Source organism: Centroberyx gerrardi, chromosome 7, assembly GCF_048128805.1.
Source record: "Centroberyx gerrardi isolate f3 chromosome 7, fCenGer3.hap1.cur.20231027, whole genome shotgun sequence".
Classification (NCBI taxonomy): domain Eukaryota; kingdom Metazoa; phylum Chordata; class Actinopteri; order Beryciformes; family Berycidae; genus Centroberyx; species Centroberyx gerrardi.
The window spans coordinates 28740122-28810455 of NC_136003.1; the positions used below are offsets into that span (position 1 = coordinate 28740122).

The following is a 70334-nucleotide window of genomic DNA, read 5'->3' on the forward strand; positions in this document are numbered from 1 at the left end:
AGCCGACAGATAAATGTAGTGGAGTAAAAAGTACAATATTTCCCTCTGAAATGTAGTGGAGTAGAAGTATAAAGTCTCACAAAATGGAAATACTCAAGTAAAGTGCCAGTACCTCAAAATTGTACTTCAATACAGTACTTGAGTAAATGTACTTAGTTACTTTCCACCTCTGCTGTGATCTAACTATAAAGGTCCCATGAAGCTGCTTTTTAACAAAGACCTTCCTCACTGAGTGTGGACAGACTTCACTTACCTTGGTCAGGATCATTGTTAGTCAGTCAATCAGCTCAGACATCAGACAAATGTATTCTGTCTTTATCACTCTAGAAAGTTCTGATATCGGAAGAATGTGAATGTTTTCTTTGCTATAAATAGTGCTAACAAATAAAAGCACTTCAAAGAAATACAGTAAGTGAACACAACAGCAACTGAGTAGCTGCTATACTAAGCCTATATTTGTGTTCATTTATTGCTTTGAAGTGCTTGTATTTGTTAGCGCTATATTGTATATATATATATATATGTATTTTTCCACTTCCTTTTTAATTTTCATTAAGAAAAATTCTATAAAATATGATAAAAACCACAAAGATGAAATGGAAACTACCACAAAAATTCTATTTCATAGTCAATTTTATTGCAATGCCCAGCAATGCATGAATAAAAATATTTGCAACAGTCAGTTCTCTAAATATTCAGATTGTTTACAACTTATACATCACAAATACAGTAAGGATAAAAGTGAGAAACAGGAGTCATGAAGGTAAAGGTGAGTTTGAAGCCACTGTAGTGATCATAGTGATCAGTGTCAGAGTCTGAAGTCTCTTTAGTCGACTTCCTCGACGGTCGGGCCGTGGCAGCCGGGTCCCGCCTGCTCCCTGCAGCCGCCTGCAGGCGTTCCTCCCTGGTACAACTTGCTGATGACGGGGTTACACACCTTCTCCAGCTCTTTCTGCTGGTGTCGGTACTCCTCTTTATCGGCCAGCTGGTTGTTCTCCAGCCAGGCGACGGCCTGGTCGCACTTCTCCACCACCTTCCTCTGGTCCTCCTCGCTAATTTTGCCCTTCATGCTGTCATCCTGCACGCTGCTCTTCATGTTGAAGGCGTACGACTCCAGGGAGTTCTTGGCGGCGATCCTCTCCCTCTGAAGCTCATCCTCAGCTTTGTATTTGTCAGCGTCCTGCACCATCCTCTCTATCTCTTCTTTGCTGAGTCGGCCCTTGTCGTTGGTGATGGTGATCTTGTTCTCTTTGCCGGTGCTTTTGTCCGCCGCGGACACGTTCAGAATGCCGTTGGCGTCGACGTCGAAGGTGACCTCGATCTGAGGAACCCCTCTCGGAGCAGGTGGGATTCCCGACAGCTCGAACTTGCCCAGCAGGTTGTTGTCCTTGGTCATGGCTCGTTCCCCTTCGTAGACCTGGATGAGGACCCCGGGCTGGTTGTCGGAGTAAGTGCTGAAGGTCTGGGTTTGTTTGGTGGGGATGGTGGTGTTGCGTTTAATCAGGGGTGTCATGACTCCTCCGGCTGTCTCGATACCCAGGGACAGAGGAGCCACGTCCAGCAGCAGCAGGTCCTGAAGGTTGCCCGAGGTTTCGCCCGTGAGAATGGCGGCCTGGACGGCGGCGCCGTAAGCCACCGCCTCGTCCGGGTTGATGCTCTTGTTCAGCTCCCTGCCGTTGAAGAAATCCTGCAGGAGCTTCTGGATTTTGGGGATTCGGGTGGAGCCTCCCACCAGGACGACGTCGTGGATCTGGGCCTTGTCCATTTTGGCGTCCCTCAGGGATTTCTCCACCGGCTCTAATGTTCCCCTGAACAGGTCGGAGCACATCTCCTCAAAGCGAGCCCTGGTGATGGAGGTGTAGAAGTCGGTGCCCTCGAACAGAGAGTCGATCTCGATGCTGGCCTGGGAGCTGGAGGACAGCGTTCTCTTGGCCCTCTCACACGCTGTGCGCAGCCTCCTCAAGGCTCTCTTGTTGTGGCTGATGTCCTTCTTGTGTTTCCTCTTGAACTCCTCCACAAAGTGGTTGACCAAGCGGTTGTCAAAGTCCTCTCCGCCCAGGTGAGTGTCTCCAGCCGTGGCTTTCACCTCGAAGATGCCGTCCTCGATCGTCAGGACGGACACGTCGAAGGTTCCCCCTCCCAGGTCGAAGATCAGGACGTTACGTTCTCCCGACTTGCCTTTGTCCAGACCGTAGGCGATGGCGGCTGCTGTGGGCTCGTTGATGATCCTCAGTACGTTCAGTCCTGCGATGACGCCTGCGTCCTTAGTCGCCTGCCGCTGGGAGTCGTTGAAGTAAGCCGGGACCGTGATGACCGCCTTGGACACTTTCTGGCCCAGGTAGGCCTCAGCAATCTCTTTCATCTTCACCAGGACCATGGAGGAAATCTCCTCAGGGTTGAAGGATTTCTCCTCCCCTTTGTAGTCCACTTGAATTCTGGGCTTCCCTTCGTCTCCGACCACCTTAAAGGGCCAGTGCTTCATGTCTGCCTGCACCACCGCATCATCAAACTTTCTTCCGATCAGTCGCTTGGCGTCAAACACAGTGTTGCTGGGGTTCATGGCCACCTGGTTCTTGGCCGCGTCTCCAATGAGTCTCTCGGTGTCTGTGAAGGCCACATAGCTGGGGGTGGTCCTGTTGCCCTGGTCGTTGGCGATGATCTCTACTTTTCCGTGCTGGAAAACCCCCACACAGGAGTAGGTGGTGCCCAGGTCGATGCCAATCGCTACACCTTTAGCTGCACACATCTTGCTGGAGATGGCTGCCTGTGAAAACATGGAAGAACATTTTAGCAACAGGATTAAAGGAACTAAAAATGACATTACCATGCTACAACACATGAACACCTACTCACAGTATACATTTCACAGGCTACAGTATTATTTAACATTATAGGGTTAGTTCAATTATTACTCAGTTTAATTAAAATTAGCCACAAAATACATCATACTTCTTATGTGCATGATAACTTTTTAAAAGGCTCATCCAAATTCTGTGCTTAACTTATAGTAACGCTACTGCATTTACCAAATATGAAACTTAAAATTAAAGTATTAACTTCCAAACATAGTCTATCATCCCACTAAAGAAAAGATCCCAAATCAAATGAAGCCTGTACTTACTCTGCTCTGTTAGAAGCGTCTGTCCTGTAAAGGAAGAGGGTTTGTTTTCTTCTTCTCCTCTTGATCCTCTGCGCTGTGGGATCTGGTCGACTTGCTGCCTTTGCTCTCTGACGAGCTGCTTTATACCTCTGGACGGTTTCTGGCTGCTTCTAGACGCTTCACGCACCACTGTCAAGTCAGCCTGAATAAAAGCTATAACTTCCGGTTGTCAATTTCAAAATAAAACCATTACTGACGAACACATACTATAAGTAAATTGAATAACATTAACACATTTTATTCTGAAAGCAGAACCGTCTTACTTCCGGTATTAACTGACTAAATGACGCAGCTGTTTTAACACGTTACTGGCCAATGAGAGGCGCGAGCGCAGTATTGCTCACGGTCTGATGACGTAACAGCAATGTTCCAGATCCATCTGGAGTCGTGGAGCAAAACCTGGAGAGATCCAGACAGAAACCTTTATTTCTCCACTGTGTTTCTATGGTGATTCATTGTTTCACTGTATTCATCCAGAGGCTGTTATTGATCTGTGTTCATCTGTAGCTTCACAGCAGCTCAATGATTTGGTTGTTTGTGGTATTTATTTATTACATATGTATTTATTACTTATGTATTACTTATGTAAAAATAATGTACTGTTTAAAACTACTAGTGACTACTTCCCCAGTTTCCATAGGAAGTGCAGCTGGTAGGCGATGAGAGACTGTGTACAGCTAAAAATCACTGCACAGTGGATGAATATATGGAATAGTTAAAAAAAAATTTTGAGTTAAAGCTACAATATGTATTTTTGACATGAACATAACAACAAATTAATAGTATATATACATTATCAGTCTGTGTCTGTCTGTGACCCTGTGTGTTCAGGCCTAAATCCCTTAATTGTTTGCCTAAAATTGGCTTTTCACTGATGTTCAGGACGTTTTGGGGTGTATGCCATTTTCTTTGGGTGTGTCTTATGGGCGTGGCCAGTGGTGAGCTGGTTGTGGCTATGAAGATGAGGCTAGTGGCCACAGAGCAGGAAGTCACAGAAACAACAACAGAGGAAAGCAGTCAGAAAAGAAAGACCAGTGAAGTTAAATGTGCAGCAGACAAGACCCGTTCAAAAACACGGTGAACATCACAGTTGTTTTTTCCAACTGTAGATTAATTGGCTGCGTTTGCCATCGGGTTCTTCAGCACCTGTGCAGGCTTTACGGCGACGGTTACCTCAGGATAGATGACAGCTCATCAAGATGACTGACAGGTGTTGGGGCGGTAACTATGTGAGGGGGAGGAGGGCGGGGCTAACAATACACTTCCTGTCTCAAGGTGTCTGTCTCAAGAATGTATGATTCCTCACGCCACATAATAAATATGAACAAGTTTACTTTTACTAAAAGGTCAGCCTTATTGCTTTGGATAATGCTAGTATCCTACTATCACTCAACATAGTGTATGCTAAAGTGTTAGCATGGAGCACTGGAGCCAATGATCTACCAGGGACACATGGATGATTTTGGTGTCTCTGTTCTCATCACTTAACAGGTAGGTTGCCCTCCCAAAAACTTGGTTTGTTCCTTTAAGTTTAATCTCCTTGGTTTTCTGCAGCCACTGAATCGTGGGAAAAATAGTAAAGTGACAGAATCATGCAGTAAATCATCTAAAATGTTCTGCATTTGCCTTTCACCACCTCTGACTGTCACTGAGGGACGGCTGAGCTTTTATCATCACAGTCACTTCCAGTCTGGCTTCCAGACTTTTCACCCTAACCCCAACAAATCAAAATTAGGGACATTTCTACTGCTTTAAAGATGCAGTTTAAAGATGGTTCTTTCTGGAGTTGCATTAAAACACATTAACCGCTGATGTATGATGTCATTTGTTATACTTGATCCATGTTAATAATGACAATAATTCTGATTGGTGAAATATTACCATTTGATTAATAAGGCATGATGTTAGTAATGTTATCCATAATTTATAGGTTAGAGAAGTATTACATTTCCAAATTTGCAGCTGTATCCTATGCACTTTGTAATGAGATGTTATTCAGATAACTTAAATTTGTTTAAGATCCTTTGATTTACTCACATGCAGTTGATTCGTTAACACAAATTATATTTTTATGATAGCTTATAGGCCTGTTACATTTTTAAATTTTAAAAGCTACATTCTTGTTAATATTTAATTTAGTAGGAAACAAGTTGACCGCATGTAAATATTGTTTATTCAAAAGAAGTAGGCCTACGTCATTTAAGATGATCGCTGAACATGGGCGACAGTAGTTTATGGCAGGTTAGGCACTTGTCATTAAGTAAGTCCAAGTCTGATTGATTGGTTTTTATCATAGCGGACAGCAGACATCTATTTGGAAGCCATATCTAAAAAAAAACTAAAAAAACCCAACACACATCAGGGGAGCATTCAAGACCAATGTTTCCTCTAAACTGATAACTGGGTGACCTAGGTTTATCATTTAAAAAAAACATAATAACTCATCAATCACTGCTCCTCTTTGTCCCCATATAGTTGATATAAGTGAGTTTGCTTACGTTTTGGTGGAAAACAACATTAAAACCGGGACTTTGCCATACGGTTTAGTGACCTGAGACCCGGACAGATCAGGACAGTGAGGGTCTTGCCTTGTGTCAGTCAGTAGGCTGGATTAGTTTGAAGGGGTGGGGAGGAAGATGTCGGCCTAGTGTTTTTCATTCGTTCTTTTTTATCGTCATAGTTTTGGGAGGGGGCAGAGGGGTCATTCATCAAAATCCAGCCAGCAGTTGGCGGCGATGCAACTATTTTTAATGGCAGCTGTCAGAAAGCATGAAGGAGGAACACTGCGCTCACCGTCCGCTATCGCGAGAAACCGAGCAGTGCGAGAAGAACGGGTACAGGCAAGGCACAGCAATATTCATATTTAGCAACAACAACAACAACAACCATTATAAAATGATTATCACGCTAGCTAGACTGGAAGAATGATGATTCATAGTCCAGTTTCACCGAAAAACACGGATAAAAACACTGGAGTGTGAAATACAGGTAGAGAAAACGAGATTATATTGTGGTGAAGCAATATTGATAGCTAGCTAGCTGGTTTATTAATAGCTAGCTAACTGGCTAACGGTAGCGACATTAGCTTAGCTCGCAAAGAATCTTTCGTGATAGACGATTCAATATGTGGTCATGTTAGCCAGCCAAGTAGCTACAGCTTACAGTAGAATCACAAGGTCCGTTATATCTAACTAGGTAAGTAGTGAAGTACATTTATGGAGGTCCGTAAGTAAGTAAACGTTAGGTAGCTGTTGGCTAGCTAACGTTACACGTCTTAAAAGAAAGCTGAATGAGCAAGACTCACACATTGCTTGCTAGTTAACGTTAGCAAGATAGCGAATGAAGCGAGCTGATTTCTAACACATTATTCATCGCACTTAACGTTGCTCTACGTTACTGGTGGCGTGCAATAGTTAGCAATGGGCAATCCGTTGGGTTGCTTAGCTACTTGACGAGCAGCGAGTTTGTTTGTGTGACATGTAACGCTAGCTAATGTCAGCTTATCACAAGTCACCTTTCCTTTTTATAGATCATCATCTAAGAGCCAAAATGGTAAGATGTAACATCAGTTCGAAATCAAGCAAGAACAGACAAACTCTTGTTTCATACTTTGAAGATCAGCTAGTTAATAAGCAAAATAATTGGTTAGTTAACCACTGAACATGTTGTATTTGTCATCCTCTGAACCCAAATTGTGCTCTCTAGAGATGAATGACTGTATGCATTTGTGCACAATGTGTTCTGTGTTGTTTTTACAGGATGTGGCCATGCTCCTTTGGATGTATGACAGACGGTGAAGAAGAGGCAGACCTTGTGAATCTCACACATCTAACCTCCTTTACCCTTCCATTTACTGGCTCACCAATACCCATTTATTTCTTTTTAAAATGATAAATTATTTAATTTCATGAAAGAATGTAGCAAAGAGCTTAGCCTTGTAGATATTTGACCTCTTCTAACCCCATCGTGCATGGGTTTGATGCATTTTGTTTTTAACTGTTCAATTTAGATGGAGCTGAACGCAACACTTAAGTTCACACCCATTTGTAAATTATTAGACCAATGTGCCGTGTTTGCTCCCAGTCAATTACCCCAGCTGTGCAATCACTTCAGGTTTCTGTTGTATGTTTGAAGTGATTTGATAGATCATCAGTCAATCAGTGCCGCTGGCCTCTCAGGAGAATGAACGGCTCTCTTTTAACCCCGCCCAGCCCCCGGGCGGCAAACTCCTCTCCTCTGCCTCCATCACCCTCCCCATCTCCATCCCCTCCATCTCCCTCTTTACTGCCCCTGTCCCCCCGGCCGCCTCCTCTCCCACCTCTGGTGAGCCCTCCACCCCAGGCTCACCCGTCCTCCCTGTCAGACACCCCCACACCGTCCCCTTCGCCTTGCCTGAGCTGGACCGAATTCTGTGAGCTACATGCCCGTGTGGCGGCTGGTGACTTTGCCCGCCACTTCCGGGCTTTTCTCCTGGAGAACCCCCACTACTCCCCAGACTCAGCTGCTGCCTTCTGCCGCCGCTTTACCGACCGCTTTGTTCGTCACTTCCAGAGTGAGCTGGAGGGGGCGCCCCCACCGAGCTGTGCCACTGGGAGGGAGGAAATGGGGAGCTGGGCTCCCCAATCAGATGCCACTTCCCTGGAAGAGGAGGCGGTCTCACCCCTGCCCGTGTCTGGGGGAGCGGTCCTCCCATGTGCCCCGACTAACCCGACACGGGCCTCAACCAAGCCTGCGCCGACACGGCTAGTGTTGGAGAACCGCAGCGGGGACAGGTTTCAAGACTCCTATGCCCACACCCAAATCCTGCCTCCATCCTCCTCTTCGTCTTGCTGCTCCTCAGTGGGAGGGAACAACGGGAGGCGTGAGGAGAGAGGGGCCATGGTCGCCCCTGGGAACGGGGAGGCTCCAGTTGAGGAGGAGGAGGACAGCTGGCTAGGGGTGGCGGCTGTTGGGGAAGATGTTGACCCAGAAGAGAGGGAAGCAGAGTCCACAGAGGTTTGCCTGGACAATGCAGATCCCTCCCACACTCCTCAAATTCCGCCTTCCTCTTCCACTCCTCCACCTGGCTCCAAGGGCAGCAGTACGCCCAACTCCTCCAAAAGCAAACTGAAGAAGCGCTTTTCACTGCGGAGCGTTGGTCGCAGCGTGCGGGGGAGTGTCCGGGGCATCCTGCACTGGCGAAGCTCCTCCAGCGACTCGGCCCAGAGCCAGAGCCAGCTGCCCTCTAGCTACAGCTACACTATGGGTGTGCAGGACGCCGCCTTGGCTTCAGCCTCCAAGAGGAACTCTGGAACACAGCCTCCTACGCCCACCTCCTCTATGCCCGTCTCCCTCTCCCTGCCCCTCTCCCTGCCCCACTCCTCCTCCTCCTCTCTGCCGCCTTCGTCCTCCAGCAGCGCCACGTCTCTTTCTCTTTCTGAGGCGGCCCGGGACCGGCGGCGGAGCAACGGCGAAGGTGGCGAAAAGGAGAAGTGGAGCCAGCGCCTGGAGAAGCTCAGGCTATCGCGCTCGCCGCCTCCTGTCCTCACGTCAACAACCGTCGGGTCTCACGCCTCCTCTTCCACGCTGCCCCCTAGCAGCGCGGCCGCCGCTGCCATGGGACCCCCCAGGAAGGTGGGCCGGCTAGTGCGGGAGGGCGGGGTGAGCGTTAGTTCGTCCAGCGACGAGTTTAGCGGGAGTCACGGCTTTACCGGCTTCTCCTTTGGCCTACTGCATCACGGTACAGACAACAACAACGCTGCCTCGGCGTCGGCTGCTGCAGCTCAGGCTGGTCCAGTGCAGCCTCTGGCCAGCGGGGGCAACGTGCCCTGGAGAGGAGGCCGCTGGCATAAATGTCGTCTGGTCCTTAGGGAGAGGGACAAAGAAGGTAGTGAGCGGGGAGAGGAGTACTACCTGGAGTTCTTCATCCCACCCAAAGTAAGTGAGCCCCCTCCTAGGAGACATCAAATCATGTTGCCCATAGATGTTTTGTTAAGTTTTTATTTGATTAGGAAAAGTGTGAAGAGAAAACACAGCTGTGTAATTCTAAATAAAGCTACACAGAGGAATACAATTCAACAAAGTACATTATCATTTGTAATTGCTAAATAAAGTTGCTCAAACCACTGTTACATTTAAGTGTAAGTCATACACAAAGTCATTTTGTTAGAAATAGCACTTATGTTATATGCATAACAGGTATGATACAGAAGGTTTTGCAGCCAGAATTGGAATTAAGGATGGTGACTTTAAATGATCTAAACACAACAAACACAGTAAATGTTGAGGCTTACTGTCTACAGTTAATATAATAATTGAAAATTGGAAGAAATGCTTTATTCAGCCATCAAGAATTTAATCTGGACCAATCTTTGGTGAAGCCTGCTGTTGGACACGAACAGTATACCTTTTCTCAAAGGTATACTGTGACATTTTACCTTTTCTCAAAGGTATACTGTGACATTTTACCTTTTAAGTCTGTTATTTTCTTCTGCCCCTTCTTACAGAGTAAGAAGGGGCAAAGCATTTTTACCAAGTAACTTATTAGCATTCCTCATTCAAACCAAATGAGTACCACTCACCACAAGCTAGCTAAATGATGATGATGCTGACAGGCTGCTTTTAGAGCATCTGAAGTATAAATGCAGATGACTCCCTTACATTCAATGGCAAGTGAATAGCAAGAATAAGAACAGACTATAATTCAAAAAGTCACATAGTAGCTCTTATGGGCGATGGCTCTGGTATACCCAGGTTGCTGATGTACCACTGACTGTAATGATTCAGTGACAGCAGCAGCAACAAAATAGAAAATATACTTTGGCTGCTTTTGTTTAGGCTAGAAATTGTAAATGACATCAACCCAACTTTTACAGTCCTCTCCCACAAGCCTCTATTCTCTACACCTCTTCCACGTCATTTCTTAAAAACACACCTTTAAAAACTTTAATTTATTTTTTAGTTAATGATTATTACTGTTAGCCCTTGCCCTTTTTTCTGTAAAGTCTGGTTAAGAAATGGCTTCGTGAGTAACGATTACTACTCTTGCTGAAACAAAAATGCTAATGGAGAGCTGTCAGTTATTGATTTTGTGTTGTGTTTGTTGCCCCAGTCGTCCAAGCCCAGGCTGACTGTCCCATGCTGCTCTATTGTGGACGTGAGGAGCACCACGGCGCTGGAGGTCCCCGACAAGGAGAACACCTTCCTGCTGCAGGTAGTCACTGCTCTTCTCTCCGTCTCTGTTCCTCTGTCTTACCTGTCCCTCTCTGCTCAGTCTCTAAGGGCGCGTTCACACCAAGCATGTTGAAGCAGTTTATACAAAGGTATTTATTTATTTATTCTCTGGAGCGTTTACTCCTTCAGCTCGGTTTGTTTGGCCAGGTGAGAACAATGCCATTCGAACTCAGGTGGCACCAAATAATGGCACTGTGGAGCGGCTCTTTAGGAGTAGAAAAAGTAAGGAAACAACCCAAAAACACAAGGATATATGGGTAGGAGGAGACTGATCTTGACATCTGATAACTTCCTCATGTTTGTAAAGCATAGCATAACAAAATTAGTGTAAATCTCAGTCTAGACTGATGCTCATATTCAGCTATTTCTTCATGTGTTCTTAACTGGTATGAACACCAGACAAGAAGAGACAGACAAGTCCATCATGCTTAGTTAAAGTTACAGGGACTGGAATCAGATTTGTTTTGAATTTCAGTGCATTTAGTTCATAATAGACAAGAACATGCATCAGTCACTGAAAGAATTTTCCAACTTTCAACCTGAAGCTCTCAGTCTTGTGTTTTTCCTCTACTTTCATTCACATCATTTGGATTCTACCTTTCATTTTTCTTTGCATTTATTTCAGCTGGAAGGCTCGGTGCAGTATGTGATTGAGACGCGTGACGCTGTGCAGATGAGAGCCTGGCTGAGCGACATCAGGAACGGCATCTGTCTCAGGTAAGGGGGGCATCAGACACATTGGGATATCACCTGATAACTAGAGGAGTCCATTTCCTGGAGGAAAGGCGAGAGCAGCTGGACGCCTGCTTGCTTCCGCTCGAAAGGTTAAAGTTGAATAAATCAGGAAGAGTTTATCTTTCAGTAGTGTTTACAGTTCGACCACCAGATGTTACATAAAACTTATAGATTATCAAAAGGTTGAACACATATGCACATCTCCTAAATAACCTGAACATTTTAAAGTTGGATTGAAGTCTCTAGCTCAAACTAGTTAAAACGGAGAGAATATAGAAGAAGTGGGCAAGAGTTTTGGTATGAAAAATCATGCTAAACCTGTATCAGCAACACAGAGTAGAGAGAAGGTAGTTTGTGGCTCAATATCACAGTTAACATAAATATTCATAAAATATCCTCTATGGTCTTGAATAGCAATAAAATTTGTGTTGTTATCAACTGTCATTTTATTTCTGTTGCAAACTTTGCCAGCGAGGCTTTCAATTTTTCTATTTTCCTAACCTTTATCCAATTAAAAACAATTCATGTTTACAATATTATTTTAATGTTAGGCTACATGTTTCTGTTTCAGTACCATTTGCAGTTCCAGTACCATTAAATTTTGTGTGTGTGGGTTTGAGGTTCATAACTCCCTTTTCTCCCCTACAGTGAACAGGAAGACGTTGAAGGTGTGTGTGGCGGGGCGTTGGACATAAGCGGGACGCCCGAGTTTGTTGATCGCCTTTCACAAGGTGTGTGTGTGTGTGTGTGTGTGTGTGTGTTTTTTTGTGTGGGAGAGCTTTACAGGATACTGTAGTATAGTTTATAGCACAGTGAATCTCTTGTAGCTGTACAGTATGTTCCTTGGTGATAGAACTAGAGACAAAAGTATGCAGTGGGTCAGTACACATTTTCATCATAATAATAGTCCCCTACTATTGTTTCCTCCAGGTATTTTTTGATTTTGGGATTGTATGTTTTGTAGAATCAACAATGTCGTACAAATTTTGTCAAGAAATTCAGTGTTTAAAAAAATGTTTAATTTTTAAAAAGCACATAGGGATGTGATTTTGTTTGAGGGTTTTTTTTCAGCATTTCAGGTTTCAACTCCCAGTCATTTGTAATCCTAAATTACTGTTTTTGAGCGTAGCAAATTTAACATGAACTCTAATCAAAACATCTGTCAACACGCAGGTCATTGCACCTTCAGTTGACCTCCTTTGACTTGCAATATTCTTACTTTTCCCTCAAACAGTTTTCATAAATCTTTTGTGAACTAGGTGCTTTTGGGTGCAATAATGAGAGCGTCAACAAGTCAATGTACTAACTACCTATGTACATACTGTATTTCCTCTTTGTGTATGTATTTAGTAGCCATGCTGATTCACTGTCTGCCTTTCTGTGGTCCTGCTGTTGTCTCAGTGTGTTATGGAGGCATCGGAGGCTCCTCCCCTTTGATGGATCCTCTCCCACCGGAGCTGCCGCCTCGAGCCCCTCTGGACGAACCAGACGGCCGGGTTCTCGGAGGAGGCGGGGCTAGTCTGGGTACACCTTTTGCTGAGACGCCAGATGCCACAGGTGAATACTATCTTCAGACTTTTTTTTTTCGTTTGAAAGAATGGAAAACACAGTATATGTCTCGAACACAGAACTGGGGTTGATTGGCATGGGGGAGACCAAAGTGATTCACCCCATTTAATCTACCTGCAACTCTCCTATAATTAATTGTGCGAGTATGAATTACTGCACTCTGATTCTTCTTCCTTTCACATTCCCCACATGCCAATCAACCCATGGCCTGCTGTGAATATTTCAGTTTCCATTTGTTTCAAACTAAAAAACAAGTATAAAACCCTTTTTATTTTGCATTGATCAAAGAGGAAAAGAATTGAGATTGTAGAAAATTGCACTGAGCATGACACGGACCCCTCGCCCTTCTCCAGGCTCCTTCCTGTTCTCGGAGGTAACGTCTGCCGAGGCGGTGGAGCACCCGCTCAGCGAGTGTCAGTGGTTCCACGGCACCCTGTCGCGCCTAAAGGCCGCCCAGCTGGTGTTGGCCGGCGGCACGGCGAGCCACGGCGTCTTCCTGGTACGCCAGAGCGAGACGAGGCGCGGCGAATATGTCCTTACCTTCAACTTCCAGGGCAAGGCCAAGGTGAGGCTGGGAGACGAGCTGTGTGTGTGCGGGTGTGTGTGTGTGTGTGTGTGTGTGTGTGTGAGTGTGAGAGAGAGAGAGAAAGTTCCTAATTCAAGATATTAAGTGGATTCCTTTGCCATGTGTATTTAATCTGTATGTCAAGTTGAGACCAAAGGTGTTTTTGAAGGCCCATATCCATATTTTCAGACTGAAGGTGTTGAAATTTTATGGTGGTATTCAGTCTTTACCCTTCAATCCTGCCAACAGTTCCCATGATGCAACACATGCATTCTGGGGTCAAAGTGGATCTTTAGAGTTCAGGGGATGCAAAACTACAGTGCATCAGAATTCAGATTTCTGCAAGTCAGTCGAATTCTGGATGAATGAATTAATCCTATTTACTGTTCTGGTTGATTTTTGACCTTTTGACATGTAGTCTCAAGCTAACTGAGCGCTTCCCTCCCACCAGCACCTCCGTCTGTCCCTGAACGAGGACGGCCAGTGCCGGGTGCAGCACCTCTGGTTCCAGTCCATCTTTGACATGCTGGAGCACTTCCGGGTGCACCCAATCCCCCTGGAGTCTGGCGGCGCCTCGGACGTCACGCTCATCAGCTTCGTTGGCGCCACCGCCGTTCGCCAGCCAGGTAAACTGAGAGGAAGCACAAGTGGAAAGGGCGAAGGGGTGAAGGGGTCAGGAAGTGAGAGGGATCAGCTGTAAGGACCGCTGGTCTCTCCTAGCTCAGCGGGGCGGGCAGCGTGCTAACACTGCCGGGGTTGGCGGTTAGGGAGGTGATGGATTGTGGTTCAGTTAATACTAATCTTTATTTATGTAGCACTTTTAAAAACAGAAGCTACAAAGTTCTTACCAAACAGGCATTAAAGACCCCATTAAGTGGCATGGACGTATTTCTGAATGAAACAGAAAGTTAGGGTGGGAAGCGTCAGTGGGAGGGACTTATTTGAATATTGAGGGAGTGGGAAATTTTTGTATCCACCCCTGTGCAGGATGAGTCATCAACAGAAATGTGCTATTTACTAGAAACAGTCTGTTAAATTTTGATATAAAATGTCTAGAAATCAAAACATTTTTTATTTCATGGGAATAATGAAAAAATGGGTATAACAGACGTAAACAGTGGTAGTGAGGAAGAAGGCAAAAAATGCAGAATAAAGCAGGCAAGTCAAATTAGTTTTATTTGAAAAGGGCTTTTTGTACAAATGGGTTTTGAGAAGTGATTTAAAGGATGACACTGATTCAGCCTCACAGCCTGATGGCAAAAGCCCAGTCAGCAGTCCAGGGGTGTGTGACCTGTTCATTTGGTTCTTAAAGGACAATTCCAACGTGATTGCAGTTTTTTTGCTCATTTTTTACATTTTCCATCCCGCTTTTTCCTCTCCAAAATAAAAGTTTCATCCAATAGCTAACATTCTCTCTTCACGGTTACATTAGGACCGTCTTCTGTCAATCAAAACCATGAAATGGACAACAGACAAACCAAAGCAAGCTAGAGTGAAACGGAAAATTTTACTTAATTATGGCTTGAATTTTCTGCCGCCTTCTTTATTGGCAGTAACTCGTAATATTTAGACAGCATTTGTTTCAAAATATTAACTTCTAAAAACAATGAAAATAACGTGACAAAATAAAATCACCGGAAAACGATGTACAGTGATGTAAAACAGTGAGGGAATGCAGGAAATGAGCAAAAACTCACTCTGGAACTGTCTTTTACTCCATCAAACTTGTGTGTGCATATGCATGTGTGCCATATTTTTCTATGTGTTGTTTTTTTACAAAGATACTGCATGATATCTGTAATGTCCAAAGGCATGCATGCTTCCCTCCACCTGCACATCCACACTTTTATTCACTTTACAGTCCCTTTGCAACGTAGGATAACTTTAACCGTTAGACAGGCGCTCCTCAGTCATTTCATGTCAACATATCTCCATATCAGCCTTATCCTTAACCGATCTGCCTTGTCTCTTCTATCTTCCCTTCACCAGCCCTCCTCAGCCCCTCCTCTCTTTTTTACCTGTCTAGAGTCAGATGTTGGAAAATTTTAAATTAGTTTCCTTTCGACTCCTGTAAACTCAATACTCCATCTCAAAGGAGTCTCATCTGTTTTCTAAGAGGAATCAGACCATGATCGATTGGTTTCCTCAGCAGAAATGCCCCTAGACTAGAAGAGAGTTCACCAGTGTAAGAGTTGACCATGTTGAATGCTGAATACCAATACTAACTATTTTGATACCAAACCCAGCTCACCAACTTAACCCCCCCCAGCCCGATCCTCCATCCGCCCGCTCCCCCATCGCACCCAATGGTGCTCTGACGTGGCTGTCTCTGTTGTTGTTGTTGTTGTTGTCTGTTGTATCCGTTGGCTCATCCCTTGCAGGCCGGGACAGGGCAGGCAGCCGGCCTACAGTCTGTGATGTCATCACCACGCGCCATCCTGACTCTCCATCAACCCCCATCTCTGACTGTGTGTAAGTGAGACCGGACCCAGCTGAGTACAAGTGTGAGAAAGAGGGAGTGTTTGGGTGTGAGAGAGGTGAACTGTGTTTTTGTTTTTTTTTTTGTTTTTTTTTTTGTTCTATTCAGATTAGACATATTGACATGTTGCCCATAAGAGAGACTGTGGAGGGAAGAAAGGTGTAGAATAGAGCTGGATGCGGGGAAAAAATCAATGCACCAATACATCGCAAATGTATTCTTTTTTGATTCTGAATCAATTCTGCAAATCCTAATATCGATACTTGTAACCTGCGTTGTTTTACAGAGGAGCAGGTTTAAATTTTCATTTTTAAGTTCTCCTCTCCTGTAGGTGGCTTTCTCACAATCACAAGTACGGAAGCCCCACAGAACAATAATACATCTGATCAATAATAATGCAGGCGTGTGTGAACCAGCACCAGCAAATCTCAAAATGGATATTTGGGTGAATTTTGGTTTGAAAAGCAAAAAGAGCGATATTATGTCTATAAATGTAACGTGCATATGTTTTATAGGCTTAAGACTTAATTTTGCTCTGTACGTTTTTTCTTTTGGTATTAAAATATTGTGGTAACATGACGAACTTACACACAAACCTGAACCTAGATACCAGTCGAGTGTTAAATCTGACAGAACTGAGCCTAGATACTAGTGTGTTTAGTTAAGTTCAAGTCGAAAGGAGTTTATTGAATACGTCTCCATGTCACTACGAGTTGTTTGAGTTCACTACAGCACACAGAAGTCTCCATTATTTACATTGAATTTGGCTAATTAAGAAGAATACATTTAAAATCATTTTTTTCCCCCTCAATTTGTCCTCTAATCCATATCAATAATTCACATAATTATGTATCACAACACTAAAAAGATACACTCTATAGTTTGGATCAGATCACTCATATATATGTTGCATATAATATTAATACTCTGTGAAGCATTGAATTGTATCAAATCCAATTGACTTGTATTGTGACCCATAGTGTGTGAATCAAATCGTATGGTGACGTATCTAAGCCTAAAGGACAAGACAGGAAAAAATAGAAAAACCTGTTCCTGGTTTAGGATTACCCATCATCAATGATAGTATCACAGTCAGTATTAGTAATTTGCACCTCTCCTCTAGTCATTTCTCCGATCAAATTCACCTGCAAGACTTCAAACATCACTAATTCTGACGTATTTTCACATGTTCACACACAGTTGTGCCTTAGATAAGACCAGAGAAGATTCCTCAGTAGGGTCTGAATCGTTTTTTGCGTGTCGAGCTGTGTGCGTGTGTGTGTGTGAGGATGAGAGTGTGTATTCGTCCCTCGGTTTGGACTGCTTCCATGACTCCCATGGACTCCATGACCGCAGACTTCTTCCGCCTAACCCGGGCACTCACTCTCATATTCTCTCTTTTTCTCTCCTTCCTTCCTTCCTCCTCCCTTCCTCCCACCACGCTCTCATTCACTCCTTTCACTTTTGGCCTCCTTTCCTCCTCCCCCCTCCTGCCTTCCTTTTATTTACACTTTTTTCTCATTTTTCCCCCCCGCTCCCTTTCTCTTTCTCTCTCTTTCTCTCTTCCTCTCGTCTTGTTTCTTCCTCCATGCAGACTTGACCAGCAGACCCCGTAGCCCCCCTCAGCCTCCGCCTCCCCCCCTGCCGCCCGGCCGCCCGCCGCCCCCCACCCCGCCGCAGGAGCGAGGGAGCGAGGCGGAGCCGGGAGGAGGAGGAGGAGGAGGAGGAGGAACGGCCGCGGTGACGACAGCAACGACTGGAGGAGGAGGAGGAGGAAGTGGCGGCGGCGGCAGCAGCGGAGGTGGAGTTGGAGGTGGAGGAGGTGGTGGTGGTGGTAGTGGAGGAGGTGGAGGTGGAGGAGGAGGAGGAGGAGGAGTGGAGGACTGGGAGGAGAGGGAGAGGGACAGGGACACCCCTCTCCGCCAACTGGAAGCCGTGGAGGGCGAAGAGCGGGACGGAGCGAGGGCGCCCCGAGCCATCGACAACCAGTACTCCTTCTTCTGATGAAGGGAAGGGCAGGAGGGGGAGGAGTGTGTGTGTGTGTGTGTGTGTGTGTGTGTGTGAGCGTGTCTGAGAGTGTGTGTGAGTGAGTGAAAGGGAGATCGGATGAGGCGGCGTACATCATAGCCATTCATAACCAGTATTTTTATTTTGTTAGCAAGGTAGAGGTGAGGAGGAGGAGGACGAGGTAGAAAAGTACTAACACTATATGAGAGAGAGAGAGAAGACTCTAATGATGGAGAGGAGGGTGAGAGCAGCTTTAGAACACTAAATAACGGTACATTTCATTTTTTTTTTTTTTTTTTTTTTTAGTCGGATAAGCTTTTTGCCGGTACGCCTCACAGCAGGCTCTTGTATGTGCAAATGAAAAGCAGTGAGAGAGCTGAAGCCCTGTGAAGCCAGCAGTCCCAATACCTCACAGTGGTCCTGCCAAGACAGCACACGCTAGCCAGAAGCCAAACACTCTTCTACAGTGGCAAACCGCCCCGCCGCGTCGCCGCCTCTCTCTCGTACAGAGAGGAACAATCTGCCGGTTTAAAGGTGCAACATGTAGCGTTTTAACATCCGTAAATCAGTACCGCACTAATTTTGAGACACTAGTATCATCAAACTTGCACTACATGTTCCCCCTATAGAGTAGATGATCTGATTTTGGAGCGCCTTGCTGCATAAATTTGCATATTAATGAGGAAAAACTGATTTTCTTGGAGTTACTACAATTCCTTAATGCTTCAAGATACAGTTCATATTAATGCCACGATGTGTTATGTGAAGACAAGTATGCTGCTGACATGGAAATATTTGCCAATTCATCCATTCTTTTCATTAATTACCTCATTAGCATAACTGGTTATGTTTAATGGCCGGATTATGGCCGGACATTAGGCAGCTTAAGTGCTTCTGGTACATTGTAGCCCACAGGGTCGGATCTTTTTGAAAATCTGCTGGATTGCTTTACGGTACAAAGGGAGATTGCTTTACGGTACAAAATAACAACAGTTTTTACTTTACAACTTTATTCCAGTTCCACTATTTTAACTGCATACTTTCAACTTAATGTTAGCTTACATATTTGGCTGGTCTTACTCTTTTGTGACAAGAGACTATGGATTTATGGAAATGTGGTCGCAACACAAAATGCTACATGTAGCACCTTGCTTACTGGCAAACACACCTGGTAGAACATCAGCTAATACATCTTATGAAGTGTCGTCTGGTAAATTTGGCATACAAGTGATCCACCAAGAAGCACTTTATTTCAATAAAATCTCTACTTTTAGAACTGGTTGACACCGTTCACTACCGCCCAGCATGGTGTGTTCAGTGGAAGAAGATTGTGGGAAATAACAGGCAAACCTGCTGTAAAAGTTTACATTTTATTGAAATAAGTGCAACTAGGTGTATTAGATGTATGCTGCATTGAAGAGCGGACCCTAATGACGCATATGTTTTAAAATCATGTCTAGCAGCTATGTGTGTTTTCCATTAAGCAAAGGCAACATTAAACTGCCAGATTTTTAATGTTTTGTGAAACGTTCTCTCCATACAAGAGAGACTGGAATGTAATGGGGCAAAGTGGCAAATACACTAGAGACAGGAAACATTTACCTCAATCACTCTCAGCAGCATCACTCAACCTCTCTCTCTCTCTCTTTCTCTCTCTCTCTCTCTCTCTCTCCACACTAACTCCTGGCTGTACCTTTATGGTAGAAAAAAAGGCTGAACTGGGAGAGATTTATTTTCTTTCAGAGAGAAATTATTATTGATAATGATACCAATAACAATAATATTGATGGAAATAATAATAATGACGGTCGGAATAATAATAGTATTAATTTTATTTTTGTTTTTAAAGATACCTTTTTTTTTTTTTATTTTGTATGCTTACTCCCATGTACGTGTAACACTTGTTCCAACCCCCCCCCCCCCCCCCATCCTGTTATTTCAGTTGAAATTTCTTTGTGCCTTTTTATTTTTGGGAAAAAAAAGAAAGAAAAAAAAGAAGAAAAAAAAAAAAGATTTGCTATAACGCCTCATTCTCAAGGCTATCCCTCGCCCTCTCTCATGCTGTCCTCTCCTCCTCAACCCCATCCTCCTCCGTTCATTGAGGAAAAAAAAAACAAAACACAGAAATAGCAGAAAAAAAAAAAAACGATAACGTCAATGAAAAAATACCTACTTTTTCTACTTGTGCCTTTCTGTGTCTGTCGTCTCCTCTCGTCATCGGCCTTTGCCTGCGTTCGTGTCGCTCTGTCCTCGTTTATCATTCAGTTAAGAGCTTGCCTGTTTCTTTCTGTCCACCCCCCCCCTCCCCCTTCCCCCTCCCACCCATTGTTGACATTTCTACCGGTCTCTCTCCTTTTTCTTTTGCTCGGAGTCATGTATTTGTCTGTATATGCACCTCCCCCCCCACCCCCGCTCCCACCACCCACCCCCACCCCAATCATCCTGTTCTGTGTCCTTTTCTCAGTTTTAAAACTCTTTGTGCCTTTCTCTGTCTCTTTTCTCTCTTTGCTGGGACCGTGTGTTGAGGGCGGGCAGTGTTGTCCACCCTGTGTGGTTAGTTTCAGGTACTACATTGAATTTAATGATAATGATATAATATAAATATAGTGAAACATACTGGTCTCCTGTGTGTGATTTTTCTTTATTTTTTTCACACCTCTCCACGCTTCAATTATATGGCATGTCAAGCATATAATAGGACCAGATAGGACACCCAAGTACATTTATTTCCTATTTATGGAGCTAGGTTTGCTGTGAGCATATTTTATTTATTGGCCATTTATTGTACTTTAGCCTAAGCGAGTTCAAATTTGATCTTGTAGTTTTTATCTAATGGAGAACAAAGATCAACCAAGAAGCCAAATATTTTAAAAAAACTACATCTGTAGGAGAATTCAGGACCAACTTTCCCTCTAAGGAGTTAGTTTCGTGACGTGCGTCTAATCATTTATCACCAACTAATATCTTGCCGGTCATCAGTCATTGTAAGTAGGCTTAGAAGCTTTGTGGTCAAATTATAATTGGATATAGGGATTTTTCCATTCCTTAGGGTTTAGTGAATTGATACTCCTGCTTGGCAGAGTAGTTGCACCCTCAACTGGAAGCTGCTCAGTACAACTGGACCTTCAATATAGGCTCAGCTAAAGCACTTAAATCCATTAGGACTGCCTTGATTTCAACATAATAAGGACAAGTAGGGTATACATCACACTGTCAACTAAAGTTTAGGGCAAGATAGAGCCGACAAACTCAGTATTGTACCAAGGGATTTGCTTCAAGGAATAATCAGTCATGGTGTTATACTTTACTGTGTAGCATGCTTCTATATATGGTCAAATGGTTTGACAGGACTTCTGCTGGGCGTCTGTGTTTGCCCTTCTTTACAGGTTTTCAGCTCTTCAGTCCTCATAATGAAGGCAGCACACAACATCAGACTAACCACTCAGTTCCAGTATTCGTATGTTTGGTCTAAGACATTTTACTCAATACTTGTGAACATGAATAAGTTTGGAGACGAGCCAGAACCTGGAGCGCCGAGACTCAAACCTGTGATGTGAAGATGTGACTTCTGGAGCTTCACCATGAACAGAAGACTGACTTTGTGACGCAGTGTTTTGACTTCTACCTGCTTCTGAAGCAGAACATGTTCCCTCACGTCAAACAGACCTTCTCACTATGACCTGAACCATTTCCATAGCCTACTTTTAATGATACTAGAAGTATACTTTAAAAGTGGTCCAATTAAGTCATAAGTTCTAATATACCTAAGCATACCTTTAGTATTTGTGAGTCAACCTCAAGTATATTTAAAGTACACAAGTACACAACTACAAGTATAAACTAAAAAATGGTCCAGGTTAGTCCCAACAAGTAGCCTAATTCTAGGTTTCAAATGGTTGCTTGTTGTACTCTGACATTAATCATTGTTATATTTTTTTATTTTTATTTTTTTTACAAAAATACACAACAGGTATATAGTCTCATCCAAGTCCTGCACCTAAACTAGAAACACTTGCGTTATTCTTTTTTTTTTTTATTGTGTATTTATTTATTTGACCATAGGGAGCGAAAGCAACAACGAACCTCCCTGCTGATTGCGACAAAATAAATCCTCATGAATAATTAATTGCATGACCTTTATTGGGGCAGTTTTCAGAGAAGAGCCCGCCCGCCATAGGATTGATAGGCGAACAAGCCAATGAGATGAAAGGTAAGAAATGATTGATGGAAAACTTGTCCAATCGGCTTTTACAGTCGAGCCATGGGTCGGGCTTACTATTGTTGCGTTCGTTATACTAACTCGGTCGAGCTCGTTTGCACATGACTCCCAACTATGAAGTGCCAGATATCACACATCTTGATCACCTGCCTTTGAAAAACATTTTTACATTTTTTTATTTAAGATATCATACAAGCATGATGTTATATAAAATATATAAAAGAAAAACGATTGCCGTTGGATTCGGTTGGCTGAACCCGCTCCGCCACAGTTGACTCGTGTCACGTGAGGAGCAGTTGCCGGGTTTTGTCAAATCCAACGCGCCTCGTCCTGTGTTTTTGTTGTTGTTTTCGACGGTGTATCGTGTTTGGCCTGTCAAATCGTGTGACTTTTTCACTGAAACGACAAGACCGGAATAACAGGGATGCACATGACTAAAAAGTATACGTTACATACTAATATTTGCTAATCTCTCAGTGTCTAATGTGATGCCAGTATCACTGCTAGGGAACGACAGTGTCTGTTTAATAACCCGTATACGTCGTGAGCACGGCTAAGCTAACATAAGCTAACTTAGCTAGGTTAAAATTACAAGAACGTTAACGTGAGACAGTCTGCTTGTCTAACTTCGTCAACAAGAACTGTAATCTAGATGACGTTAGTTAACAAAGTTTTGACCAAATGTGTCGATGTCAGTCTTTACATTGCTCGCTAGCTAGCAAGCTAACTTAGTTGCCATGTACCGGGCTTGTATTTATTGTTCTCGTCCTAGCAGGAGCATAACATTAGACTGTTGTCTGTTAACGCCTTTGCAGCGGTAAAGGCCTACCATTACCGGCTGACATTCAGTTTCCAACCTCGTACTTTTTCTTTCTTTTTAGGACAAGGAACACAATGAAACCACCATCACAGACTCAGTCATCTCCTGTAAGTACTCAGTATTGACAACTCGTCGTGTTTATAAGGAAACTTAGTCATGAGTAGTTGGCTGCCAGAGAAAACCTGTCCGTGGTTTATTATTGATTAATCTCAGCCAGGCTGCTGGTATTTTCCTGGATTATTCTGAAGTAATGGTGACTTCTGTTCCCATTTCAGATCAGGGGGGATGAAGGAGTGAATTCCCCCTTATAGTAGCATTACAAGGTTAGCTTGCAGTTGAATTTGCTTGGAATCTGGACTGTTTTTTTAAGTAGTTTATGGTTGATCTGAACGTGTAAAACTTCAATCTAATTAAAAACCAAGGAGGCAGCAGGATGGTGTAGTGACTAGGGAGACGTCCCGTCATTCAACCAGCCTGGGTTCAATCCCCAGTGTCAAATACAAGCATCCAGCCTGCTGAAATGTAATCCTGATGGGACGAGTGTTGCTGTTTCTCCTGACCTCTGACCTCCATGTGGAGGCGAGGAAGAGAAAAAAAACCATATTTCTCCTCCAGGAGTATCAGAATAATCAACACACGAAAGAATGGTATGGCAGTAGTGTCGTTTGTTTATTTGCAGGTATTTGAAGGTGTTTACAACAACGCCCGGATGCTTCATTTCCTCACTGCGGTAGTGGTAAGTATTCGTTCGCTCCTGTCTGTCTCCAGTCCTGGTTAAGCTTGATTTGGCAAATGCACAACATGCAACAACATGAAGCATCTCCTTTTCCTCACTGCTGCTTTCAGGGTTCCACCTGTGATGTGAGAGTGAAAAACGGCACAGTGTATGAAGGGATCTTCAAGACTCTGAGCTCACAGGTAAAGGCTGTTTACATTACCCGAGCATGACCAGTGGACAGGTTTCATCGCCTCTATCGGCACTTTCTCTGGCTTGAAGTGTGAAACCTTCACTCACTGGCTCCATGTGATCACAAAAGTTGCATACACGCTATCTTATTTGCCTCTTTAAAATGATTCAAAAGGAGAAGCAGATGTATGTTTGCATAATGAAGGTAAATGCTATGTAAAACAGTATCACCTGCATTACATGAGCCAGCTTCATGCACTAGAAGCAGGTCTTGAAATTAACACCAACGGCTACCAAAATGCTGATTAAATTTGACTGCTAATAAGTTAAATTAATGGGTGATATTCCTAATCCACGAGACACTATGCCCAGGTTTCCAGCAAGTTAGGACACATTCAATCAAGTGCCAAAACCACAGATGGATTTTGAAGCCAACACGGATGTGGCAGCAGAGACAGTTCCTCTAATGCCGGCTAGTGGCTCACTCCAGAACAGCATGAAACCCTGCCCACCTCCATGCAAGTCAATAGGACCACAACCCAACTTCTCACTAAAAATATAAAGTCAATACATTTTTTCCACAAGAAGTTACAGTCTCAGTAGCTAATTTCACGTCTTCTAATATGTCTCTTTATGGCGATTTTCACAATAATTGTGCCATTCAGAGAATATGACACAAGGTTGTTTATGGTCGTGTTTACCTAGTGATTGACAGGTCGCCTGTACATCGCTGAAACGACTCCAGAACGCAAGGGTTTCTGGGTATAAGGAGATGGATGTTGACATCTGATAGCCAGCAGTTTCTCATGCTTGGAAAGCCTAGCATAACAAAATGAATGAGGGCAAAGCAAGCTTCTTGTAAGTCTGTGTGACTTTTGATTACAAGACCTGGTTTGCTTGTAATGGGGCAGTGTGAACCTAAACTAACCAAATGCAAAAATGCAACAAAGTAAACTTTTCTGCTGTGGTTTTAACCAAAGAAAATGAACTGTAGGTGTGACCTGACCCTGGATAGGATTCAGTTCTTTGGCATGGCCTTAACATGTATTCAACAACAGTGAACACAGTACTACCCATTCAGACACAAACCCCAAATCTACACTTGGGTCTTTACTCTGTGGTTGACTTGAGTGTCCTGGACTTCACCAGTGTGAGCTGGCTGTGGATGCTGTTCATAAGAGGAGTGAGGGAGCCGCGAGCGATGGAGGCGAGGAGGGAGGAGGAGGAGGAGGAGGAGGAGGAGGAGACCCGTCTTCACTCCCCAAGATCGAGGAGATCACCGACACCATGATCTTCAGCCCCGCTGACCTGGTCACCATGACCTGCCGTGACGTGGACCTCAGCTTCGCTATCAAAGGTAGACTGACGTACAGGAATTTCTGGGTCTGAAATAGAAAGTGACAATTTGGGAGGAAAGTTGATATGCCAATAATTATTTTTTATGACTGCATTGCTGTCTGTATTTTTTATCGACGCTGTGGAAATATCCTTCAAATTTGGAAACAGGTTGCACGGACCCCTGAAATTGATGGTTACACAAGTAATACATGATAATCATAGCCTTCTCAAGAACCAAATAGCATTCTGAAAGGTTTTAAGTTGGGTTTTTTTCCCAAACATTGTGTTTAAATCTGAAATTACCCATGAGGAATTGTCATAATATCCAATTTTTCTTGGTGCATTACCTGCAGAACATATACCTATACCAAAACACCAAAAAAATGTGTGTGTGCATGCATGTGTATGTGTGTGAAGGTGTTTTGAATAAAGGTATGTTTGTGGCAGTTCATGCAAGATGGCAGTATAGCAGACTTTCTCTTTAGGAATTTGTTTTGTTTATCATTCATTTGTCTGCGGTCTTTGTGTGTGTGTGTGTGTGTGTGTGTGTGTGTGTGTGTGTGTGTGTATGTGTGTAGACACGTTCACCGACACGGCCATCAGCTCGTCGCGGGTGAACGGGGAGCACAGAGAGAAGGTGCTGCAGAGGTGGGACGCAGGAGACAGCAACGGAGAAAACTTCGATCTGGAGGCAGACGCTGTGAGAAAACACACACACACACACACCACCTTGACTGAAATAAATGACCAATGCCTTATTTAAACTGGATTAGTTAAACTGTGGGAAGTCCTCTAATGTAATTTATACACGCTGTAGCTCAGCAGCACTAGTATCTCACCAGTGAATGTCTGGCAATTTAGTTTTTCCCAGAGCAATCCAGTGATTTCAGTCCCGATCAGATCAACATTGTTTATTATTATTACAGAAGGCGTGTCCCTGTGGAAGTAGTAATTACCAGGCAAATAACATATACTGTTTTTCAGCAAACTCCCACATCCTCTTGTCAGTTCTAGTACCATAGACGTATGGAAATACAAGACCCTTGGAATCTGACGAGAATGATATGCCCCCCTCAGTAATTTATGGGAGGAGTGAAGTGATACATACTATATGCCGTCCAGAAATTACATTACCAACTTTGACCTGCAAGATCCTCATCCTGTCTGGACAGGGTTTATGTGTGTGATTCCAGAGGAGCATTTATACAGGACAAAGAATCTCTGTGATTTCCTTCAAATTGCTCATAGCCTGGATGGAAAATGTCATCATCTGTACCTCTCACCTTATATGTTGATGCTGGTGTGTCCAACAAGCATTATTTTTATTACTGCCAACAAGCAGGATCAAATTCTCAGCTGCATCAAGCCAGACAGAGAGTCAGAATGATACCAGAAGTTTGGTGATATTTTTTTTTACTTTGGTACTATGTGTTACTCAAAAACTGTTGCAACAGATGTTTCGACAGTAAGGGGTTTTATTTTGAAAGTTTTTTTTTATTCTGGCTGGCTAATGAAATGTCAGACTTTTTACTCTTCAGGTGGATCTTTCACTTGTGTGATTGTTTAAATTGTCTGCATTTCTAGTCAACATTGTGCTGACAAAATCTGCAGAATGGTTGATTTGGAACTTGCTCTACTCTAAATTTTGGAGTAAGTTTACCAACTTCTTAGATGCTGTAGTCGTCATTTTGTTTCCCGGTGGTTGTTTTGACATTTTCCTGTCCTCTCTTACCCTACAAATGATCCGCGCGCCTGCTGACACACACAGAAATACATGTCAGCACACGCTCAGGTGTCATTATGTAGGCCCGGCGTATCCCAGACAAGTTTCTGTTTGCACAGTGATGGAAAATTAACTGCCTTTGATGCAATATTATATTTCCACAGGATTCCACATTTCTTGGTCTCCTGTTGGACAACCTCCAAAAACCTCACACATTATAATATTTTAATTTCAACCGGTTTGCTATCATTGGATGACTTCTGACTTTACCAGAAAAAACATTTTTTGCTCCGGGTTTTTTATTTTCCAGACTTGTACAAATTGCGGACCTGGCAGATTCGTAATGAATTAACATTAGGGATGCCACTGGTAAAGATTACAGATACTTCGGTAAAGATTACAGTTACACGGCTTCCACCAGTAATACTAATCCAGCTCACATCCACTCACTTCAGATCCATTTGACTTCTTTTTTATGTTTGATCTTTTTTCTCTGTCTGTCAGTCAAATGGCTGGGATGCCAATGACATGTTCAAGTTTAACGAGGAGACGTACGGCGTCAAGTCCACCTATGATGCCAGCCTCTCCATGTACACGTGAGTCCCACCCCACCCCACCCAACCCCACCCCACCCAACCCCACCCCAACCCCACCCCAACCCTGACCCCAAATACGGTTAGACTGATATATCAGTTTGCTGATATTGGCGTTTCATTAAAAATTGGATATTGGCCAGTCAGTGTCGTCCACCTCCGGTACGATGGATATGAAACTACATTTAGACATTTAATACTCCTCAACTCTCCATTGAAAGCCAGGATGTTGATACTACTACTAATACTAATACTACATCTACTAATAATAATGACAATGAAAACATATTCATGCATACTTGTGTGGAATTTGATCAAAATGTTGTGATGTGACACACAGACACAGTGTGTGATGTAGGCGTTATGATTTGGAACGCAGCTTTAGCGCTTGACATAGTTTTAAATGCACAAGGAAGGGTCACTTTTACATTTTAAATGACAGTGTAAGTCCATGCAATTAAGAAAAAAACTGCTGAACAAGTATGAGGCGGTGATGCATTCCCAATAGAAAGCAGTAGCTCATCACAAAATTGGACAAAACCAGCACACGCTGAGGAAGGCTGTGGGAAATGTTTGCTGTGTTTAGGTTCTAAATTTTAAATCAACTTGAACACAGTTTTTGTTTCTGCGTGTGCTTCCCTATTTGAGTGTCTCCTACATTTTAAATTACCAAAGATCAATGTAATTTCAATTTGCAAAAAATCGGCAAGTGAATTTCTTTTAGGTTCAGTCTATTGCCGATCCTTGATGTATTCGTCCAGTCACTCACTCAAACTTACTTACTTTAAAATTTCGTCATATATATATCATCGTTTGCATTTCATATTCAGGAACACGGACGAATTGATTGGCCGTTGGTTTGCCAGTTTTGCTAATGGTGCCGCCATCTTTTTCATTCATTCATTCAAACCTTTATTTAAACTCGAAGAACCATTGAGGTTGCCCTCATTTACAATGATGTCGAGTTACAGACAAGATAAAAGTTAAAAATAAATAGGACAAGACATAGATGAGAATAAAGAAAATCAATTAAAACAGTTACACATTGCGGCAGGGAGGTTTGTGATCATGGTTTTAAATTGTCCATAGGTTAGTAGAGTAAATCTTTAGCCTCATGGATTTTCCCATTCAACACTGTTGGAGTGCTCAGTCAGATATATCAGTCTAACCCTAATAGCAACCATTCAGTCCTGCCATTAAATTCTCCAGTTCACAGCAGCTGAAAACAAGCCCCGCTCCCAATACAACCTTCCTGACTTGTGTTGTTGTTGTTTGCGTCTCCTGTCTGCTCCTCCTCCCTCCCCGGCCTCCAGCGTGCCTTTGGAGAAAGGGAACTCGGACATTTACCGTCAGCGAGAGGCGCGAGCGGCCCGGTTAGCCAACGAGATCGAGGGCAGCCTGCAGTACCGCCGCCGGGTTTCCCTGGAGAACGACGAGGGCAAGAGCGAGGAGGACAAGTACAGCGCCGTGGTCCGGGACAGGGAGGACAGGGCCAGCCCCGGCTTCTCCTCCGGCAGCAGGTGAGAGGGGCTGTCACACACTCTGGGGACGCACCGGTACTGACACTGGGAGCAGATACTGGGCCAGTAACAGTCTAAATCAGTTTATATATCTGTTTAGAGAATTTCCTCACTTCGGGAATGTAACACCAAGAGTAGAGGTGCGTCGACGGTGTCTGTAGTATCAGGATCAATGCTGATCCATCTCCCAAATACTTGAAGTCAGAGTGGCAAACTGAACTGTTCTGTTATCAATACCTTAATGACATATGCTTTGGCCCAGTATAAAACTGTGTGTCCCTACAAAATGCTGAAATGCTGCTATTTGGGCCAAACCTACCTGTTGTTTATCTGTGAATAATCTGTTTTTATCTGTTAACCTATTCTTGAATAAGCTGTTTTTGAGAATCACTAAGCTGTGTTAACTATGTTCCACCCTACTGTGTGAAAAATGGCAGTAAATCAGGTCACTTTGTACTGATTTTCTGGCTCTTGGGTAGAGATGCACTGATACCAATTTTTCAGAGCAAATTCTTTATTGAGTAGATCGGCCGATAAATGGCACTGGGTATTATGTTAGACTGTGATATGCCAGCTTATCTGTGTACATATTTCAGTGCCTCCATATTTAGGAAAAAAGGGTGTTCAGAACAAGATATTTTGAACCAATTAAAGGTCATATACTGTACATATTGAAGCATAAAGAAGGGCCCTAGAGTTTGTATTTTTGTGATAACTCTCAAAAGCTGATTTAGTCATGAGTCACTGTCACATGCAGTTTTAATAATAATAAACTTTATTTGTATAGCACCTTTCTTTACAGTGTTACAAAGTGCTTCACAAAGCAAGAACAACATACAGCAGTAAGACAGACTAAAATAACACAAAAAAGGATCAGAGAACATCATAAAGAAGTAAAATATAAGGAAGAGATTTAAAAGAGGATATAAAATCAACAGTGAAACCAAATCAGGCATTTAGGCAGATACTTCTGCTGGAGCCATTTTGGGAACACAACAACTTCAAATCAAAAGTTAGTACAGTGAGAAACTCTGCTGAAACAATGTTTGTGTGTCAACGCTGAGGGCAGTCGGCCACGCAGAAATTCCTCCCTGATTGAAAACAGCGCTTCATCCGATCAGCTTCCCAGCCGGCCTCTGACTCGCTCTCTCCCTGCTGTCTTGTTTTCCAGGGAAGGTAAATACATCCCCCTCCCTCAGAGGGCCCGGGAGATCGGCATGTCTGGCCGGGGCGGAGCCTCCGGGCGATCGGGAGCGCCGGGCTCCTCCAGACACTCGGTGCCCAGCTCCTCTTCTCCCAAGCCGTCCGCCGACAGGAGCAGCCCGCTGTCCGTCAGAACGGCCTACTCTCCCCACCAGGCGCAGGCCAGCCCGCCGGCCGCCAGCAGCCCGCCCTGCTCCAATCACGCGCTTCCTCACTCGCTCTCGCATCCGCAGGCGTTGTCTGACACCACGCGCTCCTCTGTCAACGGAGGTATGTAGGGGACGGGTTCAGGGCTGGGTGGAAGGGTTCGACCGATGTGTTGTTTTTTTTTAAAGCTGATACTGATATCGTATTTTTGGGGTTAGGGTTATTTGACAGTTCAAAGTAGAGAGAAACAGGAACGATTGGGAGAGGTCGGGGGATGACATGCGACAGTATCAATATAAATGGCCCCTTGAGGGGTTGCGTGTGTGTGTGTGTGTGTGTGTGTGTGTGTGAGGGTTCTGACTGCTTGTCTCTTTGTCTTAGTTGCCTCCAGGACCTCCCCGAAATCCCAGAGACCTCAGAACAGCCGAACCCTGCGCACCCCAGTCTCCCAGTCAGCACCTGCAGGTACGCATAGCAGAGCAGAGCACACACACACACCGACACACACTCAGGGTGTGCTTGTTTAAGGGCTCCCAGTCGGATGGTGTCCCGCCAGTTGGGTGGAGTTTACACTCCCGATGCAAAAACCTGCCAACCAAAACAGAAAGCCACAATCTGACCAGTAAGCGCTCCGTAACTCAATGACCAAATGTCAAAAGAGAATCAAAACAAAGTCCATGTGCATTTCCTTTCCTCTTGTTAAAAGTTTCTTTCAAAGAACTCATAAGAAAGCTACGTAAAAATATTCATGATGGATGTTGCTGTTTTATTGGTGTGCACAACATGTAAAGTGGGCATGAGTTCTCATAATGGGAAAAGTTAGAGGCTACCTAATCTAGATTAACTATGGCTGGCTAAATTAAACAACATTCAGTGATCTGTCATGTTTAGGGGCGGCTTTGTTTTGTCACTCCGCTCCTGCCCATCGCCCATCGTGTGACTGGGAGTGTAACTGCCGCTCTTAAATGAGTACACCCACACTGAACTGCATTAACATACACACACTCTACCAAAACACACTGCAACACACTGTGTGATGCAGACTGTCCACACTCACATTTCCTCCCACTCTGTCCTCTTTAACTCCCTAACCCATGCATCTCTCTCTCTCTCTCTCTCTCTCTCTCTCTCTCTCTCTCTACCCATCAGTCACTCGCTCTCCGAAACCAGACGCCCCTCCCCAGGACCTCCCTCTGGTTGGCCCCGCCTACCTGGACTCCTCCCCCTCTGCTGTCACTACAGCAACCACCAAACCCTCCGGCCCCACCCCGCTCTTCCCTGTTGATGGTGAGACAGTTATTTTGACAGTTTTCACGTCTTTAGAATCACAAAAAAAGAGCGTAAAACAAACTGGAAACTCGCCACCTCACTGTGAACCGTTTATTCCTCTGTGTATATAATATTAAAATATTGATAGTAGTCACGGGTGGAAAACAGACCTTTCATTCTGGAGTGTCTGAAAACTGAGTGGAGGGCAAATTTGTAAATTTAATAAATTAAAAGTATGAGATTATATGAAATACAGCATACATAACAGAAAAATAACAGAAAAGCAGAAAAGAAAAAAATCAATGAAAATATGAAATACATTAGGTATGAAAATAAATGAAAGGTATAAAATGTCAAGATGTATGCAATATATAACGAATTGGAAAACATGAGAATATGGTAAAAAATATGACTGAAAATTTACAGCACATATATAGGTTGTGCAAAATGTGCATCATATTCACATTGCTAAGTTTACACAAAGGCCGTACATATGTAGAGAAAGAGTTGATGAGGAAGAGCAAGAGCAGATTTGCTGGACTCACCAAGATCTTTTCCTCTCTCGTCTCCTTGGTTTTCTCTGGTATAAACATGAGCGTTTACTGACCTCACCTTACAGGATTTCTGGGTGTTGAAGTTCAAACAGTTTTCAAAAAGTTGCTTTAACTATATGTATACATTGAAAATAAATGTTAATGAGCAGGCAGCACCTAACTAGCCATGTGTTGGGTCAAAAGGTGAAGTTGTATTTATCCCATATGCCAAGACTTTCCTTCACTTCTCTCTCTCTGCCTCCCACAGTGAATGAAATCCTCAGCTCAGCAGCTAAGGAGCGAACTGAGAGCCTGGCCGGTCCACAGGAAGGAAAGAGCAGCAAAGGTAGAGAGCCTTCTTTCTCTCCATGGCTTCCTCGCTTTCCACTTCTCCCCAGTAGTATCCTCTTGATACTTTGCAGCATGCCTATAAACCAGTATGTTTGCAGAAATACCGGGCTGATATTGGCCTTTTATTAAAAATCTCTCTCTCTCTCTCTCTCTCTCTCTCTCTCTCTCTCTCTCTCTCTCTCTCTCTCTCTCTCTCTCTCTCTCTCTCTCTCTCTCTCCCAGTTCCCTCTGTCCAGCAGAGATCCCAGTTGGAGGAGCTCCGGAAATTTGGCAAAGAGTTTCGGGTAAGACCAGAATGTGAAAGCTTATTGAAGAAGTGGTTTCTTTAGTGGACAAATACTCTGTATGGTTTGCATGTATTGCTATCCCAGCGCATGATAAATACAATTGGAAATTCTGATATTGTTGCAGGATAATCCCGGTGATTTTCAACATGGGCCTTATTTTCCTAGTTTTTGCCATCATGACGATTGATTGTGTTCAAAATTTCATCACTTACTTCACTGTAGAGCTTTGTGTTCCTGCTGCTCTTCAATACACACTGAAAGGGCCAAAGCAAGTTCCAACAGTTGAACCCAAAAAACGATTAAAACATGTCCAAAAATTATTATTATCGCATATCGTTTGAACCCCAGTGTGAATGATGTTTAGATTCAATGGTCAGGTCACATGACCGCCTCAACTTCACTATCAGTTTGAACTTGGTAAGTGGCAAACTGATGCCTTATTACATCAAGACTTCTGATACATCTTTACATTGATTTTCTTAGCAATGTTATAAAGTGCTGCTGTAATAAACTCAGCTGGTCCTGCAGCTGTATTCCATGACGAAATGATGATTTCCATAGTAACTCAGTGTGTCACCTCTCTCCCTCTCTCCCTCTCCTTGTCAGCTGCAGCCCAGCTCCTCCCCTACAGCGAACCCCTCCTCCTCAGAGCCTCCTCAGCCCGGCCCCGCCCAGGCTGCTGACGCCTCCCCTTCCTCCTCCTCCTCCACCGCCCCGCCCAAACCTGGCGCCTCCTTCACCTCCTCTGCCCAGGATCTGCAGCAGACTACTGAGGGAACAGCCTCCACCGCTGCCCCTGCTGCTGTTACCCCCACCCCTTCAACAACACCCGGCCCCCAGTCCGCAGGGCCCGATGGGCAACCGCCCGGGACGCCCCAGCCAGCCGGGACCCCCGGCAGCGAGAACACCCGGCCTGAAAGCAGTGAGCAAGCTGATTCTGCAGCTGCAGTGTAAGTACAGTTCAGTCGAGTTGCTCTCAGTGTGGTTTCAGGGACGTCCAGAGGTCCTTACAGGATAAGTTTGGCGATTTTAGACCTATGTATAATAAGTCTCTTCCATACCTGTAGTATTTTGACTTTGGCTTTTTTGGAGATATTTTGACAAACAGTTTGGACTAGGGGTGCAACGGTTCAGAAAACTCACGATTCGGTTCATATCACGGTTTTGGGGTCACGGTTTCGGTTCGGTGCGGTATATAGGCCTATATCTGGTGCACTGGGCAGGGGAAGAACAATTGCAAATTCCAATTTACACAATGTATTTATCTTAAGTTTTCCTGAATGAAAACTTTTTCACTTAAAATTAAAGTCCAGTATAACTAAATCAACAGACTTTCTTTCAAAAGTAAAGTAAATACTACTGGCTCTTTGTTATTTTAACATAAATTATCCCTGCATTGTAGGCTATGTAGGCCAACAGCAACATCATTGCAACATAAAATGCAACCTTCAGTGGCTTTACTCCAGGGCATCAACATAAAATGCAACTTAAATCATGTAGGCCTACCTACTGAAATCTTCCACTACTGAATAGGGCTACAAATCTTTGCTATAAACACCCCAAATAGTGATGCGCGGGTAAACCCAAAACCCGCGGCTCCTGCAGGTGGGGCGGGGCGGGTCGATTGAAGATAATATTGAGAACGAACGGGCGGGTTCGGATGTTGACGTGTCGGATTGGGCGGTCGCGGGCTTCAAAAAAACCTGACCCTCGCATCACTACCCCCGATGTTTTAGTTATTGCTCTGTGCCCGTCTGAACTCACACAGAGATCGCTGCTGCGGGAACAAAAAGTTGTTTTGGTCCTACCGGCTCTTCTCCTCCTCTCCTCCTGCTGCGTGTGTGACGTGAGTGACGTCGGGCTCTTCTCAAGCGATATCGACATGGAAGCCACAAAATGAAAAGTTGGTCAAATTGATCCAAATCGATCTCTAATGCACCGATGTGCGCATCACGTCATGTTTGTCATTTGCCGATTCACAGACCAGCAGAGCAGCAGCAGCAGAGTCTGAAAGTGAAACTTAAAATTCCACAATTTGCTCCATAGGCTACTCCTGTGTTAGTAGGCTAATCCAGCTGTGATGTCATCGTAGATTGACATGTAATTCTGACAACTGACAAGAAGAAGAAGAAGAAGAAGAAGAAGAAGAAGAAGAAGAAGAAGAAGAAGAAGAAGAAGAAGAAGAAGAAGAAGAAGAAGAAGAAGCAACAGCAGCTGAAGATCTCCCTATCAACTTTTAATTTGTTTAGTACTATTTGGATTTTAACGAGGAATCAATTCATGGAAGGAATAAGAAGTAATTTTCTCTTCTGTTGTTTTCATGTTTGCAGGCAGGTGAAAAACTCAACACTGAATCCCAATGCAAAAGAGTTTCTTCCCGTCAAAGGACCTGTGATATTGGTCAGTCTACTGTTGCATACACACACACACACACACACACACACACACACACACCTCTTTCATTAAGTCTTATCTAGTGTTAGACTAATATATTGTGCTGATATTGACCGGTGTCATCCACCTCCAATATGATGGATACAATGCAGCTTGTTTGATTACATATTTATTATATCATTAATCAGTATTACACCGATTGTTTGTGGGAAGCCCTTAACCTGAAAATGCAGGAATATGTTTTAGTAGTAGTAGTAGTAGTAGTAGTAGTTTTCTGGGTTTCAATGGAGAGTTTTATCAAGGCCTAAATTCTGTTTTAGAGGCTTTTTTAGAGTAAAATTCTGGCGATAACACTGAAAATGGTCTAATTTAAAGATACTGAATATCGGCTATCAGCAGCTTCAATCCTAACACATTGGTGTCAGTATCGGCCTTCACAAACCGTTATCGGTCAAAACCCTACTCTGATGTAATGTGTCAATAAGCCTGGCGCCTGGAGTTTCAGCTGTACTGCTCTGTGTTAAATGATACAGCTTGAGATTAGAGTCTCTCTCTCTCTCTGACGTGATTTCTCTCCTGGCGGCCTGACAGAAGCCTGCGCCGACCCCCACCCCGCCTCGCCCCACTCCACCCAGCCCCTCGGTGGTGCTGCCCCCCCCGCCCGGGCAGCCCGGGGCGGGGGCCATCTACAGCAGCCCCCCTGGACACTACCTGTCTTATGTCTCCCCCATCACCATCCAGGGACACTCTATTCAGGTTTGTGTTGTTGTTTCTCTTTTCATTCCTCTGGCCTCTCTCTTTAAAGATCTCAGACCCACTACCACTATCAGATCATTTTCAACATATGACAACATAGACCAAATATTGAAAATAGTAATGATTATGATATTCCAGTATGTTCAAACCAGGGGAAAGGGACCAAGAATGTCATATTGGCTCATTAGTGAGAAGGCATGGCAGACACTAAGGAAATTCAGCAAAGATTCTGATGTCATTTCAATGTTTTTCCTCCTCAGGCTCCTCAGATGTACCAGTACACCATGTCTACAGTCAACCAGAACAAATACCCCAGAGCTAAAGGTATATAATGCACACACACACACACACACACACACACAAACACAGTTGAATCTTTTATAATTTATTTCTACCCTGCCAAAGCACACACAGGACAAACAGTGCAGCTGCGTGTGATTCATCAGTTCAGAGGAACATATCGTTGCCACGTGGCAGACAAACAAGATTAGATTGTATTAGTTTAGATTAGACTCTAATGATTCCTGTGGGGAAACTGGGTTGTTGCAGCAGTACAAAATATGATAAAGCAAATAAAAATAGTATATACACTACCAGTCAAACGTTTCGACACACCTCACTGAATGTACCATGTTTTTCATTATCGGCCTAAATGCTTAAATGCTTGAAATGTGTTCCTCAGACAAATATAAATAATGAAGTTGATCCAATTTCTTTCCAAAGCCTTTGCCTTTCTATCAAGGTAAAGGGCGGCTACTTTAAAGAATCTAAAATATAAGATAGTTTTGATTTGTCTAACACTTTTTTGGTCGCTGCATAATTCCATTTGTGTTATTTCACAGTTTTGATGTCTTTACTATTATTCTAAAATGTGGAAAATAGTAAAAATAAAGAAAAATGTGGTGTTTTGACTGGTAGTGTAAATAAAAATAGAACAAACGGGGTGGTAAAGATCTATGGCGTAGCTGCGGCAACACTTTGACGCAGAAGTATAAATTGACGTTTACACTGGCAGTCCAGACCAAACGGTGCCCTCCCTGTCTGCTGCTTTAGGCCCTGTTGTGGGACCCCGTCAGGAGCACCACGGCTCCCCAGCGTCCCCCATGATCCCGGCAGCAGCCTCAGCAGCAGGACCCCCTCTGGTGGCCTCACCCTACCCCCAGTCCTACCTGCAGTACGGCCAGGTCATCCAGGCCATGCCCCCGCACTACCACGGACAGGTACAGTAGGGTCCCGCCGCTTCTCAACCAGCTGGACAGGGGAATGAATGAGGATCGGTATCTGTACAATTTCGCATTGAATTTAGAGGTCCAATCTATCCATTCAAAACACAAGGGCAGCCCTACCCCTGGAATTCAAAACATTACACTTGGGGCATATTTACATTATTAACTGGATTCTTAATGATGGACAATAACCAAATATGTGTTTCTATACATCAAGAAACCTCCAAATCAAAGCTGCACTAGGCAACGTTGGCGTCTGTTAACTGTTTGAATTTTGATGACTTCGATACCCAGAAATCCTGTAAGGTGAGGTCAGTAAACATCACACAGCTCGCTCATGTTCACCAACCAGCTGGTCTGTGATGCTTTATACCAAAGGAAACAAAGAGACGAGAGAGGAAAAGATCTAATGTTGGTGAGTCCAGCTTTCTCTGGACGGAGCGCTGCTCACTGCTGCGCTGGATTTCACTCTGAAGTTTTGATCTGAATCTACGGCGCCTCAGTTGGTGGGGATGGGACGCTCTTCTCTGTTGTGGCCCCAATTTGTGATGTAGGCTGTTAAGACGGGTGTGTTCTTTCCTAGTGTAGCTTTAAAAAAAACAAATTTCGATTGAATAAAGTACAATACAGTACAGTAATAACATACAAAATAAGTAAATAAAATTATAAAATCAAATGTGATTAAAATAAAATGACATGATTAAAATAAATTGGCGATTAGGGCCTCTGGTAGTTAAATCTGGTAGTAAAATCTGGTATTGAGTTGACAGTATCTTTAAAAATCTCCTTTCTGTCTCTCTTGTTCTTCAGCCGGTGTACTCCATGCTGCAGGGCGGAGCGAGGATGCTGACGTCGGGGGCTCCGCCTCAGGCGATGGGCCCTCCTGGCCCCCAGTACCCCGGCCAGGCGGAGGGGCCGCCGGGGCCACAACAGGCCCTGTATGGTAAGCAGGGAGGGGAAGCAACTTACTCTGCCAGTGTAAGAAGGATAGAGCCTTAGACCTATTTTAACTATTAAATTCTGTCACCTTCTTTCTTCTTAATCTCTTTCTGTCTTTGCTCTCTCTCTCTCTCTCTCTGTCTGTCTGTCTGTGTCTCTCTCCCGCTCTCTCTCTCTCTCTCTCTCTCTCTCTCTCTGTCTGTCTGTCTGTGTCTCTCTCCCGCTCTCTCTCTCTCTCTCTCTCTCTGTCTCTCTCTCCCCCCCTCTCTCTCTCTCTCTGTCTGTCTCTCTCTCTCTCTGTCTGTCTCTGTAGCTCAGTCGTTTTCTCACCACTCGGGCTCCATGCACCATCCTCAGCCTTCCAGCACTCCCACTGGGAGTCAACCACCACAGCACACAGCACCCAGTCCAGGACACAATCAGGTGGGTGCTGCTGACTTCATGCCTCACTGACACACTTTTATAACTGCACTAGAGGAACCTGGATCTCTTTAATTACTATGAAAGGTGACTGAGCAGGCGTGTCTGAAATCAGTCTGTACTGTCAGAATACATACATACATATACTTACTTACTTTATGCATGTATGTATGCATGTGTCTCTGAGTGTCGTCTTTTGACCTTCGCCTCAGTGTGTTTGGTTTTATCTCCACCTAACTTTCCTTTAACTCTCTCTCTCCGCAGTCGAACCAAGGCGGTCCTCAGCCCCAGTCCATGTACCACGCTGCCGGCCTGTCGGCGCCCACGCCTCCTAACCTGCAGCCGGGCCACAGCTCCCCGCAGGCCTCCTACCCCCTGCAGGGCTACAGCTTGCCCACCCACCAGGCCCTTGCCCACGGCTTCCCTTCCATAAGCCAGCTCACACAGGTGAAACCCTCAGCTGACTCGTGTGCAGGGCAGGAAATGTTTTTTGGCTTGCATGTCTGTTTTACCCGCTAAATTGACTTTTGGAATAGAGGAGAACCACTAAGCGATGGTTGCTTACCTGCCAAAGTGGCTGCTAGAGTAGACAAATTTACCTCCCCGGGACAAAATTTACCAACATTTGGCAGGTGGCAAGGGTTAATTTCCCATCCTGGTCCCCAGAATACGATTAGAAGGTTAGAGGGGCAGAATCTCAGGTTTTCACACCCAGTATGTATAGAGAAGGGCAACAAGGTATGTAGGAAAAAGCTTTGTAAGTTTACAGTGGACTCTGTATGTGACCTAGTAAATATGGAATTGAATAATAGAAGATTTTGCTGATATTTTCAAAGGCATGTAAATTGCCTTTGTCTTAATCCTGAGAATCCCAAGTACGCCTCCTTGCCATGTGTGCAGGTGCCTGAGGAGCTAGAGGAGCTTTAGGTCTGAGTGCGTTTTTGGTATTAAGTCCTTGTTGCGGGGACTTCACAGCCGATACTTCCATGATTGCTCGGCTCTGCTAGTCCTGCTTTCTGTTTGCTCTACTGCATTTGTAATGATGCCAGATCAGTCATAAATCTGATCCAGGCTCTCTGGTCTGTGTCATTAGCTTTTTCTTTAATATGCGATTCTTGTGTCCTCCATGACAAATTTGATGTAATATCTAACCGCTTAAGCGTGATTACAAAACAAAAGGAAACGAGAGGCCGGAGGACAGATAAAGACCCCGGACGTTTACTTGCCAGTCGACAAGAACGAATTGGAAAACCCAGAGATTCACTGCGAGAACGATGCGTCACGTCCGAGCAGCACTGCAGTCTGGGAAAATGAACAGCTGTGTGTCTTAATCACATCACACTAACCCTGTGAAGCACGCAGTCCATCTGTGTCCTTTAAGGAAGCTTCTCTGTTCACTTTCATGGGAAGATCGTTCTCTCCAAGACGAGTCGGGAAGAACTTTCTCCGCAAGGACACAAGAATCGACTTGGCGTTGTTGGATTTGCTGATCAGCTGTTAATCATTATGTCTCATTAGTCATTCTCCCACTTCCCATCCCAGGCCCATGTTGCAGGGGGAATGTCTGGACCCCACCACTCTGCGGGCCACGGGCCGCCCGTCATGCTGCACTACGCCCCCCCACAGCAGGCCGCTGGCTCCGCCCCTCAGCACGGCCCCCCGCCCCAGCAGGCGACACATCAACACTACTACATCGCCTCGCCCCAAGGTGAACGCTCGGCACGCTGAACACCGATTGGCCCGCTAGCCGAACATGTCCTGTTGACAAGACTGTGTGAACAGAATAGCTTCATATTTTAAATTTAAAGTTATTTTTCTTCACAAGACAGATGAATTATAATAAGGTTTACACAATTTTTCCTAAGAATGGCTTGTTAGAAATACATTCATCATTGAAACCAAGGGCACCGGTAACTTTTATGTATAGCATTATCACTATTTGAATTAATCTTTTTTTATCTTACCATCAGAAATAGGAAGAGTCATTTGTCTGTCTAGTCCATTTTCCAATGCAATACACGTTTTCTCGTTCCTACCTGTATGTTGCCTGTTTTTGAGTTGCTCCTTGTACTCTGATGCTGTTTCGTAGGTCTGTTAAATTCAAAATGTGGGGAACTACTTTAAAACCTTTGTGTCTCTTGTGTGTTCCAGCTGTCCAGGTTCAGGCTCACCCCACCCAGCAGTTGTCCTTCCACACCCCTGGAAACTGAAACGTCTCCTCCACAGCTAAGGCTCACCGATGAATTTGGGGAACGAGGAAGAGGGGGATCACTGACCCCCCCCCCCCCCCCGCGCCCCGTCCAGGAGGGACCCTACTGGACAGCATAAACCCCCTAAACCCCGCCATCCCAAGCAACTTCCACCCACGCTCACCACATTCCCACACCCCACCTCTCGCCAAACAAAATTAACAAAATATTTTTAATTACTTTTGTAGCCCAGCTCTTTTAGTAAAGCAGAGGAAAGCCAGAAAAGGGCTTTGGTTCCTAAAAAGCGAGTACAGACTGTTCCCACAAGGACATGAAGCAGATATAGCAGGACTATAGACATCTACTGCTGCAAACTTCTGGACTGACGACAGTGACATTATTCTCTTTCTCCCCGTTCCCTTACCCAACTCCCACTTCTCCTTTTGCAGGCGAAACCTCTTCATAAATAATAAAAACCATTGAAAAAAAAAAACCCCAAATGAAAACGAAACTTTTTAATTCAGTCTCAAGCAATGTCCCCAGAAGTTGTTTGTTGATACTAAGACGTCGTAAAACATTGGTGCTTTTGAACGTTTCACATGTGGTCAAACTGTAGCGGGCTTTAGGTGACATAACACATCCTCTGGCGGCCATATTGGAAGTCCTCCGCTCTGTGAACAGCCGATTGTGTTTCTAAAACGTACAACTTAGCATCTCAACAGAATTGAATAGACGGTTAATTTCTGTGCAAATTTTGACTGGGAACTGATCATTTCACCACTGATCCACATTCTCTAAACGAGTCAATCAGATATTGATTTTGCATTTAGATAATGTCAGCTTGTTATCCATTGCTGTCTTGTTGTAAACATCTGATTTGCAAAATGCTAACATAGTAGAAGCCAAAGAGGTTTTATAAAGGCTAGTGTTAGTGCCTATCAGTCACATGTCAACACAGGGAGAAAAAGTGTTAACTCATCATTCATTTTCCCATAAGCCAGTAACAGGCTTGAACTTTCATATTTCAGACATTTTGCGACATTTGAGGCACATCAGCTCTCAAATGAAACCTAATTTTTTTTTGCAAAGGCTTAACAGCGTTCAGATAAACACAGCTGGAGCGGACCGTGAGAGAACGATCATGTCACAGGAAGCAGAGGTGGAGTCGCACCTCGTGTTGTGTGATATGAAATGTGCAAACCATCCAACTCATTTTGATGGTGACATGAGGAATTTCCCTCCCTATTAACAGGAGATGAGTGGATTCAAACCACAAAAAGAAACCCCATAATATTACAGCACCGCCATCAGTGTCTGTACTGTTAACTTTTTTTTTTTTTTACCCTTTTGCTCTTCACCTTTAATGTCTCAGGTGAGCCTACTGTACCCTTGCAAGTCACTTAAAGGATAAGTTCAGTGATTTTGGACCTCTATATAATGTGTCTCTTGCATAACTGTAGGACTTGGACCCACAGAGAATATTGGAGGCAGAAAAAAAAACAAACTACAGGGATCAAATTATATATAGGTCCAAAATCCCCGAACCTATACTTTAACTCTTGAGATTTTCAACACAGATCTCAAGCTGCAAAAATAACTGACATTAAGATGAATAGTCAAGTTAATAATCAAAAGACTTTCCTACAAATGCAAGAGAAAGAAATTGGCTGATAACTAAAGGAATGAAACTTAGTACGCGTGTAGAAATTTTGTTAAAATTTTGTTTTGTTTATTGTAGTTATTAGGGGGAAAAAAACCAAACAGTTCTAGTTCAAACAGTTGAAATATGGACGGTTTCGGTTGAGACAGCAGTAACCGTGGTAACAACATAAATACCGTGTAAAAAAAAATTATTTGTGAGTTCAGACATTCTCAGGAGTCGTCAGCAAATCCATAGTAAAGCTCATACGTATCATTTCAGAATATTAAGATGTATACTGTGGAGGATAGGGAAACCTCTACACTATAAAATAAACTGTTAGCCCATAATATTAACTGCAATAGACTGTCGCACGCTGATCAAAATGACAAAAAAAACAAACCAAAAATGATAGAATTTGAACTATTTGTAATATTTTGACGTGACAGAATCAAAACTGAGTAGAGTGAATAAGAGCGGGAACGACATCACCTCCGCTGACCCCAGAACAGCCGCACCGAAGAGGAATTACCACAGCTTCCGTGTCCTGTTGGGAGTCGTCTGCGTCTTCTAAACTCATCCACTTTTCCATTTGCACGGCTGGAAATTGGGAGTTCAACCTTACTCCATTTATGTCAGCACAGCTTCAGTGAACAAAGTATCGCAGGGTCCCAAGCAGCTCAAAACATAAACAAAAAAGCCCTGCAGACAAGTGATGATCAGCAAACTAAAAACTTGTTTTGCGTGCTGATCTCAAATCAGTTTTTTCGTACCGAAGAGGCTGACAAAAGCTTCTATAAGTATTTGAGATCAGCGTTCCTGCTCTAAGAAGCCTTAAACTGAAACTTCTCATTGGCAAACTGAAAAGCATGATTTTTTTTTTTTTTTAAATATATATTCAGGTCTTGAAGAGCATCCATCGGTCTCCAAGAGCAGCTGAATTTATTCCTTTTCTAGTTATTTCCTTGGTTTAAAGACGAAGCTGCGACAGTTTCTTCTTCTTCTTCATGTCTTTTCAGTTTTTCACGGTGCATCCTCAGTGATTTGTCTCAGTCGTTCAGCGATTTCTAAACCTATATTCTATATTTCTATCCAACATAAAAAAAGGTGGAGATACAACAAGCAAGATGACAGTTGAGAAGATCACGGTCAGGCGCTCGCAAGTCACTCCCTTGTCCCTCGTCTCCCCCCTTCCCCCCCGTCTGTCCCATCATGCAGTGGGGCTAGTCGTCCATCATCTGAAAGGAAAAAAAGAAAAACTGAGCAATTGGGCCAAAGTCCTTCAGTCTGCAGAAGAAAAGTGTGAAACATCAGTGAGTTTATATTCGAACCTACCGCTGGTTGATTGACATAGTTCCCCTCTTCATCATCATCATCATCATCATCATCATCATCATCGTCATCATCGCTCTCCTTGTCATTTGCACCCGTCCACTTCAGTGCTGCTGCTGGAGAGAAAGAAGACGGATCGATACCAATACTGACATCCGACACCACATGGAACTCAAAAGTCACAGCAGCAATAACTTAAATTTCTAAATTTCTTTATAAATTTCTGGCTTTCAAATCGTAGTTCCCTCTGGTTGCCAGTAGAGGTCACAGATTACTCCTTTAAATGAGTATTTGCAGTGATAAAGTAGCATGCTTCTGAGATTACAATGCAATTTTAATCTAAAAAAAAAACAAAAAAAAACAAAACAGACCCTAAACTTAAACAAGCTTAAACTGTAGGAGCGATAATGAATACTTGATGGTGAAATCATGTTTCCTGCGCAGGTTGTCTTTGAACTCTGAGGTCTCACTTCTCTCTCTCTCTATTGGTCCAGAGGGAACAAAGTGGCAGAGGTGTGACCAAGTCAACTTTGCTCGAGGCGCAAGTCAGGCACAAGTCTCAAGTCAAGTCCCAAGTCTTAAATGTAGAACACCAAGTCGAGTCAGTTGTTTTTAGTTGTTTTAATAGGATAAAGACTTAGTAAGAGCATCATGAGTTTGATTTCTATAATCAGTTTCAACTTCAGTAAATTCAGTCGTTCCATACAAATTCAGAAAACTATTTAAATTCCATTTAGTCATTTACACAAACACAAGATCTTTTGTCAAGACTATAGAAACCTTTTCAAGTCATCAAAGTACAAGTCAGAGTCAAGTCCCTGAACCGGTCGTCAGCCTCAGATCCATTATAAAAAGGAGTTGTTCTATTGGGTGTACATGCTATATGGACTATAGTGCTGCATGTGGCAGTGACACCAGCAGGGACCACAACCTCCACCTGGGCCAAGTTTCAGACCCACAAGTCTCCAGGTATCAGGCTCATTAGACCCTCTGACACACCAGCAAAGACGTAGATTCAGCTGCACTCTAACATCAGGCGTTAAAGTCCAAAAGCACGTTAAAGTGGATTAAAGTACCCTGAGGTGAGCGAGAGGTCGCTGCTGTCGGTGTGTTTCCAAACTCACCTGCAGTCTGCGGCAGCTCCACATTCAAATAGTCTCTATCATCTGAGGAGGAGGGAGGAAGAAGACAGTGATGCTACAGCACTTTAAAAAACTAAAAATAAGATCAAAAATTAAGAAAAAACACTTTACATTATGTGTTCATTAACTGTTAACTAATGCATTTACTAACATGAATTAAACATGAATAACAACATTAAAAAAGATTAGTTAATGTTAAATGCACAACAAACAACTGCATTAAGTAATGTTGTTATACCTGATTGTTAATGCCAATGTATTGTTTGTTTAGACAATACATTGGCATTAACAAACATGTATAACAACATTACATAATGCAGTTGTTTATTGTTTATTTAATATGAACTCATCTTTGTTAATGTCACTGTTCATGCTTAATTCATGTTAGTAAACACATTAGTTAACATTATTAACAAACATGTATAACAACATTAATTAATGCAGCTGTTCATGTGCATTTAACATTAACTAATCTCTTTTAATGTTGTTATTCATGTTTAATTCATGTTAGCAAATGCATTAGTTAACATTAGTTAATGAACACTTAATGTTAAGTGTTACTGAAAAAATAGAATAAAAAAATGAAATGAAGAAAATAAAAATATATATATATATATATTCTTTTTTAAGAGAAAAATAAATGAAAAAACAAACAAAAAGGACATATACAACAGGGTTTCAGCTCTAATAATAACTAAAGGTCATATAAACATGCAACACTAGAACATTAAAATATGACTTGGTCCCACCTTTTGGAGTGGGTTTTCAAAATAATAATATATCATAAATGATTATAATAAATAATGATAAATTTGGCATCACTACACAGACAATATGGAGTCGGACAATATTATCGGTTGGCTGTTCACAAACTCAGTCTGGCAGCATTTGTGCTAAAAAGTAAAAAAAAAAAAAAAAAAAGTGATCTCAATTCTGAGAAACACTAACATTATCAGTACCACCGGTGTGAGATAGAGACCGCTCGTCTCCACCGAGGTCTCATTTGTTTACAGTAATTAATTAATTTGACAATGACATGCTGATGTTTGATACACACAGCACCTTTAACTGGAGCGATTTTGACCAGAGATATTTTCAGTCAGTAAAGATGTAAGTGTGATCTTTGACTTGATTTCTTTTTTCTTTAATCTCTGGATGAATGTCATCCTGTTCACACCACATCAGCCAGTCTGTGTCTAAACATTCTGTAACGGGGCGGTGAGGTGGCCTTGTAACCAGCAGGTCTGATCCGGTGTCCCTGCTGACGTGTCCTGACTGAGCAACACAAGAACCTCCAGGACTCTGCACCCTTACAAACTGTCTTCATGTCTGTGAGACACTTTCCTGGTTACACTGTGATCAGTACGGTGACCTAATCTTATCTGTCACTGCAATTCAAAGCAAATTCAGCTTACCGTCTGCAGGATTCTCATAACTTGGATTACTTTCTGTAGGAAATAAATGCCATATTATTAGATTTTTCAAAGACACAATCAAAACAAACAAAAAGGACAAATACAACAGGGTTTCAGCTCTAATAATAACTACAGGTCATATAAACATGCAACACTAGAACATGTGAAAATCTGACTTGGTCCCACCTTTTGGAGTGGGTTTTCAAAATAATAATATATCATAAATGATTATAATAAATAATGATAAATTTGGCATCGCTACACAGACTATATTATCGGTTGGCTGTTCACAAACTCAGTCAGGCAGCATTTGTGCTAAAAAGTAAAAAAAAAAAAAAAAAAAAGTTCTGCCAAAAGCAAAAAAATATCGCTTCAAACTGAAACCTGTTCAGCTGCTCAGGTGCAGCTGCTGGTTCTGCTGGGAGACTGAGGATCCATTAACATTAACATTACATTAACATTAACATTATATTAACATTAACATTACCACACATTATAAATCACTCACCCGGCTCTATGCTTGGGTCGACGTTCACATAGTGCGGCTCTACATCGACTGTTGAGAGAGAACAGCACATCATGTCAGGTGTGAAATGACAGCGACAGCATTACTTCATTATTCACATGACATATTTATCTAATGCTTTTAATATTATTTAATACTTCATCCTCCAAAACCTAACCTAAGTTGTTAAACTGACACTTCACATTAATAGCAACCCGTTATGTGCTTTACTCATGCCATGCCATTTTTTTTCCAAATAGTGGATACAGAAGTGGCACTATCTGCATTTTCTCTTCTCTATTTTTTTCTGTGGACGTCAGTGAGGAAATTGGAGAGAAAAAAAAAACACTAAAAAAGTGCAGCCTCTGTGCTTTCATACATAGTGTTGGAAGTATGAAAGTTTAGTTTTTCTTTGAAACTCCAGCAACTGGAACCAAATACATTAACTCCATTAGAGACACAGCTGATCCTCTCTGTTTCCCATCATAAAACTGTTAAGAAGCATTGAAGTGACCTGGTTAAAGGTTTCCTAGCAAGACAGGTAAAATGGAAAAGAAAATGTCTTATTATTGTCTAAAGATTAAATATGAATCACACACATGCCATTAAATGTTTTTGCAAGTAAGTAAACAGGATGAATATTTTTGCACAAACTAAAATCTTCTGTTATTGGAATTTGTACAATTCTTTACATCAAAAAATCTTGAATAAATGTATTTTGAACTAATTTTGTAGCACAAGAAAATGTGCAAAAAGTCTCATTTTGGAGTGAAACTCTTCAGCCAAACTGTACCTGAACTGTGAGTCGAGGCGAGACTTTGACTGGACTGACGAATCTCAACTTTGGGCGGATCAGGCAGCACTTTTCTATAGGAGGAGGAGAGAGAGAGAAGGGGAGGACGGGGTCAGACGCACCGGCCATCTAAAAACATGGGGGGGGAAACAATGAAAGAGAAAGAGAGAAAGAAAGAAAGAAAGAAAGGAAACGTACACATAGCCCGGCTCTTCTCCATCGCTCTCGTTTTCGTACTCCGGTCCTGCACAACAAGATGGCCGTGTCAGATCAAATGGAATGACATCACAAATACATGCTGCAGTAGGCGGAGTCTATCTGTCAATCAAGCCCTTTAATGGTGTCAGTGAGCGCTCCTAACGTTAAAACTCAGTAGAAGTAAAGTAGAATACCAGTCCAAATTATTATCTTTAGAAACCAGAGAGCCAAGACTCTACTGCTATTATGGAAGAGAATAGAATTACCAGCAGTATTTCATCGTCTCTGTACTTTGTTAGTGTAAACAAACGAGACGATCACAGAAAAGACTGGCAGCCTCTACGCTGCATTTTACACTGTTGTTGCCACATCCTCACTGTGATGGGAAGCAGAGGGGTTCATGGGAAATGTAGTCTTTATTTTGAGGAACACTAACATTATCAGTACCACCGGTGTGAGATAGAGGCGACCGGTCGTCTCCACCGAGGTCTCATTTGTTTACAGTAATTATACCAAGGTATTAATATCACAGTTAATTTGACAATGACATGCTGATGTTTGATACACACAGCACCTTTAACTGGAGCGATTTTGACCAGAGATATTTTCAGTCAGTAAAGATGTAAGTGTGATCTTTGACTTGATTTCTTTTTTCTTTAATCTCTGGATGAATGTCATCCTGTTCACACCACATCAGCCAGTCTGTGTCTAAACATTCTGTAACGGGGCGGTGAGGTGGCCTTGTAACCAGCAGGTCTGATCCGGTGTCCCTGCTGACGTGTCCTGACTGAGCAACACAAGAACCTCCAGGACTCTGCACCCTTACAAACTGTCTTCATGTCTGTGAGACACTTTCCTGGTTACACTGTGATCAGTACGGTGACCTAATCTTATCTGTCACTGCAATTCAAAGCAAATTCAGCTTACCGTCTGCAGGATTCTCATAACTTGGATTACTTTCTGTAGGAAATAAATGCCATATTATTAGATTTTTCAAAGACACAATTACATGATTGTTTGAGAAAGAGTTATCATCTGCAAATAGATAACTGCATCAAACATTTCATTTCTCATTTTTCTCATTCATTAAAGTCCACAAGAAAAAGGGGAGACTAAAGGAGAAAAGAAAGTCAGAGAACGACAGACAAGACACACTTGAGCTGTCTAATGTCCAGCCATATATTAAACATAACCCAGTATGCTAATGAGGTCATTAATTAAACTAATCAATACATTAATTAGAAAATATCTCTCTGTCAACACATAACACATGGTTGGTATTAATACAAACTCTGTATCTTAAAGTGTTAAGTTACAGTAGTTTCAGGAAAATCAGTTTTTGCTCATTAACATGCAAATTTATGCAGTAAGGTGCTCCAAATTCGAATCAGTTCATCTACTCTATAGGGGTTTATATCAGTTTCTATCATGTATTGTTCTGGAGTTTCAGTTTTTCTCAACTGATTTGACACATTTCTCCAAACTAAACTCAAAACAGTGAACAAAACTAACTGAACATTTTCTTTATTTTCACACAAAACACTGAACTACATTTAACATTTTTCCAAACGCTACACACAAAACTCTCCAAACTAAGGTCCATGTTCTCAAAATAGTTCACACAGTGGTCTAAACTCTTTATAATATACCCTGCCTTTAACTAATAGTCTAATAATACATTTTCATCGTTTTCGCACAAATTACAAAACTACATAACCCATAAACCCTCTGCCTGACAGATGAAAGGGTTGATGAGGAATAAAGTCGTTGGTTACAACAGTAAATTTGTTTGCAGCTTCTTTTGAAGTAAATTGTGCCTTACTATACTGTATCACACATAAACAAACATGTAAAACATGACTTTACCAAAACTGACAAATGTATTATGTGAAACCATGAACTATTACATGCTGTGTTATAAAGTGCTGAGTGTGGACATACAGTGTTTCCAAAATTTCGAGGAACAGATGTTTTGTTTACTGTAAATGATTGTTTCAAATTATAGATAAAATCTGATTAAAAAAAAAAAAGAGATCGAATGAATAAATGACGTATGTGTTGTTTTGATGTCAGTGTTTGGTTTCTATAAAGATGTTATCTGAAATGAAAGCAACTCTTCAGTTTGCAGTGTTGCAGTTTTGTTTTGCAAAGTGACAACTCTGTTTCAAGAACATGAGCCTCAGTTTGGAGAAATGAGAGAGACAGACAGACAGACAGACAGACAGAGAGACAGACAGAGACAGACAGACAGAGAGACAGACAGAGAGACAGATAGAGAGACAGACAGACAGACAGAGAGACAGATAGAGAGACAGACAGAAAGAGACAGACAGACAGATAGAGACAGACAGACAGAGAGACAGATAGAGAGACAGACAGACAGATAGAGAAAGACAGACAGACAGACAGACAGATAGAGAAAGACAGACAGACAGACAGACAGATAGAGAAAGACAGACAGACAGACAGACAGATAGAGAAAGACAGACAGACAGACAGACAGAGAGACAGATAGAGAGACAGACAGACAGATAGAGAAAGACAGACAGACAGACAGACAGATAGAGAAAGACAGACAGACAGACAGACAGAGAGACAGACAGAGAGAGAGACAGAGACAGACAGACAGACAGACAGAGAGACAGATAGAGAGACAGACAGACAGATAGAGAAAGACAGACAGACAGACAGACAGATAGAGAAAGACAGACAGACAGAGAAAGACAGACAGACAGACAGAGAGAGAGACAGAGAGACAGACAGACAGACAGACAGACAGAGAGACAGACAGAGAGAGAGAGACAGACAGACAGACAACAGACAGACAGACAGATAGAGAAAGACAGACAGAGAGAGAGACAGACAGACAGAGAGACAGACAGACGCCATGATGACAGAAAGTCCCACATACCATGAACCAGGGTGGAGGGACAGAAAGTGACGGACAGAAGACTGAGACACCAGCCAAAAGAGAAGGAGACATCTCACCATTTTCTGTCAGGGTGAAGGAGTGATGCCGCTGAGGAGCCAGCGAGGGGGAGCTGAGGGAGGAAACAGAAACACAAGCTGCTGTCAGACCGCAGCTGGACCAGACTGCACCGAGCTCACTTCGCTCGTCAAGGGAAGGAGACGCTTAAAGATCGAGTTATGAGCCTCGAGGTAATCAGTATATACTTTAATACTGCTGATAGTGAGCTGTGTGTGTGTGTGTGTGTGTGTGTGTGTGTGTGTGTGTGTGTGTAAGAAACTCACAAAGGTGAAAGCAGGGTGGAGGGACGATTGATAGAGTTCGCGTCAATAGAAGGTTGGTCTGTAATTCAACAGAGACGACATCATCATCATCATCATCATCACCACTATGACTGCAGAATCCAGAGATGGTAAAATAATACAAATCATATTAATTCTTCACCATGGATTGCCCTGGAACACGAATGTATCGCTCACTAGATTCATGTGTGTTAAAGTCTACAGAAAACTACAATCATGGCGTCTCGACGGCCTCGCTGGGTTTTCCCACGGGACTTGAACGCAGCATAAAGTGACTTTCCTACATGTAGTTTATGTATCCCATCATGTTGAACCTGTACTTGTTGAACTATTACGTCCCACAAACATGATATCAGGAAGAAACCGATTTCCAAAGCACATCAAGTGTTTCTGACTCACATGGATGGATCAGCCCGAACCGAGTGGACCTGAGCGGAGCGGAGAGGAGAGACACATTACCCAGAGTTCAGCTGCCGGCGCTTCATTCATCATTCATACTCATCATCTCATGCGGCTCTAAAACTGTCAGATGTGCGGTTACCACAGCTCATTTTAATTAGAAGTAGTTCACAATACTTATAGTCTTTACTATGGGAACTGTCTGACTTGTTCATGTGTCACTGACAATTTTGAACATTATTGCAGTCTAAATTATTGTAAGAATATGATGTTTCACTTTTTTTTTTCTTTTGGCTTGCACATCCCTGTGTGGATTGATCACTATTGGCTACAGAGATCATTGATTTTCTCAAGACCAAATCTTTCTTTTCTCTACTGTTTGTGTAATTTTTCAAGCCATTTAGGCTATTTTCAGTTATCATAGAGTCAGTTGAATGTCTGTGGTGAATTCATCCATTCCAGGCTCAGCTAAGTTCAGAGTTTGACTGTTTTGATGGATTAATGTTGAAGTCAGAGTGCTGGAAAACAAACACGTTGCCGCCTAATGAGCTGAACACAGTAATTATTGTCATTACAAACACAAAAAGGTAGCTGGTGTATCTTTGAAACAATGCACACTGTGTGAAATGCATCATAGATACACAAGGAGAAGCAGCGTTTACTGGGAAAATAAAAATCATTCTGGTGTAGTAAACACTTCTCCCCATCCAAACCCTGTGTGTTTAACTGTGTTGGAGGAGACTGAGGTATCCTTGGTGTATCTGCAGTATCTGTCATTCAGTTTCCTTCTCAGTAAAGAGAGTAAAGCTCTTACGGTATGTACTCCTCTGAAGCGTGGCCCTGCCTGATGGACACTGAGGAAACACAAAACAGAAAACAGTTAAAAAGCATCACTTTACTCCAGTTTGCTGTTCCTGGGGGTTTGGGGCTGCAGGACTGTGTAAACTAGTCTAAAGTGACTGTGGAGGAAAACTGACTTTGTATTTGCTAAATATATAGAGATGTACTTTTAAACACATCCCAAATCATCAAGGTTTAATGCTAAGTGAGCAAATGGTGAGTCTGGAGGTGATTCCACTTTATCAGGGATCAATACAAAAGCCTTTTAGTATTATAGACCTTTCTGGGTTTTTTTTTTCTATGGTTAAAATTATGGTTAGACTGATAAAATGAGCTGATATTGGTCTTTTATTAAAAATCAGATCGGGTCCGGTCAGTGTCGTCCACATGATGCAGTTTGATTGATTACATATTTGTTCCAGAATTGATCAATACTACACTGCTTGTCTATGGGAAGACCTTAACCTGAACTGGTTCTAATGAGACATTTTGATCAAATGCCACACCAGTTTGCATGAAGGAGAAGAGAAGGAGGAAAAGAAGAAGGATTAGTTGAAGGAGAAGAAGTAGAAGGCAGCGAAGGAGAAGGAGGAGGGGATGGAGAAGGAGGAAGGAGAAGAAGGGGAAAGGAGGAGGAGAAGGAGAAGAAGGGGAAGGAGAAGGAGGGGAAGGAGAAGGGGATGGAGAAGAAGGACGAGAAGGAAAAGGGGAAGGACAAGAAGGGGATGAGGAGGAGGACGAGAAGGAGAAGGGGAAGGACAAGAAGGGGATGAGGAGGAGGACGAGAAGGAGAAGGGGAAGGACAAGAAGGAGGATGAGAAGGAGGAGAAGAGGAAGGAGGATAAGGAGAAGCAGAAAGAGGAGTAGAAGATGAAGGAGGAGAAGAATAAGGAAAATGAGGAGAAGAAGACAAAGAAGAAGAAAGAGAAGAAGGAGATAAATTCATTAAAAACTCATTAAGAATAATTCATTGTTTCAGTGGAGACTTTTAGTCCCATGATGCTCTAATGTTGTTTCAGAGGCTTTTCCACCCTGATGACAGTAAAACTTTGATTTTTTATGTTTTTTTTAAGCATGAACATGGTCAAATTTAAAGATTCTGAATATCAGCTCAAAATATTGCCTATCAGTTTTATCAGAGTTAAACTGCCCCCTCGCAGCCGCGTGTCGCAGCATTGAGGCTCGTTATCGAAAAGCGCGGCAGGCGTTAACCACGTGTCGACACTGCAGACGTGTGATGTGACGCAACGCCGTCCCACCCAGAGGTCCTTTGTTCCCGCAGTCCAGGCAGACGGAGGCCAGCAGGACCAGGGAGACCAAGACCAGGCCAGCCAGGAACCAGCCGAACCAAGAGACCTCCATGGTTCACCTGAGGAGGACGAGACAGGATGATGATGTCACTGCTGGAGTCCATTCACCTGCAATTCAACCCAATCAGTCCGGACACCACCTTTAACATCAAAAACATCTATTGTGATAAATAGGCGATTATATCCAATCTATTAGGAATATTTACTAGTGTTATGTGAATCGTAGGTTCAGTTTACATCTCGAATTGAGTGAAATGACCCTGGTTACGGCCATGCCATCTTGGTCTTGTATTTTTTCTTTTCAAAAACTAATTTAAATCTGTCATTGCATTACAAAAATGTATCAATATTTAAATCTTTCAGCCATAAACGCACTAGAAATCCAACACAAATGAAACGTGTGTGTGTACAGGGGGCGATACGCTACAATACATTCAAAACGTGTTATTCAACTTCTCTTCGCTCAAATTTCAAACTAGCAAACTAACTTTTTTAGTTTGTTTGCTAGGGCTGAAAATGTGAAAGTTGGGCTTCATTTGATAAAACAAAAATAAAACTATTTTGAATAAAAAAATAGGTCAGTACTGTAAGTTTTATCTCTGATAAAAAGGACCTCAGACATACAAAAACATATTTACAAATTTTACATAAAGTTTCTCTGTCAAGAGCCTTCATAGTCTTGGTGACAAACAGTCAGTTGGTGAGTAATGGATTCATGATCTGTCAGTTAACACAGTGCTCAGGTCACATGTGCTGCTCAGAATGGGAGGAGAAAGGAAGAGGAAATTAGATTATGAGATCAAGAACAAAACCATAAAGTTTTATCCCTTGAGATAATGGTTAATCACAGCTATGAAGTGTAATCATATTTTTCCTTTTAATATTACATTTTTCAAGTTTGGAGGCAAAGTAATCCCAAAATTACTCCTACTGACTTGGTGTAATGCAGCAGATTACGTTACTAATTACAAATTTTAAAAAAGTAAATGCTAATCTGTAACGGATTACATTTGGAGAACGACCTTTCCAGCCCTGACAACAGCTAAAGATGCATTCTGGGAAGTTACAGACATAAAATTTGAAGAGTTTCATCCAAAATGAGTGACCCAGCATCTGAAAAATGACACTTACTAAATTAAACTAGCTTATATTTAATATATTCCTTATAAAATAGCAACATCTTAGAGAATGTAATCTTCTTTACTTTAATATCAACACCAGATGAACACGAGGAAGCAACGTTTCATCCCGACCTGAGAATGAAACTCTCTCCATTCTCATGGTTTTCGTAAACCGGTGGTTATCACATTATCGTAGCTGCAGTTAATAAACGGCACACAGAAGCATTGTGGGAACATGATGATCTAAACCCTCATCATGGTGGAGTGTTGCACAGGAAGGAAAACCATCTCACACGTGGTCCGACTGACTGACACAGTTCATTTTCCTTCCTGTACGAACCTGATGATCTCTCCACTGTCTGATCACTGACCGATCAACTTCAACTCCCTGTATGTGGAGTCACAGAGAACACCTGCACCCACCCACCCACCCACACACACACACACACACACCTCACCCCACATGCTCCACATGTACTGCAAACCTCAATGTACGCAGGAGAGAAATGGTTCACAGCCGGTTTTACTCCAGTGCAAATCAAACCTGTAGCTCCCACCTCATACTAGACCAACTCTTGATAATTTAACTCAAAAGCTTCTGCTGCAGCGTCTACAGAGCGATCGAAAGTAGTTTCCCACTCCCACTCAAGACTGCAACGTAAATGGCAGCCATCTTGTGTTTTTTGGCTCCATCTCCAAACTCAATAAGGAGTGATATTCTGTTCAAAACAGAACATAAAAGATAAAAAAAAACCTGGTAAATCACATGCAGCAGGGACATGCTTTTATTTGATGCAGCTGCCCAAAGGAAGGGAAGATGGAAGAGTCAAGGAAAAGAAGTGTGTGTGTGTGTGTGTGTGTGTTGAGGAGAGAAAGGGAGGTTATAGTTAAATAGTTAAAGTGAAAGAGGAGACTTTGGCCTTGCATCACATCTCTCCCCAGCAAACACCTCGACACTTACAGATGTTGAACACGACAACCTGCACCAACATTAAAAACCGTGTAAATATAAAACGTTGAGAGCTGCCTGCATCGTTTTGTGAAATCAGGAGCTAAATCTCTCTCTGATATCAGCTCGAAACAATCCTGTGAAAAAAAAAAACCCCATCTGCGCTCGTTTGGGTCGCCGTTCCGCTCGGGCCACGTCCCGCACGTCGCCCGTCCGTCCGTCAAATGCATGCTGGGTATAAGTCCGAGGCAGCGTCTCCCCACAGGCCGCAAACTAAAACCTGAGAGGACGAGAGACGAAGAGAAGAAACAGACTTACCTACACCTGAGGAACGGCACTTAAAGAAGAGGGGAAGCTGAGCGGCAGAGAGGAGGATCTGGATCAGTGGAGTCTGTGCTGGTCTCTCCAGGAGGCTTCTACTGTAACCAAACATCAGGCATGTCTGGAGTCTCTCCCTCGCTGACGGACAAACCTTCCTCCTTTCCTGGAACTTGCAGTTTTTCCCCTTCCTCCCTGCTGTCTAACCTGGCGGCCCTGTGCACCTTCGCTACACTCGGCGACCTACTTGGTGCTTTCCTCCACCCTTCCTCCTCCCCCTCCATCCCCCCCTCCTTCTCGTCACAAACTCTCCTACTCCGTCATCGCTGCGCCCAACCACCATCTCCGAAGAGCCTCTCTGAGTTGACTCGTTCTCACACGGCGGGTTTCGCTTCGCCTCCCGCCACAGATCTTTGTGATCTTCCTCAACGGCTCCTCTGAGAACAAAAAAGGCCTCTCAGATTCACGATGAAACACATGGAAGACAGAGAGAGAGAGAGTGAGACAGAGAGAGAGAAAAAAAGGGCAAAGCATCAAAACTGGACCACTGATTTCACACCATCTTTGATTCAGTAGATGAAGGTGTCTAGCAAAGTGTCAAGAGTTCTCCAGCAGTTGAAATCCCTTAAAAAACAATCATAAAAGCCTGTTTAAGGTTTGTTGGAGTGAATACTGATGTGTGGGTGATTAAACTTTCCTCTTTTAGGCCGCTACCACTCTGGCAACTGGCTGCCAAAAGGGAGAGGGCCTGCAGCTCAGAAGCGCAAAATGTCAAAAACGCATTTCGCACAAACACCTCTACTAGTGGAGGCTGTACCATCACACCTCAGTGCAGATGGCGGAGTTAACGCTGCAATACTGTGCGAGCGTTGCTGCTGCAGCCGCCGCGCTGCGACTCAACATCCTCCCACCTACTAACAGGAAACCGCACCGAGGGAAGGAAGCCGAGTCCTCCCCTCCTCTCTCCTCTCCTCTCCTCTCCTCTCCCCTCCTCTCCTCTCCTCTCCTCTCTCGGCCTCTTTTCTCCTTCTGTCAAGAGGAGAATCAGACAGCAGACGAGAGAGAGAGAGAAGAGAGAGGGGAGAAGAGAAATCCCCCCAAGTTTCTAAGAGAGAGGAGAGATGAGGGGTAAACCCAGCTGTGAAGAGGCTGGAAAAGACCAAGAAAACCTGGAGGAGATTTCGGTCCGGTGTCTTTGTTAATGCGAATATGACGCACGTTTCTTTCTCCCTCGTCTACACTGCAAATCATACATATTTTTATTGTTTCTTTCTCATTATGTTGTATTGATGCACTGCAGACCCTCATAACGCTGTAATATCTTCTTGACACATTCAAATTGTCAGCTGTATTATGTTTAATTCCCTCCATGTGCTCTAATCTTATTTATACTCCATTTCTCTTTGGCGTTTCCTATTACTTTTGCTGCTCTAACGACCCAATTTCCCCCCTTATGGATCATTAAACTTTCTTATTTTATCCTCCACATGAAAGCTAAGTTGGCGAAGCATGATAAACAGCCAATAAGTTCATTCTCATCGTTTAATGGTTCACAAAAAAAGATTAGCTAAAATAATTTGAGGTTAACAAACAAGTTTCATTACTAACAATCATTTAAAAGCTTTGTTTTTTTTTCTTTAAATAACCATTATAATACACATTTTTTTGCAGAATGTACTCTAACTGTCCTCACTGGGGAAACGTCGAGCTCGTTTCCCCTCAGACAACTTGGTGAAGCACTTTGAACCCGATTTAGCTTCCCGGTAGTGACATCAGTATCTCCGACCCGAAAAAAAGAAAACCCAAACAGGCCAGGGGGGGAAAAAATAGATTTGAAAAAGGTTTCAGATCTTTGAAGAGAAGGTTTAACTGTTCAGGTACTTGAACTACACTTGAAGTCCAACCTCATCCACAGGATTAAAAAAGGTAAACCAAGCACTTCCAATCCTTCAAATATCGGAAACGTTTTCAACTACGTTGCCCGTGTCTGGACCCAAATATTGCAGAAGAAAAAATTAACTGGATAAAAACAGTAGTATACTAGTAAAAGATGAATGGGGTGAATAAAAACCATAGCAAGGCAACAGATTAATTCCCTTCCCAAAACAGCTGGGACACTTCTCTATTATTATAGTCAAGTCAAACCGTCTGCTGGACAATTCCCATCCAACAAACACGAAATTGCAAGATGGATAGTGTTACTTTTAAAAACAAAATAATTCAAACATATACAAATACTTGGTTATGAAAAGAGATTAATAATGCTTCTCCAATATATATATATATATATATATATATATATATATATATATATATATATATATATATATATATATATATATATATATATATATATATATATATATATATATATATATATATATATATATATACATATAAAAAAAAAAACATTGCTCAAACAAGGGCTTGATGCAACGCCCATCGCCTGCTTTTGGTTCCGATACTGTAAAATATATGTGGTTATACTGAAGATTATGGATTATGTTTACAGTCTGTGCTGCTTTCATTCACTTTCAAATGACTGGCTGGAAGGGGATACTTGCTGTGCGTCTCTGGCTGATTCCAGATCAGCTGGTTTCAACACAGAGCATCAACCCAAGAGTCCCACTGCGTCCGGAAGTAAAAGGTTTTGTCAGTTTGGAGACGGTAATAAAGTCTGCTGCGGCGTCTTGACGAGAGGCTTACAGCTGAAACCGTCCCGCAAAGTTTTTTGTCGCTCCACAACAGGCGGCTTCTTCTCTGTAGTGCTTTCTTTCAGCTTCTCATCTGCTCTGCATACATTTCCCATAAGCCCCTTGTTAAGCTTACTTCCATATTTGAACAGGGAGAAAAACAAAACAAAAAAAAATAAAAAAATTCCACAAAGTCCGGAGAACTTCTGCAGCGCGTCCCAGAGCAGAGGAAAGGTTATAAAAAGCAACGCTGACAAAAATGTTAAAAATAAATTCTTCTAAAACTTCTCTGCATGAGGGAGACGGTCCGACAGCGTGCACAGTCCTAAAAAAAAAACCACACAGCTGCATGATGGGCCATGCTGAATGCGAGGGGCCCAATCAGCATGCAGCTCTCCCAGAGGAACCTCTGACATCAGGGTTTCTCTCATCAAATCAGAACGCTGGATACTGGCACCCTGGTGGACCGGCCGCTTTTGGGTACAACGATTGGTTCATCATCTGCAAAGAGACAAAAAGGTCTTTCATTCTGCTCATCTACAGCTGGGGAAACACCAAAACCATTTTATTTGCTACTGACATATTGATCCCAAAACTTAAGAATTGGCTAATATCTGTTACTAATCTGATCCATTGCTTTTGCTGAACAATAAAATATGAAACCATTACTGTAGGTCGCTGGAGAGAAATTAGAGAGATCCAGCATCCCTCAGTATATCAGAAGAAAAAAAATCTTTGCTTTGAAATCTGACACTTGGCTCTTGGTATCAGATTTTAGTATCGGGTAAAAATCTTTCGTACGGACTCTGTGTTCCTGTATTGTATAACCAGTATCCGTGTTCCTGTACTGTATAACCGGTATCAGTGTTGGTGCAACTCGTTCAGCCTCATATGCAGCGTCTCACAGCCTCACCTGAAGGGACGTAGTTCTCGGCGCGATGGCGGTCGTTCTCGATGAAGAGGGCGGTGGCCAGGAAGAAAGCCCCGCCCCCCACCGCCACGAAGGAGCAGAGCAGCAGGGAGAGCTGCAGGGAGCGGAACTGCCACAGATACGAGTCCGTCTTCCTCAGGGAGTCGGACACCTGCCGCAGACAGGAGGGGGACAGGGATAATTGAATAATGGAGGTTTGATTACAGCGACAGAAAAGCTACAGTACTTGAGGATACTTGAGTACGAGGTAGCGGATTTAACCTGTCATGTTCCCCTGCTGCCCTAACGTCAAATCCTAAAAAAAAAAAGGCACAAACTGAATCTGCACCTACTAATACTGGCTGGTCATGCAACAACAGGGGCGCCCAGGTACTAGATGCAAGGGGAGCTAAAACCCACAAACGGAAGAAGAAAAAACTTCTCAAACTGAGATTTTTACATGCAAAATTTTAATTTTATTCTACATCTGATCAATAAACGTGCTCAACTTGGAAAGTCGGATTTTGCTGGAAATCTGCTAAGGGATACAGCCAGCCGTGCAACACAGCAATCTGCTGGATTGATTTATGGCACAAAGGGAGATCGCTTTGTGGCACAAAACAGGAAGAGGTTCTGTTCTTCCAGAGCAAACGGAGCTAAAGCTTTCAGAGTTTCTGGCAGCAGATGGTGGAAGGAGGGAAAGGAAGATGAAAAAAAAAAATAAAAAAAATCACTTCCGACATGAAAACCTCTGACAGAAGAAGCAACATGATGCCTAACAGGAAGTAACGGGGTTTCTGGGAAATGTAGACTTAATTTTGTGAAACACTCGCACTAAGAATACCACAGAGTGAGATAGAGGCGACCAATCGTCTCCACTGTGGTCTCATTTGTTTACAGTACTTACACCAAGGCATCACACCTAATCTGTCATATTGAAGTAAAAAAAAAAAAAAAAAAAAAAGGTACATGTAGCAACTCTATGTCAAATGTCAAATTCCCCACACAGAGAGAAATAATGGTCCTTAACTGGTTCTTTAAAACCAGTAAAACCAGTTGCTTATGGAACCATCGGCTACTAAAGAACCACTTTATTTAGTGGATGATTCTTAATGTTCCTCATATGGTTCTTTGGGATATTAAAAAGGTTCTTAATTCTTATTTGAGTTATTGGATGGTGGGTGATGGCATATATTTGGAAAATAACCTTAACCAAACCCCTCCATGGTCCGAGGGTGGGTGGTCAACTGCCTGCTAGCTATATCGTGCAATTGAAAAATGAGGCTATACAACGGCAATTAAACAAAAACACAACGCAGGTTGTCTAAGCAAAGGAGCGCAGACGGTTCTTTAAAGAACCTCGGTCTGAAAGGTTCTTTGTGGAACCAGACCTGCTTCTTCTACGGCATCGGTTCCAGTCGGCACCTTTGTTTTTCTGTGTGCAGAATTTCCAAATAATTTGCATGATAAGAGCAGAGTATTTCCATGAGCTAACATTTACATGTTCCTGGCACCGCGGCTCTGTTCTGTGACTGAGAAAAGGTCACAAGGAAGGAACAAATAAATGTGCCCACCAGCCGGTGCCCACCATGAGAGATAATAATCTGTATGGAAAAGGGCTGAGAGGTTTCATTTTGTTTGACTTGCTTGTAAAAGAAAAAACAGTGTGGGCGGAGCTTAGATTTTCTGTTGATGTTTGAGTTTCTCTTTTCTTTGTCAGTTCAGTCATGGTGGCTATCACTGCTCATGCTAACTACCCAGTTCTTCTTCTTCTGTTTGTTCCAAACAAACCAGAATCGTAAAATACGTCAGACACCGACTGTTTAGAACAGCAAATGGAAAAGCTTCATGAACTGGATACAGATTATTGTGTTATATCAATCAGTGGCAGAGAGTGGCAGCAAAACAGACATGAATATGTCTCCGTAGATGGATATGTGTAGTCATTTGTCTAACATGCGGTTTTCATGGTGTCTTTACGTGAGGTCCTGCTCTCCTTATGTGTCAGCACGAAACTGTGAAATGTCATTTAAATGTCATTACTGACAGGGAAAAACAAGTTCCCATACAGTTTGTACACTTGGCAAATAAAGTTTGTCTGACTCTGATAAGGAGCAGAGACAGATAGTGTGTGTGTGTGTGTGTGTGTGTGTGTGTGTGTGTGTGTATTTCCAAAACATGACTTACCACTCCTATGAGGTACGGACTCCCTGCGTCTCCTAGTAGATGGGAGAGAACGATCTGGAAAGCCTCGGCTGTGGAGCGGCGAGTAGGAACCACCACGTACTGAGGGGGAACCGGTGATTGAGAATGAAACCGTGGTTGTAGCAGCATGACTAACATAAAACCTTTTGAATTTCAATGAAGAAAAAACAGAGAAACACCAGCGGTTCTAAATGTGGGGTCCGGGGACCACAGCAAAAAGAAAGAGAAACAGTTTATGTCTGAGTAGATTCATTTCATTTCATTTGTAAAGCTGATGAAGCGTCTTTAACTCTTCATTTTAAGTCCAGTGGATTTTGTTTCTATTGGTTTTTTTGGACAAGTAATGTCTTAATTTCACTATAATTTCATTCTTTTGACATTATCCCAATCAGAGAATGTAAATATGTCAATTCTAATCATGGGTTTCACTCTCACTACTAAATGACAATAATAAATCAACAACAACAGCTAAAATCTTCCCAATCTGCCCTGTAGCATGAAAACATTTCAGACAGCCAGGACATTCTGTTACCCCACAGATATAGCAAACTATACACACTAACTACACAGACTATATGATCCTGTATGAGGAAGACATGATGAAACAAGAGAGAGAAACTTCTCACCAGTAGTATATCAGCCACTATGGCCCAGTTCATGGACAGGAACGTCTCTCCCAGGAAAATGAAGACCTGAGGGGGAAAGACACAAAACACATCTCACTTTATATCTCTTCTGCTAGTCAACAGAGAAACATCATGTCTATCTGCTAAAATCACATTATGAATTATACTAGTGCTGAAACGAGTCTATTAGTCGATCAATAGAAAATGTATGGATTATAATTTTGATAATCAGTTAATCATTTTAATCATTAATCAAGTAAAGCGGGTTACAGCTTTGAAGATTTGCTTCTTTTCTCCATTTCATATCATTATAAAATGAAGACTTTTTAGTTTTTTTGCCGTATTTTTGGCTGCTGGTCAGACTAAGTAAGCAATTTTAAGAATCACTTTAGGCTCTGGTAACTTGTGACGGGCATTAGTCATTTTTTACATTTTATAGATTAAATGATTAAACGAAAAATAATTAGATTATTCGATGATGAAAATAATTAAACTAATTAATTAGTTAGTTGCAGCCTTAAATTACGCCTGTAGTTTCTTCTACATAATCTCTTTTTTAGTGTCCCATGGTCTAAGTGTTTCAGAGGGTTTTCCACCCTGACAGGAACAAAATTCTGGGGGAAACACTGAACAGTTTGCTGCATTTTTGTGCAATGTTTCAGTCGTATCGACCTTCAAACACCCATTTCGGTCCAGCTTTACTCGTGACTTCTTCATTGGTTGTTTGTAATATTGGTGATCTAAGGAAGTTTACGCCACAATCGGACTGGATAAGAGCGCCAGATAAACGCCCGAAATGTAAAAATGTGAAGAAGAATGCAAACTCACGTAGGTGGCGATGGTGCTGGCCTGGGCGAAGACGATGGCCAGGTAGAGGAAGGGCGCGGACAGCAGCAGGCCGGCGGCGCAGACCAGCGGGTCGGCCCGGGGCGTCCTCTTCCTCAGCTGCCGACTGGCCTCCACGCCGCTGGCCACGCCCAGCACGCCCGTCACACAGGTGATGATGCCGAAGTACAGGCTGCCGGGAACAAAAAACACAACCGGAGCAGGGGTCAGACGCTGTTCTCTGAAAACTACGGAGAACTGTGAACATGTCGCCCACAAATGATGCAGTCCACCTCTGGGCCACTCAGTAAGTTTCAGAGTAAGAAAGTTAGCCAGTTTTATTTTAATGTAAACTTGTTTTATCTGACATTTTATCCGATGAGCTTGGTGTGACCATGGTTTTTTGTTTTATCTTCAGATTGCTTTTATCACCTTTTGTTTTGATCCGTTTGTGTGAAGCACTTTGTAACATTTGTTTCGAAAAGTGCGATATAAATAAAGCATTACTATGATTATAACAAAGTTAAGTACATTTTGTAGTGTCATTTGCATTGTCGGTTTGTCTTTTCTTTTTGGTATTTGTGGTGCCTCACTGTAGAGCAATGGTTCTCAACCTTTTTGACTTGTGACCCCTTAAAATCCCTTTTCAGTTTGTCTCATTTGATTATCAGAGGAGGCCTAGAGGCTGAAACCTATTCAGTATTTCACAAGAAAAAATTACACATGATAATAAATCTCTATAGTAGAAATACGTTTTTTTTTCTTGTCCCATAAATCATCTCGCGACCCCCCAGAATTATCTCGTGACCCCCCTGGAGGGTCCCGACCCCGAGTTTGAGAACCACTGCTGTAGAGCGTCTTATCACGGTCTCATCAGCAGTCTGGGATTCAATCAACTCCTGTCTGAAGCACTGAGGCGGCTGCCTTCACTATGGAAAGGGGGAAGTTACTGTGGATGCCAGCGGTGGATTAGGGTTCGAGCTTTATGGGATTCTGAAGGTTGATACTGATATTCTGTTGGACTGAAGCTGCCAAAATCTGATATTTTGTGCCAATATTCAATATGTTTACATTTGGTCAATTTAATGCCAAAAAGCATGATGCCAGGTATTCAGTGTTCAGTGAATTTTCCTCTTGGCAGGCTGAAACAGCAGTTTGATCACGGGACGCCAAAACTCTCCAGTCGGGGTATTTTTAGCTTTTTGATACTATCTTTAGGACCAATTTAACAGCCAGAATACACATAACAGACTATTTCTGACTGAGCAGAGCTAATGAACGCTCTGAAAGTAAACTTGAACAGTATAAGAAACAGGACATTAAACCAGCAAATTAAATGTGTAGGGACCTGATGTCCAACTGTGTTTTCTAAATCAGATGTGAAGAAAGCAATTATATAATAGTGATCCTGTCCTGTATTTATTTAAGAGTGGAGCATGTGGGTCAGACTTACTGTGACTAACTGGAAGTACAAGTAATGTAACACAAGATAAGAAAATAAAACCCAGACTACTGCTGGTGCCCATTCACATGTTTTGGTGAACTATTCATGGCATTTGTTTTATTTCATTTGCGTTACTTTCTACTACCAATATAATCAATATAACCTAACTGGGAATCCATCTAAAAGCATAGTGATGTGGTGTAACTGAGGGTTTGGGGTTCAATTCCAAACAGGGCCACCCATGCTAAAAATGTATATATTCGTGGTTGGCTGTTTGGACAAAAGCATCCACCGACCGGGACGTTTCATCTGCCTAACTGTTGAAATAAGCTGGGTGTGTGTGGATGCTGGTTACCTGTCTGACGTGTCGCAGGGCCCCTGCACACAGGGAGCCTTCTCCCCGGTGAAGACGGCCGCTCTGAAGAGGAAAGCCGGAGCCCAGAGCGCCAGAGAGCCGGTCACAAAGGCCACCGCTGTGAAGCCGAAGGTGGACAGCACAAAGCTGGGGCTGCAGAGGAAACAGAGAGAAAGAGCTTAGCTGCATTTCCCCAGGACCCTTTATAAGTGTTACACTGTTACAGCAGGAAAACAACCACCACTGTTAGAGAAAATGTGGGGGAATTTTGGTCATTATCAAGTTAAATGTCTATTCACAGCAAATACAAGTATGCAGCAATTAGTGGAATTAGTGAATTTTTATCATGAAGTACCTAAATAAAGATTTTATTGCTGCAAACCTGCATAAGAACTAAATTGAGGACCAAAAGAGAGTCTTTTTATAGGAAAGATGTTAAAGCAGACAAAGACTAAACCAAAAACCCAAATGAACCAAGCACCCTCCTAAGAGATGTGACTATTTCTACCATTTTAATCAAGAGGCTGTTGGAGAATAAATGCCATGTGTGTTTAATTTGCCTTGTTTCACTTTTCTGTAATACATTCTTTGAGGCAAACCAACAGACTAGATTCACCTCAGCAAAGGCAAATGCTGCAAAAAGTTACACCTGGACACCCGACAGGAATTACATTTACTACTCTATTAGTTATATACTTAACACACTGATGCCAGGGAAACAACAGCTGGCTTCGGCTCCTAGGCCTTTTACTACAGTAGAGGAGAAGTGTATCCTCTACTGTAGTAAAAGGCCTAGGAGCCGATTCTACTGCTGCTGAGGGTCTGAACCTACTTCCTGCACAGGGCCTGCATGTCTGCCAGCCAGCTGGTCCGGTGGAGGTGATGCTCGGGACGGGCTTCGATGGCTCCTCTCTTGGGCTCCTGCACCACCAGCAGCAGCAGAACCACGGCGACCAACCCCAAGGCTGGAGTCACCTGGGGAAGAACAGGTGCAGAGACCCAGGGAGTTACATGAGGACTTCTGATACAGATCATCGAGAGCCGTGGGTCTGCAGGTTTTCACACTACAGCAGCCGATTTCTCTGATCCTCACCCCTTCAACCAGAGAGGAGGAACTAAACGGTGAAATCGGCTGCTGTAGTGTTTGGTTGGAATGAAAACCAGCATCCTCTTGTATGCCAATTAATTATCTTTAATTAAGATAATTAATGCATTCATTAGCAAATATTTCTATGTCAACATACTTGCTTTCATATAACACATGGGTGGTATTAATTTGAACTCTGTGAAAGCATTGGTGAGTTAAAGTAGTTTCAAGAAAATCAGTTTTTCCCCTCATCAGTATGCAAATTTATACAGCAAGGTGCTCCAAAAATGAATCAGATCATCTCTCTATAGAAGGAGCCTGTGGTCTAAGTATGAAGTTTCTATCATGTATTGTTCTTGAGTTATTGTGTTCACAAGAATGTGTCTACACACACACACACACACACACACACACACACACACACACACACAGACAGATGCCACCATGACGACATACTGTCCTGCATACTATGTACCATGGAGGAGAATCATAAAAATACAAAACAAGATGAGATTAAAAGTGAGCAAAAAACCTAAATCATAAAAGCAAGTCTATAAAGTGTAGGGCTGCAGCTATCGATTATTTTAGTAATCGAGTATTCTACCGATTATTCCATCGATTAATCGAGTAATCGGATAAGAAATACTTTTGCTTTATTAAAGAGCAATAGTAAATATACAAAAGAGAAAAGCTGTCCGCACGAAGCTGTCCATACCACACTGTGATTTACTGAAAACGAGGTGAAATAATAATTATTATTGATATTTATTACTAGGCCTAAATATCATACAAGTTCATAAGACTGGCTAATGTACATTTATTTACTATGTTGAAGGGTTGCCCTACACCTGCTGACCCTACTCACTGCAATCAAACTAAACTGAATATACCTGCTGTATTGGACTGGTGCATTTTAGGCTCCAATTGCTACTTACACCACCTGATATTTTGCTTTCTGGGGTATTTTATGCATCACTGTGAGGGGAGTAGGTGTGTGTGTGTGGGGGGTGTGTGTGTGTGTGTGTGTGTATGTGTGTGACTATCATAATAATAACATGAATGAAGCTCAGGCTTTCACAAATTGACTGCAGCATTTTATTTTCTGTGGTTATTTTCTTGAGCAAAACTTAGCTAATTTAGGGACATCATAACTAGCCACCATATTGATTTACGTTCTTAACTAGCCATTACATATAGCCATAATTAACGTGCATTCTTTACTAGCCTTCATCTCATCCCGTTTTAATATCAAGTGCTGACTCCGCCCACCCGGCCAGTTTCAGCGTACGCCGGTAGCAATTACAAGTGGACCCTATCCTACAGTCCCTGCTCTCAGCGGAGGGAGGGAGCTACACTGTGTGTGGGAAACGCTGTGACCGTCAGACCTCTCTGGATTAGACAAGCAAGTAGAGAAAACCGGCATCAGCCGAACCAATTTATTGCCAAATGCTTTGGGATTCAACACATTAACATTGCTTCCCATGGTCAGAAAAAGTCGGCAGATTTGTCGCTAGTCGCTTTTGAGAAATAAAGTCGCCAGGGGGGTCTGAAAAGTCGCTAAGTCTAGCGACAAAGTCGCCAAGTTGGCAACACTGGATCCGAAACTTTGGACACTTTCTGTCGTTTTCTCTGGCCTGTCTCTTCTCTTCGCCCCTCGCTATTTTCTCTCTCTTTCTCCAGCGCGTTGTGCAACAGTAATAATCATCCGTGCGAAACACTGAGTGTGTATATAGTTATATGGATTAAACGAAGCTTCGATGCAAAGAATTTGCATCGATGATTTTTAGTAATCGAGTTACTTGAGTTTCTCGAGGAATCGTTTCAGCCCTAATAAAGTGTGTTTAAGAAGTGGTTTTAAACCAGTGGTTCTCATCCAGGTGCAGTCGTGACCCAAGAGTCTGCAGGTTTTCATTCCAGCCAAACACCACAGCAGCTGATTTCACTGATTATCACACTTTCAACCACACTGGAGTGAAGACCTGCAGGCTCTTGGGTCAGGATGGCAGATGGATGAGAACCGCTGTTTTAAAAACATGTTGGTGAATTTGCTCAGTTAAGTCCCTCAGGCGGGCCGCTCCACAGTCCAGGAGCTCTGACAGTGAAAGCAGCATCACCTTCAGTCTTCAGTCTAGACTTTTTAATGTTTTCGTTCATGGGGTGAATTCACAAAGAGTCTATGAGTGAATTTGGCAATCACACAAAATAACCGTTCCTCCACAACCTGAATGCATAGGCTTGCATAGCTATGAGTGGCTGAACACAGAAAACAGGCAGTGTGTTAACTGGAAGAAGGCAAACAAGGTTCAAGAATCTTCTGTGCAGAAGGCCACAAGAACAACATATCAAACTCAAACAAACTGCTTGTTTCTGGAGTGTAAATCCAGCATAAATCAGAAGAACTTACCCGCAGAGCCCAGTGCCAGTCCTGCGCCGCCTCATCCACCTTCGACCCCACTATGTATCCAAGACCACTGACAAAAACAAAAGATATTGACTAGAAGGTCAAGCCAAGTTCAAGTCTATATTGTTCAGTAGAAGTTTTGGTTTAGAAGGGTCCTCAGTATCGGATAATAACATCAAATTTAGCATTCGGAATTTGTATTGGCAAAGAAAAAGTGCCACTGGGCATCCATGTTACTTGTGAGCGATATTCTTACCTGCCGACTGGAATGGCGAAATAGAAGATGGAGAGCATCTGCGTCCTCTTCTCCTTGACATACAGGTCAGCGATGATGGTGGGAGCGATGGTGGAGTAGCTGGCCTCCCCGACCCCGACCAGGCCGCGCGTCACCAGCAGAGCCCAGAAATGCTGAGGGGGAAGGAGGGGGAACGAGTGAAAGGGTGAAAAGGAGGGTTATTATGATGCTTTAACAAATCGGTCAATGAAACCGCAGAGGGCAGCGGGCTGAAGTTGCTGATAGGCAATATTTTGTGCTGAAATTCAATATCTTTAATTTGACAGCCAAATCTCTATTCCACTAAATATCTACCGAGTCAGACCAGAGGAAAGTTTGATCACAACAAGTCAACATTTCACTCACATCCTTGGGTGTGTAGGAGCTGGCGAGTGTCACCAGAGACCAGAAGCCGATCCCAACACTCATGATCAGCTTCCTGTTGTGCCGGTCGCCCAGGTAGCCAAAAAACGGAGCGAGGAACATGTAGCTGCAAATGAAGACTGGAGGGGAAAATAAGCATGCACAAATTAGAATTGGCTTTTTTCCCTCTTTAAACAAAATCCAACACCAGAAAACTCACTGCGATGCCAGTTTGAAACTACTAGAATTTGCATTTGCATAGGATCAAAGCATGAACAAAGCACCTTTGTCTAAAACAAAATACACTTACTTACACAATTACTTCACAAATGATAGACATGACAGAATCACACAGGGTTAAAAAATTAATGACAACCTCAGCAATTATTACAAATCCAGCACTAATCCCACACAAAAAGATACATTTCCATACTGAATGTGTGAATGAGTTTATCTCCTTCAGATAACAGAGGCAGACAGAGCAGAGAAGGGCATGGTCACTCTCAGCTGAACAATGGACACTGTCACATTTACAATACTATAAGACTGTAGAAGAAAACTCAAATCAGCAGCTCAGTTGTGATGATAATGAGTGTGTTGGTGAAGGTGTTGTTTTTTTTATGTCTCCTTACCTGTTTGGAGCAAACCCGATTTCTCATCATTAATCCCAAAATAATTCTCAATGTCAGGAAGAACACCTGGTGGGGGAAACGATATTGGATATATTTTACTTTTAGAACCAACCATATTCACAGAGATGCATGCAGAACACAACAATTTCAACATACAGAATTCACAGTTATAAGATTTTGGAGGCGTTAGAAAATGCTGCTTTCTGAATTCCCTTCCCTTTGGTCATTTATCAATAAAAAAAAAGTGCTTTTACCTACTTTGAGCATTTGCTTTAGTCTGCCTAGAGTGCAATAAGTGCAGCACTTACACATTTGGGTTATGCCAATTTAATTGTGCCAGGCAGAATCAATCCAACCCAGAATAGTAACTGGATCCACTCTAAGTATTAATTGCAGGATTCCCACTGCGGCCCTGATGTAAAATTCCATGACTTTTCATGACTTTCCATAACCGAGTCTGAGCACTTCCATGATCTAAAAAATGTCTTCCTTCCTGGTTTGTTAATGTTGTTTGTCAGTCTGGTTTCCACTCCAGCTGGGTTGAAAACCATCTAATGCAAAAAATGTGTAAAACAAGTTCTTCTATATCCCTGGAAAGTGACCCATTAGTAAAGTCCCCTGATATTCCCAGATTTCCCAAAGCAATTAGTCAAATTCCCGGACTTCCTCTGTGTGGAATACACCTCCCAAACCCCTCTAATATTCCAGGATATAAGCAGTGGGAACG

General features: G+C 42.8%; 5 protein-coding genes across 8 annotated transcripts in view; 2 read left to right on the forward strand and 3 right to left on the reverse strand.

Moving 5' to 3' along the window:
• Positions 1–615: 615 nt before the first annotated feature.
• On the reverse strand, positions 616–3225 carry LOC139933226 (heat shock 70 kDa protein 1). The gene is made up of 2 exons (XM_071927321.2): positions 3122–3225; positions 616–2764 (listed from the first exon to the last, which is right to left on the reverse strand). Exon 2 carries the CDS (start codon positions 2744–2746, stop codon positions 827–829), a length of 1920 nt encoding a protein of 639 aa, XP_071783422.1. The 5' UTR covers positions 2747–2764; positions 3122–3225; the 3' UTR covers positions 616–826.
• A 2753-nt stretch (positions 3226–5978) lies between these two features.
• On the forward strand, positions 5979–17465 carry sh2b1 (SH2B adaptor protein 1). Of its 2 annotated transcripts, XM_071927901.2 has the most exons (11): positions 5979–6148; positions 6690–6712; positions 6919–9076; positions 10251–10352; positions 10998–11089; positions 11756–11838; positions 12509–12664; positions 13030–13241; positions 13693–13867; positions 15623–15713; positions 17315–17465. In XM_071927901.2, the coding sequence occupies exons 3-11, from the start codon at positions 7343–7345 to the stop codon at positions 17334–17336; spliced, it is 2667 nt and encodes an 888-aa protein (XP_071784002.1). In that variant the 5' UTR covers positions 5979–6148; positions 6690–6712; positions 6919–7342; the 3' UTR covers positions 17337–17465. The 2 variants fall into 2 exon arrangements, with proteins under 2 accessions (XP_071784002.1, XP_078140999.1); XM_078284873.1 differs by lacking the exon at positions 6690–6712.
• A 4832-nt stretch (positions 17466–22297) lies between these two features.
• Positions 22298–41046, forward strand: atxn2l (ataxin 2-like). The gene is made up of 23 exons (XM_078284676.1): positions 22298–22387; positions 22828–22873; positions 23446–23502; positions 23613–23684; positions 24823–25030; positions 25590–25711; positions 27239–27330; positions 28641–28847; positions 30019–30320; positions 30579–30662; positions 31347–31484; positions 32268–32345; positions 32573–32634; positions 33244–33587; positions 34968–35037; positions 35623–35787; positions 36048–36111; positions 36841–37007; positions 37824–37956; positions 38266–38375; positions 38637–38819; positions 39915–40080; positions 40524–41046. The coding sequence occupies exons 1-23, from the start codon at positions 22371–22373 to the stop codon at positions 40580–40582; spliced, it is 2946 nt and encodes a 981-aa protein (XP_078140802.1). The 5' UTR covers positions 22298–22370; the 3' UTR covers positions 40583–41046.
• A 1187-nt stretch (positions 41047–42233) lies between these two features.
• LOC139908206 (uncharacterized) lies at positions 42234–56015 on the reverse strand. Of its 2 annotated transcripts, none has more exons than XM_078284406.1 (14): positions 55793–56015; positions 53354–53463; positions 52069–52108; positions 51255–51283; positions 50838–50895; positions 50574–50626; positions 48513–48545; positions 47586–47631; positions 47388–47461; positions 46598–46645; positions 46090–46122; positions 44657–44698; positions 43536–43645; positions 42234–43438 (listed from the first exon to the last, which is right to left on the reverse strand). In XM_078284406.1, the coding sequence occupies exons 2-14, from the start codon at positions 53454–53456 to the stop codon at positions 43424–43426; spliced, it is 684 nt and encodes a 227-aa protein (XP_078140532.1). In that variant the 5' UTR covers positions 53457–53463; positions 55793–56015; the 3' UTR covers positions 42234–43423. The 2 variants fall into 2 exon arrangements, with proteins under 2 accessions (XP_078140532.1, XP_078140531.1); XM_078284405.1 differs by having other exon boundaries at positions 43536–43648.
• Positions 56016–58703: 2688 nt separating this feature from the next.
• Positions 58704–70334, reverse strand: part of LOC139933720 (protein spinster homolog 1-like) — a 24301-nt gene continuing 12670 nt past the window's right edge. For both annotated transcript variants that reach the window (XM_071927913.2, XM_071927919.2), the window contains 11 exons: positions 69608–69673; positions 68979–69115; positions 68595–68746; positions 68342–68408; positions 65683–65825; positions 64851–65003; positions 63055–63244; positions 62227–62292; positions 61583–61681; positions 59399–59567; positions 58704–58986 (listed from right to left, as the gene is read on the reverse strand). In XM_071927913.2, coding sequence (XP_071784014.2) covers positions 58916–58986; positions 59399–59567; positions 61583–61681; positions 62227–62292; positions 63055–63244; positions 64851–65003; positions 65683–65825; positions 68342–68408; positions 68595–68746; positions 68979–69115; positions 69608–69673 — 1313 coding nt within the window. In that variant the 3' untranslated portion in view covers positions 58704–58915. The remainder of the gene's footprint in view (positions 58987–59398; positions 59568–61582; positions 61682–62226; positions 62293–63054; positions 63245–64850; positions 65004–65682; positions 65826–68341; positions 68409–68594; positions 68747–68978; positions 69116–69607; positions 69674–70334) is intronic.

Bases quoted from the DNA above. Each gene is read 5' to 3' on its own strand.
- LOC139908206 (XM_078284405.1), bottom strand. From the start codon at position 53,456: ATGGAGGTCTCTTGGTTCGGCTGGTTCCTGGCTGGCCTGGTCTTGGTC. The intron at 46,646-47,387 runs GTACAGTTTGGC...CTCTCTCAACAG, and splicing joins CGCCTCGACTCACAGTTCAG to TCGATGTAGAGCCGCACTAT. The intron at 43,649-44,656 runs GTGAGTTTGGAA...CTTTCTCTCCAG, and splicing joins GGAGCTGCCGCAGACTGCAG to CAGCAGCACTGAAGTGGACG.
- atxn2l (XM_078284676.1), top strand. The intron at 32,346-32,572 runs GTAGAGAGCCTT...TCTCTCTCCCAG, and splicing joins GGAAGGAAAGAGCAGCAAAG to TTCCCTCTGTCCAGCAGAGA. The intron at 32,635-33,243 runs GTAAGACCAGAA...TCTCCTTGTCAG, and splicing joins AATTTGGCAAAGAGTTTCGG to CTGCAGCCCAGCTCCTCCCC.
- sh2b1 (XM_071927901.2), top strand. From the start codon at position 7,343: ATGAACGGCTCTCTTTTAACCCCGCCCAGCCCCCGGGCGGCAAACTCC. The intron at 9,077-10,250 runs GTAAGTGAGCCC...TTGTTGCCCCAG, and splicing joins AGTTCTTCATCCCACCCAAA to TCGTCCAAGCCCAGGCTGAC. The intron at 13,868-15,622 runs GTAAACTGAGAG...CATCCCTTGCAG, and splicing joins CACCGCCGTTCGCCAGCCAG to GCCGGGACAGGGCAGGCAGC.
- LOC139933226 (XM_071927321.2), bottom strand. From the start codon at position 2,746: ATGTGTGCAGCTAAAGGTGTAGCGATTGGCATCGACCTGGGCACCACC.